The sequence below is a fragment of the Poeciliopsis prolifica genome, unplaced genomic scaffold, assembly GCF_027474105.1.
Source record: "Poeciliopsis prolifica strain line A6 unplaced genomic scaffold, Auburn_PproV2 SCAFFOLD025, whole genome shotgun sequence".
In the NCBI taxonomy this organism is placed as follows: domain Eukaryota; kingdom Metazoa; phylum Chordata; class Actinopteri; order Cyprinodontiformes; family Poeciliidae; genus Poeciliopsis; species Poeciliopsis prolifica.
Genome location: NW_026562400.1, coordinates 6385182 through 6446129, shown reverse-complemented (window position 1 = coordinate 6446129; position 60948 = coordinate 6385182). Strand labels below are relative to the sequence as shown.

Below are 60948 nucleotides of genomic sequence, written 5' to 3'. Positions count from 1 at the left end.
ACCTCCGTTTTTGAAGATCTAGGCCAAGCTTAAATACTTTCTATGGATAAAAATAGCTTTGTCTTGTAGCTCTTATGTAGAGCACAATTTGAACATTTCTGCAATTTTTACATTGTTGCTTTTGACCTCTTGGCTGCCTTTCTGAGCAGTTTATAGTACATCCTTTAATTCAAATTGGAGAAAGATCTGATCTCTTTTTAATAAAACTCTACCCCATAATTCCCCAAATATTGATAACTGTCTGATCTAAAATCCACCATGTAAACAAAAGACTTTAGATACTGTTCTCCTTACTGATCTCTTTGTATAACTAGGCCCTTTGAAAATTTAAATGGTGAATTTTGATCAGGTCATGCTATGAAAAAAGTTTTGTTAAAGAGTATTCACAGGTAAATGCAGCTTTTTGGATCTTTTTTTGGTCTTTCAGATAAAAATGCATTTTTCTTTTGAATTAGATCATACATGTCACATCAAATTTCTACAGCACTTCAGTGACTAATCCATTTTTTTTTCTTAAACACAGACAACTGCATCAGAGCATCTCTCAAAACCCAGCTGTTTTGGAGCTTTCCTGGTCTTTATTGGTCAGTATCTATAAACAATCAGTTAACGGAAGGAACAGTGAACTGGCGACATGGTAATGGGTTTGGCTTAGTAATGGTTTGGAGAGAATAATTTGGGTCCAAAGTCTCAAGATCTGTTGCTTACATCTTGGTGTCACCACAGCACCTTTACGTCCGTACCTCCAGGGGTCAAGGCTTTGTTGACAGAAAAAGCGATCAGCACACAATTAAGAAGGACTCATAGTGTTATGGTCTATTTATAGTGGGAAATTATATTTACTGAACAATTCCTCAGAAGGATGAGGTTGAGACTGCGGGACTGTGTTTTTGAAGACAAAGAAGCTTTGAGCAAACTGGTCATGGAATATTTTGCCAAAAACGGTCAAATCACTGAACCGTAAGAGTGTTTAAAAATTCTAACGGGTACAGACTAGTTTGAGATGCAAAATCTACAAATGCTAAGACTCTACTGTACCTGGAAATGTATTTGTTGAAGTCTAAGCAAAACCAAAAGATTAAATCAACGTGTTCTTGGAATTGAATCAAGAAACCAAGCAACCACAGTTACTGTGCCTATTTATGAGCAAGCAGCCTTGAAGAGAGGAAGAGCATAGGAGAGGTATATACGAGACAGTTAGGACACCACAAGATCTGAATAAAGCACAAACAAGATAAAAAAAATAAAAATAAATAAATATTAGGATGCAATTCAACATTATGAATATTTGCAAAGATATTAGTTTTTTCTATGTCATTTACCAGCTAACAAGTTAAATTATAGCCATGACCATACCCATAGGTCGTGGCCATACTAAAATAGAACTCAACCTGTTGAATGTGATGGGGAGCCAATCAGAAAGCGCGGTGATGTAAGAACTGAGGGAACATGGCAACTGAGAATCCAGTGGACATCAGAGGTGATATGTGGAAATGCTTATCACTATGTAAAGGTCATTATTATATATGTTTATTATATGTTGTTATGTTTATTCGTTTAAAAATGTTAACTACGAAAAAACATAACTCACCTCCAAATCATAGTGCAGCAAATAGAGTGGCTGCTCCCACCGTCATTTAACAAACACCATTTCTTTTTGTTTTGTCCTTTATCGCTTAAAATGAGTCCACAAATGATCACTACTGTTTCTAGATCGTCATCTGTGTTTGATTATTCTAAATTCACGTATGGTGAGTTGGGGGTTTTACTGAATTTTCTTCTGGAATCAAGATGCTCGTGGCTGGAATCGGTTTTGTGGCGTGTAGCTGGCACATGAACCAATTGAATCTGTTGGACTTTTATCGGTTCGTGTCATGTGTGGTCTCAGAGGTTTGGAAAATTCTTAAATCGTGCCGTGTGAACCAGACCTACAACTCACCAGCTTCACTCCTCTCATCTCGTCTCGACCTCTGACCTAACGCTCTCTGACTCAGGTCACTAACGTTGACACATCCCTTCAAAATAAGATACAGATGTGCCACAAAAATGAACATTTTACTTTCGTGAAAATTTTAACTCACAGTAACGACTGATGTCCATGACTTTCGGGTGCAAAACACATATTTCTCCGCTCAGTTCCTCAGACAAATGATCGGCTGGAATGGATAAAGGAGGGGCTTTTTTTCTTTTCTGTCGGCTGAACTGATTTTATGTCAGATACGAAACATTTTAAAAGGGAGCCCTGAGCTTGTTTCTCCCATCTGGGAGTGATGAGAGACAATAAAATCCGAAGTTTTGCTTCTGCACTGGGTGCTTGGTCTCTACAGTTTGAAGGCTTCATTGCCTCATTAATGAGCAGGTCAGCATATCATGCAGAGCAGCTCAGAATCACCCGGGATAAATCCATTCTCCTGTCTCTTCTCTGGGCCTTTCCCCTTTGCAAAGAAACTTTTCAAAGACATTTGATCTGTTTCTTACTCATTTTGCAGCTTGTGGGCTCAATGTTGGTGCGAAAGACGTAACTGAGAAAATCCGGTTGAAGGATTTTCAAAACAAAAGATCCTCCAGACTCAAATAATACTTAAAGCTGAAATATTTAATTATTTCTTGTGCGGCCCGGTACCTATTGGTCCACGGACCGGTACCAGGCCGTGGCGCAGGTGTTGGGGACCACTGGCTTAAATAATATGTGAATGTAACTAAATAAAAATAATGACAAAAGTTACTTTGTATTCCCGTGAAGGTATTAGGGCATGGAAAGATTGAAAGGAAACTTTTGAAATAAAATATTGATGCAGAACAAAAGCAGGAGAAGAAGCTTTAGCATGACGTGTTTATAACTCACTTTAATCTACAGCCCAGGCAACTATCTCTGCAATATTATCATCAGCTGACTCTATAATGATCACAGTCTGTTTGGCATCTCCTCTAAATGAGTCTTTGTCTTCACTCTCAAATCTTAATACTTCTCTTAAGCTCTAGAATAAATATTGAACATGAAATAAAAAACAAGCACATTCTGTTTTTTATTTATTTTTCCACAGGAAATTGCTGGTATCATCAACTGGATGTAAAACTCTCAAGGTAATTTTCTGTTATCCAAGAATGATGTTAAATTTTCTAGTAATACCTCTTTCCCTTTGGTATAAAAATGCTAAGACTTCCAGATTTAAATAACTTACACTTTGATATGTTTCTACCTGAATATGCTGCAGATCAGAAGGTTAGATCTGAAATGGGGGAAATGAAGGAAATAACTTGTTTAGATTCTCTGAATACCAACGCCTCATCACAAATAGGTATGTTCCTTTCAGTTAATTTAAAGTATTAAATAATAAATTTGTTCCATATTTATTCATAGCTCAAGCAAAAAAAAAAAAAAAAAAAAAAAAAAAAACAAAGGAAAGGGAAAAGCAAAAATTTATCAATCAAGAGACACAATGTTGCCACTAAAATGCATCAGAAACATTTCTCTGAGATTTATGTCCAGGTTAATATGACAGCCTTACACAGTTGAAAGAGGTTGCACATTCCTGATGTAAATCTTTCTCCTTCATGTTTTTCTTCCAGCCAATAAATTTTGTCACAATCTGCAAATCTACATGGTTCTGACAGACCTGGAGAAGAAAGCCATTGGCACCATTTGTTTCCTGGGTGGTCCGATAACACTGATGGAGAACGTCCTTGTCCTTGGAGTTATTGCCACAACGGCGATGCTGAGACAGAAGCCCTCTTATCTGTTTATTGGCAGCCTTGCCCTGGCAGATGTCTTCGCTAGCTGCTTCTTCACCACAAGTTTCCTGGACTTTCATCTCTTCTGCCGCTGTGATGGTCCAACTGTGTATCTCTTCAAGTTAGGAGGGGTTACTATGGCCTTTAGTTCCTCAGTTGGGAGCTTGCTGCTGACTGCACTGGACCGATATCTCTGCATCTACCAGGCATCCAGTTACAAGGTTCTACTAACCCGCCGAAGGGCACTGCTAAGTCTCCTGATTCTCTGGAGCATCACCATTTTCCTCTCCTCCTTGCCGCTCATGGGCTGGAGGTGCCCCACAGTGCTTAACCCTCCGTGCTCATGCTTGTTCCCCTTCATCAGCCGAGTCTACTTGGCCTGCTGGACTACTTTTATCCTTATACTTCTCACATTAATTTTGGTGGCCTACGCCCTGATCCTGTTGAAGGCCCACCGTCATGAATCTTCCATGACCGGCCTCCAGGGGGCAGCAGGTGCCGGTCAGGCCCGCATGAGAATGGATATTCGGCTGGCCCGTACTTTTGGTTTGATTCTCCTCATACTGGTGGGGAGCTGGCTCCCTGTACTTATCTTCATGCTGGTTGATGTCTCTATGGTCTTGACTCGTAACCAGCAGAGAGCTTTTGCCTTTTGCAGCACCCTTTGCCTACTGAACTCTGCAGTCAACCCACTGCTTTATGCCCTGCGGTGCAAAGAGCTAAGAATTGCTCTGCTGCAGTCTCTACAAAGGTCATGTGGTTTCTGGAAGTGTAAAACCTCAACAAATGACTTAAATCTCACAAGGCATTCTGCAGACGACAACTGTGCTACAGTGTCTGATAACACTTTGGCAGTGACGACCCCTCAACTCGACTCAGTCTGTGAAATAGTGAGCAATAAGTCGAATTAAATAATCACAGTGGAACACAGTGGAATAATAAATTAGCAGCTCAGATGAAGACTTGAAGGGTGCTGGTGAAGTACTGTAAAATCATCAACACAATGTAATGATTTAAATACTTCGATAGGAAATGAAATATACAAAATACAACTTAACATTTTTATTGTAGATTTTTTTTTTTCTTATTAAAGACATAATGACTGGCAGCGATATTTTATTATTCATTGTTTTATTTTCCTTGTAACAATGAACCTACATGCAATGCATAATTAATAAGGTAATAAGTAAACAGATTTAATCCGGGCTCTGAGACGAAAACCAATATAATATAATCAAAACAGAACACAAATGGAACTAAAAGCTCAAACACCTGTCTTCATAAAAATGCCAATATTTTTACTAATGCTTGCCAATATTGTTGGAACTGTATATGGGACACTGCAAATGTGTGAGAGAATGTAATCTGGTCAAATGAAACAACAAAAAAATGTACTTCATGCAAAACATGCATGAAAGAAAACTAAAATTTAGAAATGTAGTGAAACATGGTAGTTGCAGTATTATACTGTGGGTCATATTTTGTTCAGTAGGGATAGGAAAGCTGATTCGAGGCCAATGGACTGATTCAATACATAGACAGAACTAAGCACAAGAAAATCCTGGAAAAAATAGTGAGAACACTTGATAAAATCAGTTCAGCTAGAAAACAGAAGGGTTCAAAGGTTAAGGGATTTGTGGTGCTGATGAAAAAGCATTTTAAGATAGTGCTGTAATCAGCATAATAAATGTATTATTGATCAAGAATGACAATTTCAATTGAAGTTTCTCATTTCTGCCTTTCCTGAAAAAAGACTGTGAACATATTAAATTTTGTGTAACTTGTATATAAGCAAACTGTAATACCACTGTTGTTAAAATATTACATTAACCATGGACCTTTACTCTATTTCAGGAAAGATATAATAAGCATTTACTTTACTTATTTATTGTAGAATTTTCCGTACATGGTCCCATGGAACTAAAACGGCTCTGGTAGAAATGTAAATACTTCAATAAAACCAAAGAAAAAAATTTGTGTGTTAGTATGCGTTTAATCATTGGCTTGAGTAATTTACACTGAATACTGTTTCACCTCTTGATCTTCTGTATAGTGACCTTACAGTTGTGAGAAGTGGAGCCCATGCAAATTTCTAGGCTTTTTGTAGTTATGCTTTGAAAAAGTTACACATGTAAATATTTCTCAGTTTTTGTATTTTTAATGACAGTTACAAAAATTACAAATTGCATGGATCATTTGGGGGATTTTTGTGTTGATTTAGGAGTGTCTTTCATTGTTTCTACATTAGTTTTGCATTTTTTGGGCCTGATATGTCTTAGGTTTTGGAGATTTCATGTTTTATTTTAGATCTTTCAGATCCCGTTCATTCCATCTGTGAGATTTGTGTTGTTTGTTGTTTGTTTAAGTTGGAGTAGACCATGTAAGCTTATCAGCCTTGCAAAGCCCAATTTAGTAGACCAAATGCTTGTAACAAAGAATGCTTAACCTCTAAACAATCACAATTAAAAACGAATGTCCTCAAAAGGTCTAAACATATGTGGCATTACATAGAAAAAAGTGTTTCCTTGCATTTTGCATGAACCTGTCTGCAGATTTCTTAATGGTTTCAAATCAACTGCCTGATACAGAAGAATTACTGGCAAAAATGGGACCCATGAATGACCAATGAAAACCACTCAACATCTACAGAGCACCCAGCTAGTTTTGTAAATGTTTGTTGCCTAGAGAGAACATCCATATGTAGCCATCACTCACATTGACCTGCTTTCACTAATGTAGCATGACAAAACTATACTTATTTATGAAAGCCTACTTAATATTTATTTTGAAATTGGAATGTTGGAACCCCTTAAATTGTAACTCATTATAATGTTTACAGAGTGGTTAAAATGGTAATTCTTCTCTTTTGTTTAATGGTATGTATTTTGTCATAATTCTTGTAATAACTCAATATCAAGTAATTTTAAATCTAAGAACGACTCTTACAATACATTTACCGTTTCCTCATCCTTCATTCCAATTCCCACAAAACTCAGATATTCATACTATGGTATAATCCGTTATATTTGCCGACAACTCCCAATTTTGTACCTCCAATTGCTAATCAATACATAGATATTTGCTATATTATTTTTTTCCTTCTACTTCATCACCTCCACCAGACGTCTCATGAACCCTGGATGTAAGTTCAACTGGAAAGACTCACCAACACCGGGATATTCATGACCGGAAGTTGAAAAATTAAAAACTAATGAAGGGCACACAATGACTATTTTATCAAAGAGCATGCTTTTATATGACATTAAAACCATGTTTAAAAATTTATTATGAGTAATAATTATTAATAACATTAAATATAATGACAAAAATAACACCACGATCCCTCTTTTCGTACAGTGGTATGATCCGCCATTGTGACGGTTTAAAAATTCAGCAGGCAGTGTCGGCTGTTACTACTCAGAGCAGAAAATCCGTTGTTGTGGAGAGAAAGAAAGCCGAATCAGAAATTCGAGGAAACGTTCAAAAGCCAGCGTCAAACCCCATCTCGGCGGGTGTTGTTTTTCTATCTACTGCTACTCTCCCGGTTTGTTTTAACAAAAATGGCTTGCGGTGCGACGTTAAAGCGGTCGATGGAGTTTGAGGCCCTCCTCAGTCCCCAGTCTCCCAAGCGGAGAAGGTGCAACCCACTACCGGGGACTCCGAGCACTCCGTCTCCGCAAAGATGCAACCTCCGTACCCCGGTAGACAGTCCGGGCCACTCGATGTCTCCTCAGCCCATCGGAGGCGAACACAGGCTCACTCCAGGTACACATTTTTAAATAATTTGACGTATTTTGTGTGTTTCTGGGTGGGTGTCGTGGGGGGAGGGGGTTTGGGTGGAGTGGAAGAATCAGAATGGGGGTTGGAGGCTAAACGTTAGCTGGACTCGGCTAAAGTGATGAAGGGGAACGTAGTTGCCGAGTCAAGTTCGCATATGGTAGTATTGATGGTTAAATACACCAAATTAAGAACAAAAGTAAAACTGAGTTCATAGTTATTGGTAAGTGGCGTCTTGCCAGCTCCTAATACCCGGCTGTGTTAGCTAGTCCTGGCTAATGTTCAGGTAAATAATGGCTATTGCTGCGTTCAAAACCCTTCTCTTGTCATGTGAACGTTGTATGTACACGACTCATATCATGTTTGCGCTACTCTTGTCTGCGATGCCAGCCAATTGAATTAAATGTCAAACTTTCTTCACAATCTGACAGACTTTATTTAAAGGGGCCTGCCTATGCTTCAACACCCGAATATCTAATCTGTTGAGGCACGAAACGGGCAAATGGCATCACATGAGCAGCCATGTCAATACTGTAGGTACGTTAAAAAGTGCTCGTAGGCGTTTTTACTTATTTTTTAAAAAATATATATTTTCAGCAATTATCCATTTCAAAAAACTATCCGCCATGCATGAATCCTTTGTCTTCTTTACATATCCTGATAAATAAGTCGCTACCAGAAACTTTTAATGAACTGAAAGCAAAACGATGTACCCTTATCCACAACCAGCCCCTTAAAGAGGTGAAAAATATCAAGCTGTGTTGAACTTGCCTAAATGTTATTGAATAAGTTGTTGTTCATAAAAATCTAACATTTATTATATCATTTTAACTTACAAAAAATGTTGCAAGAAATTAAAAATGACTTAAATTGAATTCTGAATTGTAAAATCGTCTTAAACGTTTTACTCCAAGCCCCCAAATTATCGCAATACAAAAAAATTGTTTTGACATAAAAATCTCAACAAATGAACTTTGATAAATTATCTGTGCATTTTTGTTTTTTGTATTTTTGTATGGTTTGTTTTATCTGCTTAATACCAACAGTTTAAAAAAAGTACTTTTGGTAATCATGGTGCACAGTAAATAAAAAAATTATTGTCTCAGGGAAACATGTTTACTTACTGGGCATATGATAGTAAATAAATAAAAGAACTTTGAATCTTTCATTTAAAAAACAAATTCTTGAAGAAATAAGACATTTCAGTTGATTAACATGTAACTTTGAAGAGTTAAGTTAAGGTTTTAGGAAAGAATGATTATTTTCACAATCGAAAGCAATAATGGCGAAAGTTCTTCCTCCAAACAAAAGGGCTTTGTCTTGCATTCTTTTTAATATGAAAGATTATATTTATATTGGGAAGTTCAGACATTATTACTTGTTTTTATGGGAATCCGGGTCCCATCTAAATATTTACCTACTGAAGAAGATAAGAACATTCATTTTTGAGTCAAGTCTTTGTGAAATTTAAAAAGGTTTTAGGCTTTACTGTTTGTGGTATGTTATTGTGTTACTTCCCTATAATAAATGCTTGTCCCTATTGCTTATTTATCAGATCTGTTGATTGTTGGTATGCATACTTGGAAAAATATACATAGCAATCACTAGTCAACTAATTTGAACACAAATGGCACATTAGCAGATGGTAACATATCAATTTTAACATCTAATAATCTTATAGAGCACAAAAAAGATAAATGCATTATAGCACATCATTGCAGCTTGCTAATTAGGTGCTGCCTGACTAATGTTCCTTGGCTCCACTACCACAATTGTCTTGTATTTAAGTGGGGGTTACTATTATGGACCACAGCCGTTTTTCTTTCCACAGAGCTGGAATGCATTGTTCATTATTGCCTGTTTTCTCCCACTGGCAACTACATTATGTTAGTGTTGGATGAGTTCATGGTGCACGAGTGGACACCAGATAGTTAGCTGGAGATCTCCACTGTAATCCTGTGCATTTTTGGCAGCAGCCAGGCCTCACGCTTGTGCTTTTTGAATTCCAATATGATATTGCTGGGTGTCCTTGGAATTCATGTCTTGCAATTGAATAGCAATGAGATGCTTCTTTGTCTTGTGTAATTGAAAGTTGATGCTCTTTTCATGACATAAAATAAAGGGCAAGTTTCTGTTTGATATATTTCCACATTCTTCATATGACATTTGCTGGGTTCAATTTTGTTTTTTGAGGGCTCTGGAGCGGTTTGTCCTTTTGCAAATGTCGTCCCTATGGATAATCATCTTGTCACTGCAAACCTTAGACCATTAGTCATTATGCTTGTATAACTTTAATGTGTAAATAAATTATCATGTATATCCAACTCATTTCTGAACATTTTTACACTTCATTTGTATTTATTTAGGTTCAGATTATTTTTTTTTGACAAATCATTTTAATCATCAAACTAAAATGCCTTAAAACTTCTACATGCTCGTAGATTTTAAAATCTTAAGTTATGTTTTGTTCCTTTTACACCATGATTTCAATATTTCTTGTTGTCAGAATGGTTACCAAAGGTCCCACTTGAGTGTATGCATAGTCAGTACCAAGTGTCCTGATTATGAAGTCGTGACTTTATTAGAACCAGTTTTGCTTTGAGTGATGGTGAAGAAATCAGTTGGACTTTCCACAATTAGTCTTGTGATCTTTTATCTCTGCTTTGATTATGTTTTTGATATAACATTATATGCTGAAGACATTGATTCATCTGCAAGCCAAGTGAAATGTTCAGCACCTCTAAGCTGAAACCTGAAGAGAAAGGACCGTTTAGTTTATAGAAAGTTAAACACTTTGGTTTCAGATGATATAATCCAGGACACTTCTATGTATTCTGACACTTTTCATAATTCCTTCTGCCATTTGCTGCTCCAACGGTTTATACTTTTGTTTAAAAAAGTCTAGATCGCTTATACTTTTCATCCAATTTTGCACATATAGATCTCGATCACCTTGGAATCTGTTTCAAATTCAAATTATGTCACTGAACCACTAATTTGTGCTTCAGTTAAGTGCCTTGCAGCACCGGAATGCTGCAGTAAACCTGTCTTTCTGATGTGATTTGCTAAGTGAGAGTTTTGCATTTGGTAAAGTTGACAGTGAATGGATGAATACTGTAGTGTTGGTTTTAATCATTGGGGTTTTTTTCTCTATATATTCAGTGTCTCATTTGTTTATTTTGACTGTGTTTAATAAGTAATGGCTCAGTTTGTTTTTTAATACAGAGCTTTCATAAATGAAATTTGTATTGCCCAGTGTACATTCTAACAGAAGCTTGTATTTCATAAATTATTTCCTGTAATGTTTTTGTCCCCTTCTTATATAGACATTTTAATTATTTTCAATCAATCATTTTGAATGCCAATCTTTCTAAAATATTGCTGTTAAAAAAATGTATGTAGCAAATTCAACCTATAATCAGTTGCTCCACAATCCTCCAGGTTATTCTTCATACTTCATTTTCTTATTGGTCAGATCATCTGTAATATATAAACTTATTGGTTTTGTTTTAGCAAAACCAATAAGTTTATATTGGTTCACAGCTTTATTGTGATTGTTTTTAGCATCAAACAACTGGAGTTTACTGAACATGGTTTCCATATCTCAATATGTCAGGAATGCTGATTTTAAGACAGATATTCAGACATGGCAGGTGTATCTCTAAAGAAGGTTTCTGTGCACTTAAAACAGAGTCGTACTGAGAGATTTTAGTTGAAATCAAAGCTTGTAATTATAATAGTGTCTAATTTCAAGCTGTCTAGTTGCAGTTTGTAAGGTTGAGTGCAGTTAAAGCTTGTCATAAAATCCCATCAAGTTTGTTTTTTCATATAATAGGATGGTTGTGACTAAGTGTAAACACTTGCTAAAACAAAACCCTGCAGCAAGGTTTTTTTTTATGCTTTCATAGGAAATGCAAACCTTTTTGGGTGTTCTCTATTCGTACACATGACCTAATGATTTAGAAAACTGAGCACTTGTTACAGACAATATAAACAATTGTGTGGAGTGCAGTATTTGTTGGCTAATGTATTTCAAGTGTTTTCAACTTGCATTTTTAATGTTAATCTGATACTTAGCGTGTTGGACAGAGTCTCACAGCAGCAGATGTTCACACCGGGCACATATGACATTGCCCAAAATGCTAAAGGTCTTAGAATGATAGAAACACAGATGAGAAAGCAGAAACTAGGCATATATATTGCAGCTGACCTCATCATTACAATATTTATAAACTGTATCACCATTACTAAATCATGTGGAACTATTTGTAGCACACCACAGATGAAATATGTCTTTTGGTTGACATTGCCTTACTGATGCCTGATACGTCAACTGGACAATATAAGGCAAACAGCCATTGCTTTGTGGTTCTCAAATTGGTCGGGGTGTGTATTGACATCATGCAGCCATTGGTAATGCTGTGAGATCCATTTAAAAACTGATAATAATTTCTGACAAATCCAAGTTACAGGTTCCAGTGGAGAAAAACTTTGAGCTCCTTTTCAGCTTATGAGTAGGTTGCAGTGTTGACATGAAGACTCTCTCGCTCTCTCTCTGTCTCTCTCCACCCAAGATAAATGAGGCACGGTCCCCCAGATAGAAGTGCACCACGTACACAAAGTTCACTAAGGAAGATAAAGTTCCTTTCCTATATTTGGGTTATCGACTGAGTTTGAGGCCATGTTTTTGTTTTTTTTAAGTTGATTTTCCAGCTGTTCTGAGAGCAGAGACTGTCGCTGCATGTTTTTTTTTGTTTGTTTTTTTTTTACCTTCAGTGTCTAACTTGGAATAAGGTTAATGGCTTTTTTGTCACAGATGGATAATATGGCATTAATTAATTTTCTTTTCACTTTTTGAGTTTTTGTAGTCACTTTTTAAATAAAGTTGCACATTAGAGTTCTCAAATTGATATGATCCACTTCACAGCTTTGAAACAATTGTATGTAAATATTTCAAGGAAGACTAACGCTTTTACATTCCAACCCAACTAAAAAGGGAATTGTGATGCAGCTTAGCCTTCATGAAATGACTTTTTTTTTTTTTAAACTTAAAGAGAATGGAAAATGACAGTCACAAGATCATAGTGTTTTATGCCAGCTGTTTGTGTTGGTTACAGCTGTTCTATCTGTTGAGCTGTCGGTATTTAATCGAGAACACTGTTTCCTGTCAGTGAATGTTTTGTTTTTTGAGAGAATGCAGGAAGTGGTTACTGTTGTAGGTCGGCTGATTGAGCTTTCCTGTAATAGTTTTGTTTACACTGGAAGACCTCTAGCATTGTATAAACATGCTTTTTGTTGAGCTAAAAGAACTGGCACCAAAGACTAGGCTAATGATTTAATTCCTGGAAGCTTTCTGGCAGTCACTGGAGCTTCAGAGATGGGGTTTTTTCCCCTTTAATCAAAATTAGGCCCATTAAATCCCATTTCTCACTTCTCAGACAGTTTACGATGTTTCAAGTTGATGCTCAAAAAATGTTCTTTCCAAAGGAAACGTTTTCTTTGGTGTCAAAGTTCATATTTTTGGGGGGTTCATAGTTATTCATTTTTGTTTTGATCATTTTTTCACATTGTTTCTGTCGACTTTCTCCAGAGCAAATCTTCCAGAACCTTCGCCAGGAGTACAGCCGGATCCAGAGGCGACGGCAGCTGGAGGGGGTCTTCAACCAGACTGAGGCCTGCAGCTCCAGTGACTCTTCCAACCCCAGTACCTCCCTCACCGCTCCTAGCTCCCCACCTGGTAGGACACACACCCAATAACCTACTCAAAACACTTTTACATTACATGTTGCATAATACCTAAAGTGCAACGTATTTTAGTAGTGAAAGAATTGTATTAGTAAGAAAAGGGTGGAGGAGGAGAAGAGTATAGCTGTAACTATGTGGTGGTGAAGAACTTAATGTGAGTATTTAGTAGCATTGTTGCAAACGAGGTTGCAGCTCCTAATTGAAACATTTCATGGAACAACATGTGGGCAAAAGAATGCTTAATATGATAACTTGGTCAGTAGGAAAAGTGGATAATATAAGAGTGTACTAAATGAATGTGACAAATTACTTGCAGGCCTGTCTCAGATATGAAGAGGAATAAAATCTGCTTGTGAAATAAAGCAATGATTATATAGACACAGAGTTTTAAAAATGTTGTTGCTTATAACCAAGATCTTTATAAAAGGTGACAAGGTATTCATGTTGATTGGATGTTTTGCTCCTAAACAGCCTTTGGTACTTTAAATGGATTTTCTAAATTTTGAGGCATTTGTAAGCTTGACCTTAGAGATGGTGGTTATGTTGAGTTACAGGCCTCACAATGTTCAGAGAAAATGTACCACCAGTGATAAAATGTTGTAAATACTTTATTTTAGCAGTGTGGGAGGAAGAAATGTATTTTTGTTCCAAATTCCATGGAAATCAAACCGTTAAAAGCATAAAGGTCAATTATTGTGTGTGTGTGATGTAATGTAATCCTCTGGTGTCCAGTATTTCACCACGACAGAGCTGTTTTTACCCCAGCCTCATTCTGGCTCTGAGCTGACTGTGATTTACTCACATTTCACTCTACCTGGCTCACAGCAGACCTCAAAGACCATAAAGTGATAAATCAGAAGGCTAACACTGGCTCCAGTTTCAGAGTGACCGAGACGCTCGAGGTGCTGAGACAGTGCCAGCATCAGGGCTGCCTGTCTTGTGTTGAACAGGAAGAAAAGCTATAAATTATTATTATTATTTTTTTCATGACTATCTGTTGTTTTTCTCAGGTGCCTCAAGAAAGGACCAACCTTCGTTCACACTGAGGCAGGTCAGCTACCTGTGTGAGCGCCTGCTCAAAGACCACGAGGAGAAGATCAGGGAGGAGTACGAACAGATCCTTAACACAAAACTCGCAGGTGAAGATAAATGTCAACACTTTTTTGAAGTTACTTTAGTTTCATTCCAAAGTATGGAAGGAAATCTGAAAAGTGTGGTTTGCATTTGTTAGTAATCCATCTGTAATTTAATCTTCTAAATTCAGCATCTCCATGACAGTTCAGACCACACCTTAAGCTTTAAGCATCTCAGGAAGCACTGTTCAGTCAATCATCTGAAAATGGGAAAGATTTTTGGTCCAGCTGCAAACTTGCAGGACCAAGATAAGACATTTACAGCTCAGATGGGAGGATATACAGTAATATAGAGCCTGACCCACAATGAAATGGTTTCAATCTTTTTTTTTTTATGATGATGACTGATTGTCTAATGCAGATTTTTCACACTGTTTTCTAATTTCTTTTTGTGGAAAGTCAACACATACAATTATTTTGTTTTACTTGAGGTTGATATATAATATAAAATACTTTGAGATTTGTGGCAGTAAGGTGAGAAAATGCAAAAAAAAACTTTAGGTGATATGAATACTTTTACTAGGCACTGTTATTTCTTTCAGCTGTTGTGTTTAAAGCTCACTGATGTCCATGAAAGGACTTTATAAATGCTGTTATTTGTCTGGTATAATCTGAATAAATGGGTCACGCAAAATGGTGGAAAACAGCAGTTAGGTGTTTGAGTGTTTTTTTTTTTTTTTTTAAAGATATTGAGGGAAAGATTTAGACAAGCTACTGGTTACAAAATACTTGCAAATGAGCTTTACATCTCTTAAAACATCTTTCATCTCTAATTTCAGAACAATATGAATCTTTTGTGAAATTCACGCAAGACCAGATCATGCGAAGATATGGAGCCCGGCCCGCAAGTTGTAAGTATCAGTTTCTGTGTTGCGTGGTTCTTCCTGAAGCTGGTGAGCTCATGTGATCTTATTTTTATCTGTTTCAGATGTCTCCTGAGCTTACATCAATGTGATCCTGGCTTTCTCTCACATGATGGCTGCTCTTCTTCTGCCTCCTCCCTGTTGATTTTAAATTTTATTTCCCTAACCTTCCCCTCCCCTCTCCCTCTCCACGCTCAGTTTGGGTGCCATGGTTTATCCAGTTTTTAATCCAAAAATTAGTTTCTTACTTTAAAACTATTGCTGCTGGCCAAATAATTAGAACTCTGTATGAAGCCTGCTTTTTTATTTCTTTCCTTTTTCTTTCTCTGCTTTTTGCTTTTAACATCTTTTACCAGACTTCCTGGAAAAAAAAGCAGATGTTAATAAAAAAAAAAAAAAAATCTTTAGCTGGCGCTGTAGAAAAGCTTATTGGCTTGTGTGATTATGCTGTATAACCTCCCAGCAGCTATGTTTAATGGCTCCTGCTTCTCACCATGTTCCACTTTTATCCCCTGCTCTACCCACTTCACCTCCTCCCTCACAACTCTTCCTGAGAATGTGGATTTTTCTCCCTTTTAAAAAAAAAAAATAAAAGTTCTGTGATTAAAAACTTGGTGTACTGGATTGTTCATTTTGGTAAATTGTACAGTTTTTCTTTTTCAAGCTCTTGTACCATTACCTAATTTTCTTTGCTCTAAAATACTCAGTTGCAGATTAACGCAGTGCTAAAACAATAGTTTTATGAGCTAAGAGTTTGCATGCATATGGTTTGTTTCAGTAAAGAAGCAAAATAGACTAATAACATTGATAAGCCACAAGAATCCTATTTCAGCTATTTTACCAGAGATAAAATTCTTGGCTTGGTGAAAATGCCTTGAAATCATTACTGCCACTTTTAGAAATTAATTTTACGCGAGTCTGGCTCAACGACGACCATTAGATGGACTCTGAAATGCGAGTCTGATAGAAATCTCTCCAAACAAAATAGATCTTTATGAATTTGTGGATTTTTACAAGTCTTTTCCTCCCCCATTACTATAAATTACAGAGATGGAACACATTCTTTTAGTAAATATTCCCAAATGTGGTAATTGTTCGGATTTCATGCAGTAGTGACCACTGACTAAACCATCTGACCAAAGGCTTCCTGCAAATCAGCCAGGAAAGTAAACAAGTCTTTGGTGACTGATGCTGATGACATTCTAGTTTTGAAGAATACCAGAAAGTCTGTGTTCTGTTTTGTCAAAATAAACATTTTGCATTATTTTAGGTCTAATTATATTTACATTGGTTCTGTTGAAAATATTATTTAATGTAATGTTAGCCTTTAAAATCTAAGCTCCAACTTTACTTTTTCAAAGAGCTTACAAAATTAACTCTTCATGCTCCTCTGCTTGTTTATTATAAAAACAAACGGCACATATTATCCGACATGCTAACATGGACCCATAAATAATTTGGAAATTATCCCTTTCTTTTCTTTAGTAGAAACCTAACAAGTGAAGTATGCATTGGTATCCTGCCATTCTTAGTCAATATTCTGAACCATGTTTTGCTGCTGTGTTGTTGCTTCAGCTTTTCTAAGGTTGTTGCCCTACTGTAAAGTGAACTTCAATTTAATATATTCTTTCACAAATGTTTTGCCTTTAGTTCCATCCATCTTCTCATTAACTGTGATCAGTTTCCCACAGCAGGATGCTGCAAGGACTGTGGATTGGAGAGTGGCGTACTCCGGGTATCAGTTTTTCTCAGCACAAAATTTTGTTTGCTTGTCTAATGCTTTTTATGCAAAACCTAACAGTTTAGGTGGATGTCCATGCCTATTTTTGGTTATTTATTGCAGAGTGCCCAATAAAAATCATAATATTGTTTTATAACTTAGCTCTTTCTTGAGCTTTTTCACAGATTTTCTCGTCTTATAAATTCTTTGGTCTTGTGGTTTGTTTTTCTGACAAACCTCTGGGCTCTTCATGGAACAGCTGCATTAATAGTGGAATGAGATGAATTGGAGTAAACCTTTATATGCTATGATTGAAATCTCAATAAAATGCAGTGAAAATTGTAACTTGCAAGACACAAACCATGTTTGGCTTTTTTTTTATTTCTGCTTTTATTTGTTTATTAATGTATCATAAACACATTTTGGCCAAATATATATAGTGCCTTTAGAATATATATGAAAATGTAAATATTAAGAAATTAATATTGTAAAAGGCATTAAGATTTTAAAATAGAGGGCAAAATATCAGTAGAAGTTATTGGGTTTTAGAAGTTGTATGGCAAAGATAAATCATCAGATTAAACTTTGGCAAATCTCTTCAGCACAAAAATCATTAACCAAATGTTGAAAAGTCAAGTTCAACTACTCCTGGAAAAAAGGATCGAAGCTCTTATACTTGAGACATTTCCTGGAAATTTTACTGCCAAAACAAAATTTGCAAAAATGTACATTTTTAGCATTGTTAGAAAAAGGGTTAAAAACATTTAAACGTCCGTCATTTCTAATTATGAGTTTTACTGCCACCATGTGGTGCACTCGGGTAGTTGCTGCACTATTAACACATTTGTGGTTTTAATTCACTGTAATATAATTTCTTTATTGTTGTGCAAACAATTAAAACGTATGCCTTTCTTTTGGACGAGTGATCAATACCTGTACATGATGAAGATATATGTACGCTTTTGTTTTTTGGCGCCCTTCGTGGTCCGTGACGTCACTGACCACAGGTGTGGCAAGGGAGAGCAGGTAAACTGCTGCAGACTGCACGTTTGGAGTAGTACAGTCACTAGGTACTGTGTAAGCTGTGGACAAGTGTCAGAAAGGAACCAGGAACGACCGTCACTCGTGATTTGTTTGTTAGGAGGAAGGAAGCGTCTTGGAGGGAGAAAAGAAAGCAAAGGCTATAATTATCTCCGACCGATTTTTTTGCCTCTTCACTTGGGGCCAGTTCGAAAAAGAAAGCGGCTCCGTCGGTCGTCTGAAAACACTGTAGTCCCCGGCTTTGTTCTTGTCTCGAGCTCAACCTGTGAATTAATTTTACATTTGAATTGTCGTAGGAATTTTTTTTTACTGTTTTCTAATTGGAGCCAACAGACGCGTTCCTGCTGAAAGTTCAGGTGAGTTGGTCTCACCTTTTTTTTCCTACCAGGAAGAGCCTAAAACAAAAGGGAGTTCTGTATATTTCTTGTTGACGGCCGTACGACTTAGCGTCAATATTATCATCAAAAGAATAGGAGCAGCTTAACAAACAGGAAATGCCTCAACGTGGGGAAAGCTACTGGACGTACTGTAGGGAACAGAAGCAACGTGGGGAGCTTCAGTTTCACAGTAAATATCTTTTAGAAAGGTGCTAATCGTTTTAAATGGAGCTTTTTACATGATTTACACAAGTGCTTTAATTATTTACGCTGAACCTCCTTTTATTAAATATCTTTCTTGTAACAAAAAAGTTACAATTAATCTCTTAAAGCAGTAATACAATAGTTATTTCACCCTTGTTTACATTATGATTTTATAAAATAATTCCAGGTTTTCTGTCGTTAGAAGTTGAATTAACAATATATTTCACTTTAGACTTTTTTAAGATTAGTTCCCTTTTACTATAATTTCATCTATGCTTCGCTAAGCTTAAGCACAGAAATTTTCTTGTTCTTGAGTTTTTATTTGATCTATTATTTACTTTTACTTTGAAGGGCTGCTTTGAAGACTACTATCACTGTCTTGTTTGAAACAGTCTACTGTTTCCTGCATTCAAATATGATACAGTGTAGCATAATTCTCTAACTTTCCTCTTTTAAAGCTATTCAGTCACTTCTACAGTTGCCTTCCTCACACACTGATGATCCACCGGAGAAGAAGCCATGTCACAAAATGCAAAGAATTCTACTTAACACAATTAGCCTAGAAAGAATAGTATATGCAGTATTATCAGCAGATAATATATATTATAGATATTATCTTCTGGGCTGCACGCTTAAAGTCTGAGCAATAGCAACGGTGCAGGTTTGGTTCAAAATCCATGTCCGCACAGACCAAATCAGTCATACTAAATGTATTTTTATTTCTTATTCCTCTTTTAATAATATAAATTTAAGTAACATCATAATTATATAAAATGCACACTGGAAACCATCTTAGCTCTACCTCAAAAACTAAATTCCAATCCCTGGCTAGTTGATTGGTGGGGTAGGCAATAAATCAGGAATAGTATTAATAATTTCACAGAACTTTGATCCAGAGCTGCACAGAATTCTTTTGTTGCTCAACCTCTTACAACCAGCGACACAAAATGGCTGACTTCATCTAACTCACTCATTCTTTGGTAAGCTAGACACTCTGTTGAATAACTTGCAAACCAGCAGTTTCAGGTTTCACCATGTGCCTCATCACAGCTTAAAAATGAAAAAGCAAAGGAGTGGAGTGTGGAGAGAAAATGAGAACAATGGCTAGAGAAGAAATTGTGGATGAAACCAGAAACATCACGTCACAGTATCACAGTATTTCAGACATTTAAAGCAACAGAAACCTAATCAGTATTTGTTGATAGACTGATTGCGTTGGATACTTTTAAACCATTTTGCCAAGTCCTATGTTGAAATATTGATGGTATTTGTGTATAAGCCAACAGCAATGTGGCATCAACATGTAAAATAGCCTTTCATATATATAAATAATAATCAGAAATGTGTTATGACCTCGGCTATTAGAAATAATAAGACAGTTCTAAAATTATTAATTACTTGTTGTAAATAAATTCAAAATTTATTCAAAAAGTGAGAAATGATGCATCAACACATGAAAAGGAAATATTTAATTGAACTTATGTGCTTCCACCTCCTGTTTAAATGTCTTTTTTTCTTTTCCTTATGCATTTCAGAGCTTAGTAGTGCACGACTGTAGCAACAAAGATGAATGACATTGACTATGAGGAGGCAGAGCAGGAGGACAACAGTGAGCCGGAGATAGATCAAGGGAAAGAGACGGGATGCTTTAGGAAGTTCCAGAATTTGATCATCCCACCAGAGTTTCGGGACCGGTACATGCAACGTGCTAACTGCTGCCCACCTCCGATCTTCATCATTGGCATCAGTATTGCAGAGGTAAGCTGGGATAAAAATCCTCAAACTGGAAAGTTATCCAGCAGCTTTAAATATTAATATCTGTGCTGCTTCCTTCTAATGTCCAAACACATATTTATTTATTACAGTAGCATAATCTCACGCTAATACTAGAAAAGTCAGGCCTTTGCTATAAATATCATGTACAGAGGAGAGTAGGAGAGCTACAAATTGTATTAAAGTAAAATAAGTGTAACTTTCCTATATCTTTCCACAAGTGAAAGTAAAGAGTTGCCAGTCAAAAAATGACAGTTACTCAAGAACATGTAAATGATAATAATAGCTGATCTAATTTTTCAAAATTATGTTGTTGGAGAGACAAAATCTAAGGTTCTTAGCAGGTTATGGCATTTTAAAGAATCTTACAAAACTAAATAAAATTAAAATAAATTCAGAAAGGAGAAGCATAAATCAGTTTTTCACAACATGAAGCTTCTGAAATCAACACTTACAACAAGTAATCTGTATATACTAGAACAAAGTACTTTCAGTGACAAAATAGATTGTCTATTGTATTTTATTTGACCTCCAAATTGCACAGCAAATAAAAAATACTTAAATAAAAACTCTTGTTACAAACAATAAGTGTACTTTAACTTAAACTGTAGGTCTGTGTCTTTAATTTACTGAGGTAACTATAGATAGAGTAACCCAAATTTAAACACAATTATAAATAAAAGTATGGTATAAAATATTGTCTAAAAATATGAAGAGCTCACTCATTTTTATCTTAAGTTTTGTTCACCATTTAACATGTTGATAATTGCTGGATTTGGAATATGCTGGAGTGATAGTCTGTCAGTGTGCACCTTTTTGTAAACAATTCCAAGATGTCTGTGAGAACACACTGTTAGAAATTTTAGGAGTAATCTTGAAAGGCCCCACATTTTAGTTAAACAATCCTTACCATCTGAGTCTGTTTCCTTCTTGCTGTCATGTCTTCACAGCTGTTTTGCATTCAATTTTGCTCCTGATATATTTATTTTGTAATGTTTTAAAAATGTTATTGAGGGTCCACTGCTTGTGTCTCCCATAGTTGGCAGTGTTTATCTACTATGCCGTGTGGAAGCCTCATAAGCAGTGGGTGACCCTGGATGAAAGCATCTGGAAAAGTCCTCTCACCTACGATCCTTCCAAAAGACAGGAAGCATGGCGGTTCTTTTCCTACATGTTCGTCCACGCTGGGTGAGGATATTCAGAAATTTTAAATACATCAAAGATGAAGTGACAGCTTCAGTCAATGGTGAGGAAGTGCAAAACCACCCTCAGTTATCTCTTTAGATATCATTTCAATTTAACGTGCTGGAAAACATCTGTGCAACGGTTGCATTTGCATTGTAAAAGAGCAAAATTAGCAAAAAAGAAAATGTATATACATATATTTTTATGTACATTTATATAATCATAAACTACCAACTACCAAGTAGAAAATTTCATATCCTGTGAGTACAAGATGCACAGGAAAACCAAGCATATTTACCAAGGAGGAAAATGCATTAGCTAAGAACAGGAGTTACATAGTTCAAAGGAGGGTAAAAAAATATTAGAAAGAATGCTGTCTTTCAGAATAGCTGTTTTGCTTTGCACTAGGACTTGATAAAAAACTTGTGTTTCATATCATTTGAAACACAAGTTTGGGATGCAGTCACCTTTTTATAGCTGCATGTTGGTTCAGTGTTTTTTAACCTGCAGCTTTTTTTCAGTGTGGGGCACATCTTCTGCAACTTGGTGATGCAGCTCTTGCTTGGTATCCCACTGGAAATGGTCCACAAAGGGCATGAAGTAGGATTGGTTTACCTGGCTGGTGTCCTTGCAGGTGAGCGTCATCTTTCTCTAATTTATTTTGAGCTTCTCTTCTTCTGAAACAGACAGTTGAGATTGAGACACCTACTAGAAATAAAACTATTTTGTGCTGTTTAAAAATGCTTGAAGCCTGTTTTCAAGTTTGAATTAGAGCTGTACTTCCTGTCGACGATTTATCTGTGCGCTTCCCCCCAGGGTCTTTGGCCAGCTCCATTTTTGATCCTCTCACTGTTTTGGTTGGAGCTTCTGGGGGCGTTTATGCCCTGTATGGAGGTTATTTCATAAATGCAGTGGTGGTAAGTTGAGAAACACCCTGACAGGAGGATCTGTTCACATTCTTCCATGTGGAAATTGCTTAAGGCAGGGTAATTACATTTTCATCTTCTTTCAGTTTAGGGAGATATTTCTGAATACCAGTGAAACGTGGTTTTTATCAACCACTCACTCTTGGGACTGAATGCCGTATTTTTGTGATGAAATGTGAAAAAGTAAAAGTAATTTAAATACTTTTGTGACACAGGGTACATTGTGCAGCGCACATTTAGTTTATTGGTTGATAAACAAATGAACTTTTAGAGGAAATACCTTCGTCTAATTCCCTTTCTTCCTTTTCACAGAATTTCAAACAAATGAAACTTATTTTTGGAGTGACTCGAATCCTCGTCATTGTTTTCATTGGTAGGTTCCTCTCTGTTTTTTGTCAGTGTTCTTTTTAAATGTTTGAAAGTGCACAATCATTTGTAGCAATGATTTAACACTGTTCTGTGTTCAGTTGTTGCAGATTTCAGCTATGCCTTATACAGAAGATTTGCCAATTTAGAGGGAGGTGTACAGGTAGGAAGTCTACAGTGCAATAAAAAGCAAACCAGATATTTCTGAATTTCCGCAGAAACAAACTGAAGTTTCAAAAGTTATTCGACTGCTGTACTCACCCACACTGAGTATTTTCATGATGAGCTGTCATTCACGCAGATGTATGCTTTCAGATATGCAGGCATTAATGCAATGTTGATTCTTAGCTTCCTGGTTACACAAATGATGTTTACTGAAAACTCGACTCCTTACCTTTTTACCCATTTAGTTTATTGGCTGTTTGTTAAACTAGTCCTGTGAGTTTTACTCAACATTTAGTGGAGTCAGATAACAGCAGCTAATATCCTTTAGGTCTGAACTGAAACCTGATTTTATCATATTTTCTTCAGGTGTCATTTGTGGCTCATTTGGGAGGAATTGTTGCTGGGCTGACTATCGGATACGTCTTCTTCATTAATTTCAATATGAAGCTGTTTAAAAACCCACTTTTCTGGATTTGCTTATTGGGATATGCCATCTTCCTTATCTTTGCTGTGTTCTTCAACATCTTCATCTCTCCTGCATCATAGAACTGGAGAGGATTTCACCCACAGTTTTGATCAGGAGGCTTGTTTTGACTTGTCTTGATATTGATACAGTTTTTCTAGTTTTAAATCTTGTATGTTGACTTGGTTTATAATAGGGCCATTTAGTGGTGTCTCATAGAACTGCAAAGACTATAGACAAAAAAGTGGTGTTTTGAATATTTAATCAAATCATATTTGATTTTTTTCAGATAATATTTTAAACTTTCTTAATTTCCATTTACTGATTTGATGGCAACCATTGTTTGTTTTGTTTACAGCAATATCTCTCATCCAGTATTAACAAAACTCCTCTAAATGTAAATTACTCTTCACAAAAATCACATTTTCAAACCTTATTAGCAACACTAAAGTACTACACCGTTTTATCATTAGGTCTCATTTTATGCCTCATTTATTGTGCTCTATCCTGTTAAAGGAACAATGAAGTAAGATGTAAAACAGATGGTGGACACACCTGTTATTGCAACTTATCGGTCACTACGTCTTAAAATTGTTACCTTAGGTGAACTTTTAAACATATTTAAAAGTTAACTGTAATTTCTGTTCTGTTTTTTTCTATCTTCTATAAGAGTGATAACTAAATACTAGCTTTAAAAATAGGGCATTTTTGTAGGTTTGGAAATGTAGAAACATTATATTTTAGAATATATACTTCTAATCTAAGACCCCATGGAGACTTTCTAACTGAAGTCCAAATATGACATTTTGTTTGCTTTTGAATTTTCATATCAGGGTGTTCAAATAAAGTTAGCTTAATACAGTGTGTTTTGCAAAGCTTGACCTGGCTTCCTTCTGAAATAAAGGAAGCGTTTTAAAGTTTTTTTTACTAAATATTTTTGTCTGATAGATTATCATCAATGTGTCAAGATACTTGTATTTTCATGTTGCAGTCATTTTTATCAACTATCTGTGTAGTATAACATATGTAGTTCTTTGTCATTTTTGTTTCTACTGTGAAAATGTCTTTCTAGTGGTCCAGTAGTTTCTCATCTTGTGTTAGACCCTCATTTAAAACCTCTTTAGTTTTAAAGGGTACATCAAAGAGACAGTTGTCCCTTCATTATAAACTTTGCAGGTGGCACATGTCTGGTGAAGGGGGAGATCATCCTCTTTTCCCATAAACTGATCATAAGCATTCAAAATCGGGCATGGATTATCCCCGTCTAAGCCACCACTACCAAAATTAGTAAAATCTCCATCTTTCTCATAACTGCATTGTTGTATACTTTGTCTGGCCATCACTAAGTCTAACAAATCAAGAACCACACTCAAAATGAATCTTAAAAAGGAAGAAGTGTGAAATTGGAAGAAAATGGTATGTATTTAAATAAGCATTCCTTGGTCAGATGTATTGTCCCACCGGTCACTATTGTGACAGTCAACATGTTTACACATCCTACTCACATACCAAACCAATTTTTGTAAATGCAAAGGTGTATATCATGACTAGACACTTTCAAGATGATGTGCACCAAAAATCTTTGTTGTATGTCTATTTAAATATACATTGCTAGCCTCTTCTTTGGGATGTTTGTGGAAGTCTTCTCACCAAGGTACAACCAAGATATAAACAGCTCTGGTCATGTGGTAATTTATTTTAAACATGTGATACTGCATCAGTATTATCTGAACACTAAACTTTCAATATTTGCTGAATATTAACTGAAAATTTAACCAATAATCTTTTTGGAGCCCTTGAAAGTGAAATTAATTTCTTGGTCACTATTGTGTCCGGTGGGTTTAAATGGTCATGACCTATATGCATCAGTGAGCTGTGAGGTTTTCTGGATTGAGTGCGTTTACAGCTGTCCTTTCACACCCATGCTGTTTTTGCATCTTTCTAGAAATGCTGGAGCATATAAGGGCTTGTTCTCAAATTTCTAAAAGACAACAAGAATTTTTAAAACCTCGTATTTTTTTAATGGCTCAAGAAATTAAGCTTTTATTTTTCTTAAATTACCAGTAAAAGTAGCAAATAAGCCTTTAAAAATAATCACTTATCTAGAGAAACTTCAATTTGGGATTAAAGTTCAAATCAGATTTTCAATGATATAATACATTGAGATGGAGCTGTATCTTTATCAAGAAGTCTGCAGTATTTGTTTGATTTTATGGTAAATGTCAGTTATTTTTTCAATGAAAACTTCAATGTCAGTTTTTGTATAACCTCTTTGTGCAAACTTGTGGAAATCTGAATTACAGGCTCAGGCCTGTGCAGTGAGGGTTTAAAAAATTTGACTTCTGAGCAAATTGGCAAGCAAACAGAACATAGCTGTCCACAATAGCAACAACCTTTGTTTCTGGAAACAAGACATACTTGCTCTGGACAAGGTGGTCTTGTCCAGAGCAAGACATACTTGGACCCTGACCATTTTCACTTCTTTAGTTTAATGTATTGTTGTTTCTGAATGCATTTTGTATGATCAATAATAAAAGATCAGGGTTAAAATATTGTTGGAGTATTCTAGAGAAATGCAAATAATTGAATAATAATAATTGAAGGTTTGTTTTTTTCCCCCATGCCAGTTTCAGACCACTGGCTGCCTAAATCCAAATAATCAAACAATGTTACTTCCATACATACACAATGTGGTTGCATTTTGAAGAGCAAAATAAATTGCATTCAAGGTTCCACACTTTGAACTTATTTTACTAAGTAAAGACTGAACACTCAGGAAAAATATATACAAACATATACAGAATAAGTTAGAATATAAGAAAAGAATAAAGTTGAAATTTACAGATAAACATCACAGGCAAATAAAACATTTGGCTTTCACCTTTTACAGTGTCATCCTATCTTTAAATTCAAACTGACAGCAGCATAAAACAAATAATACCTTTATCAAAACAAAGACGGGTTTGTTGATGAAATCTAGTTAGCAGTGCCTCCATCTTCTGAAGCAGGTTCATACTGCTGCAGCTAGGAAGACATACAGAAAACACTGGTATTAGCTTTTATTTTATTGGAACAATTAATGTTTTTTCGTAATGAGAACCATAAGAATAAAGGAAAACATCCCATTGAAAAACAAAATACTGATAGAAACTAGCAAATGCCATTTGCACATAAAAATGATGGATTAACTATATTCATTTGAGTAAAATGTAAGAAAGCAGTGCTATCTTGTGGATTGTGCTGGTAAATTTCCATAACTATTCAGACCAATTATATAGAATTACATCAGAAAAAAGAGAACCAAACATACCCTTGCTTTGAGATCTTTGTTTTCCTCCTCCAGACATGCACATCTCTGCCTCAGGTCATTCACTTCCTGCTGCAGAGCCTCTGTGTCTGATGAAGTCAGGGCAACAGCACCAAGATGCTCCTTCACATATCTGGAAGGAGTTAGTAAAAGAATCTACGGCCAGTGAGTTCTCAACAAAAATTTGAAATCATTACTGGCCGCACCAAAAAAAGAAAACATGGTGGTGAAATCAGACGTGTACAAAGAAGGATACTCCAGAGGATTGGCAGGCTTCTCTTGTTGCTCATACAGAGACACAAAAACTAAAAAGGAGCAGAAAACGGTTACAATATACATCTTTGTTTCTTGGATGACATGTTTACCTCACTTCCAAAATACTTCTTCATTTAGGAAAGGAAAATGGCCAATATAAGCAGCCAGCTATACCTGTGTTATTCTATTAAGAGCAAGGCAAATATGTATCATCATTCTAAGCAATAGGTACTTGAAAACTAATAGTAAATTCAGGACGTTTTACTAAATGCTACGAAATTTGAACTTTGTAATTAATTTTACATACTTTAAAATCGGTAGAATATTTTTTTTCTTATTTAATTTGAAGCTACATCACGTTAGAAATTGTATTCTTATATATATATTTATTTATTGTGAAACTGGATTTTTTACTTATACAGTGAGAATTTCCATCACCTCGTAGCCAAATTCTTGCCACAGTCTCGTTATTTAAACTGAATTGTCAAGTCTTGGGGACGAGACATCTGCTACTCTGGTTTGAACGCGTCTCTACTCAAACCCACCTGAGTCCAATAATTTAATTAGATCTCAGCATAACCGACTGAGAGCCGTGCTCCATTGCGCAGAGAATTGGAACCTCATCTTCTCTTTGCAAACAGGAAAAGTTCTCAAAATAAATAAATAAAGTGTACTAAAACTAAGCTGTCGCTGTCAAATCTAAACAGTAAACATAACCAAGGGTCCTACATAAATTACAAAACAAGAGCGCAGCGATAGAGAGCGTCAGCATAGCCCATCTTGACTTGCAACTCCATAGTAAAAACCCAGAAGTTACAGTGCAGATAAAAAAATAAGCGACCCACCACTGGTGAGACTGTCAACAACTCCAGTTTTTTCCAAATATCTTCTGAAATGTTCTCTCTTAGAGTCAGAGGCCTGTGGGAAGAGAACATCGTGATTTAAAAGACATTATTTTACTTTGAAGCTTCATGGCGTGCTAACAGCGCAGCTAGCGCGCAGGATTTCTAACAATTATTCTTTACCTGGAGAAATATAAAGCGACATTAAAAACACTTACTCTATAATGCGCCATGATGATATCGGCTGTAAAGCTGACTGAATGCAAAGCTTATATATTTGGTTTATCGCTCGGCACCGTAGCGAATCACAAATAGGTAAAGTACCACCGGGTCGGTAAAGTTAACTTTCGTTTTCAGGGATCCTAACATACAGCTGCACTGAACCCAGTGCTGCCTTCATGTATCTCATGTAAAACGCAGTAAGATCCTCATTTGTATGAGGAAAACCTTCATTAATTAAACTAAATAAATAAGATAAATCTAAACGGATTATTTTACGACTAGGGTAAAATGTTATAGAAAGACAGAACAATGATATCTTTAACAAAATTACAACAAAATAAAAACATTACATTTCTAAAACACACAAATTGAGCTTCAATCACAGCACAAGCAAGTCATTATAGATTAAACTAAAAAAGAAAATAGATAAAGAAAAATAAACTAAATAAACCCCACTGATCAATTTAAGAAGCAAATACAATATATGAATAAGATCATTTTTTCTTTGCTTGTTTCTTTCGTTCTTTTTCTCATTTATTTCATTCGTTCTTTTTCTCTTTTCTTTCTTTCTTTCTTTCTTTCTTTCTTTCTTTCTTTCTTTCTTTCTTTCTTTCTTTCTTTCTTTCTTTCTTTCTTTCTTTCTGTTTTTGTTAATTATTTATTCACGGAATCGCTATGTATATGATATTTCCTACATTTTCGTTAGACTTTGAAAGTGTTGAATTACTAATGCGTGTGTCTGTCCCCATCTGCTGGTAGTTTGACAAATATCTATCGGTTTCTGTAGTAGTATTTTATAACGTTCAATAAATATTTATTCTGTCAAAATAACAAATAGAAACCACAAAACAGTTTAATTACGTTTGGTCAGCGGGATTTGGTTTAAATTGTTAAATACTGCAAAAGCAACTATTTTGTTTCCTGAATAGACGGTTTAGTTCACAAAACAAGTCTGAGTACGAGTCAGGTGACAGCGAAAGACATCAAAACACTGACAGGATCGCCAGCCAATCATCGTTTGAGGTGTAATCTAAGCAACGAATCAGAATTAAAAGGCGGGACGATCAGCATTTTTTTTTTCAGCTAAGAGGAAATCCTAAGGAAATGTGTGGGATCATCATGCTCTGTGTTTTCAAGAGGCTAATACAATATTGACGACCTGTTTTCATAACAATACAGGTTTATAGAGTCTGGTGACAAACACAGCTGTGTTTAGATATATTTAGAGTCGGTGCAAACAGCGGAAGCGACCGTTGTTAGGTCAAAATGTCGATTCAGTACGAGGTAGAACAGCTGGCTGACAGCTACGGGGTTTCGGACTCGTTCCCCAAAGATTTCGGTTATGGTGAAGAGGAGCCCGATATCGAGGACAGCTCGTCTCCGTCAGACAGCAAGCCGAGGATCCTGCTCATGGGTTTGAGGCGAAGCGGCAAGTCATCCATACAGAAGGTAGGGAGAGATATCCTGTTTTTAAAGTGTTAGCATTGCGAGGCTAGGGGCCGCTTTCATTGGCTTCACTCAGTTAAAATAGCTAGCAACTTAGTTTAGCATGTCGCTAATGATAATTGTGATCAGTGAATCAATGTGTGCAACTACAGCGATTGTTATAATAAGCTGATAACCAGAAAGCTGCGGCTGATAATTATTAACCAGGTGGACAGAGACAGTCGATGAGATGAGGACAAGTAGCATGTCACATGCCAAAGACTCAGTAGCAAACTGGCCACACCTTTACCTTTTGTCTTAAATCAATACAGACGAGATTATCGCACCCTTTATTATTATTATTATTATTATTATTTCAATTTTTTCTCTAATAACCACAAACTTTAGTGTATTTCATCTGAGTTTTGTGTATTAAAGCAACACAAAATGCAAATCCTAAATCCTAAAATGTGACTTGCATACGTATTCAGTCCCTCTACTCTGACAACACTAAATAAAACGCATTGTGACCAATTATAATCAGTAGCTCACCCAATTAGTAAATTAGGTGAGCAGCTCCAAGGCAACTTTACCTATTTTGAGTTGCCTTTGAAGCGTTATTGATTAAGAATTCGACAATAACACTTCACTTAAAGTAATGTTTTGATTGTTGATTCTATGTTGCATGACTTTGTTTTGTGTTTTTATGCCGCAAAGTACTTTGAAATGCCTTGTTGCTGGAATGCACTACCAGATAAAATTTGATTGATCTGGTTAAATTACAGCTGGAAATCTTTCTGGGCACGTCTCTACCAGTTTGAGATGATAAATGTTGCCCATTCGTCTTTGCAAACTAGCTAGAGCTGATTCATCAACTTTGACCACTTTCCCCAGCTCTGTTGAAGAATATCCCCCCAAACAGCATAATGCTGTCTCCACCATGTTTGAAAGAGGGAATGTTGTTTTTATGGTGATGCTTTCCACTTTATATGTGAGCAAAAATATATATATATTTTGGTCACACCTTAGCAGAGCACCTTCTTTGGTGTTTGCACTCGTCCCTTTGACTTTTGGCAAACTGTACCTCTTAAAGTTGTCTCACTGTCACATAAAACCCTGTTGAAATAAATAAAAGTTTGCAGTTGTGATGTAAAGAAAGAGCAAAAGCTCAAGCGAGGAAAACCCCCCCCAAATGGTAGCACCCCTCCTAGTTCTTCTTAAATATGTTTCTTGTATATGTTTGTGTATGAACTAGATTAAATTCTTCTTGACTGAGTTTTTTGAGATTTCAACCTCTTCCATTCAGCGTTCAAACTTGCTTTTCTCCATTCTGTGTGATATAGTACGATTATTTAATTCCACGCAATCGCATATTAGAAAGAAAAAAAAAACAATACAGTTTTGTTTACAGTTGAAGGTGTTGAACACCTTTTTTCTGGTTGGCAGAAAACAAAAAACAGCTCTGAAACTGGATTGTGTTACAATGTGATTTCTAAAATCTTACTTTAGCTTGATGCTGTGGTTGAATAATTGATAGGAAGCTGCTGTTCCATCTGTGATATTTCATTATTTATGTTAAAATTCAACGTGATTTGAGAGTGCAAAGAAATGAAAGTAAAGAGTTGCATTTTTCACTTCTAATCCACACAGCTACCAGTAGGAGATTATTGTTCCTCTGCAGGCCTTCAGAGAGCATGTGATTTGGCTTTTTGCTTGCTTGCTAGTTGGCCTTTGGTCTTTGAATCAAAATGGCAGCTGTGGAGCAACACTATGTCTTCATCAAGAAATTGCTGTCTTTTTTATTTTCCCTTTGCTTTAAAGGCTTCGTTTGGTCAAAGCTTTGATTAATACCTAACCAAACAGTTGACAGCTGTGAACCATGTAACTAAAAAATGCTGAGTGCAGTGGCGTCTTGCGTCAGATGAGTATGAGCAAGTCTGCAGTTTTCTGGCCTTTTTTTTCTTTTGTTTGACATGTGACACTCAAATGATAGCTTTGTGCCTGAATCAAGTCAAACTGCCAACAGTATTAGTAGTTTTGCTTGGAAAAACAAATTAATGCTTAAAATTGGAAGTTTCACAGAAAAATTTGTCAGTGTTCTTGTACCATATCAGAATGCTGTTATTCAGTCTTTAAAAGTAATGCATAACTTTTTATGTGAAGTTGTCAAATCGATCTTGAAAGTGTCATATGTGAACTAGTAGACATAAATATGTTCTGTGAATATTTTCAGGTATTATACCTGTGGTTCTCAACTATTTGAGGAATGAAAAAAACTTTTATTTTAATTAATGGAGAGAATAAATCTAAACATGGATTTGAAATCTTTTATATTTTTTTAAACATTTTTATTCTGTGTCTTTGTTTTTTGTTGAATAAGAAGTAAGCTAATTTTTTTAGTTGGTAAAGTCTGAAGGTTTTCCTTTTCTAAAACTGAGAACCAATGAATTAGCAACTGCAGTTTGATTAAATTATGAAATAAAAAAAGTGGAACCAAAGTCATAAAAATTTACTTTGTATTAAAAAACATAAATCAAATTTTGCACACCAAAAAAATCAACTTTGGAAAACTGTTTTATGCTCACTGCAAAAGTAGAATAATATCAGACTTGTATCACATTTTTGAACCATCAGCGGCAGAGTTCAGCAATAAGAAAAGAAAGAGAGACTGCATTACATTTGAATATATAATATACTGCATGCATATCAGAATATAAATCTAATCAATTTACTTTACAACAATTTTAAAAGTTGAGGAAGAATTTAAATAATTGGTGAAAATAATAGTTTTCTTTACAGCAATAATTATTGTAAAGTAACAAGTAAGCTTGTTACGTGTTACAAATAAAGTAACAAGCTTCTGTACTTGTCAGTTTTTAGAGGAATATTGAGTACATGAATAAGTTAACAGATGAGATTAAAGCTAACCAAACTTGATGATTCAGCATTTTTCAGCCTAGCTGTGGAGTGAGCACAATATTGACATTTTGATTACAACCTCATGCTCTTCTAATTATTGCAGCTAGTGCTGAGTCGATGCTGGAGATCTATTGAAGTTTGAATTTCCCTGTTTTCACTGTAATTTCTGTTTTTGTCCTTGTTACAAATTTGCTTTTTAAAAGTCCCAAATTACCAAACTGAAAACTGATGTTTTAGCTCAGTGTAATTAATCAAACTGTCAACAGTAATTTTCACAGATGTTTCGGACTCTGTGTTTTACAAAAGCTGTTTGCATTTATTCTGCTAAATTACAAACACGACTGTCATTTCAGGTGGTGTTCCACAAAATGTCCCCCAACGAGACATTGTTTTTGGAGAGCACCAACAAGATCTACAAGGATGACATCTCTAGCAGCTCCTTTGTTAACTTCCAGATCTGGGACTTCCCTGGCCAGGTGGACTTTCTCGACCCCACCTTTGACTATGAGATGATCTTCAGAGGAACCGGAGCACTGATATTTGTCATCGATGCTCAGGTGAGGAACAAACAGGATGCTGAATTTCATTTTTTTTTTTTCATTTTGGGTTTTGCTTTGAGCAGCTATTTCATTCAGTAAAAGCAACAAAGAAAATCTGAGTCATTGTCATCATTTTTTTTTTCTACTTAATGAAAAGTAAAAAAATACTAAGTCATTCTTGCAGTTGATGTTTACGAGAAGCTTATTACCACCAACAAATGGACTCTTAGAGCGTGCAGTCCACATGACTCAAAATGCTTTCAACTACTCGTCTCTACTCCAGTAAAAGCAGAAGCTGATCGGATTTCAGGGTTTGTTTGTGGTCGGGGTGCATCCAAATCAATCTGTTTCAGCTGCTTTTACCGGAGCAGATCAATTTTTCTCTTGATGTTTAGGAAAGAGTGCAGAAGTATATTTCTTCATAACTCGTGTTTTACAACATGGTGAAACATGCTTATTAGGATGAAAGCTACCTTTATGACAAAAGCTGCAACACACAGCTCCATACAGTATGGCATCCTGCATATTACAGTTATATTGTAATATTGTATCTTTAATTAAAATTTGTTTTGACTTTTATGTTGCTTTTTTTTAATGTTTTCTTCGTGCTATGCTGCGGCTGACTTACTGTTTGTGCAAACTTATTATTAAATCCTCCACTGCAGGATGATTACATGGAGGCTCTGGGACGGCTCCATCTCACTGTGTCACGGGCCTACAGGGTCAACCCAGAGATCAACTTTGAGGTGTTTATCCACAAAGTGGATGGCCTTTCAGATGATCACAAGATTGAAACGCAGAGAGACATCCATCAGAGAGCCAACGATGATCTGGCAGATGCAAGTTTAGAGAAGCTACATCTTAGGTAAATCTGATTTAATATTTGTTACCCGAGCAAAGTGGCTGCATGACATTAGTAAAAGATTAAACTAAAATAATAAATTAGAATGTATCAGAACGATTCAGTCGAGTGCAGTTAACCCTCTCTTTTCACACTTTCATATAACTATTGCTCCATCGCAAGAAGGGCATTGAGAGTCTTTTCTTCATTGAGCAGTGCTGTAAAAAAGGATTTAAATGTCAGACAGAAATAACTAAATACAAGATGCAGTATTTAAATGGTGACCTCATTAAAAGACAAATTGCCGAATCCTATGATTCATTTGTCATCGTGATTTTGTCTCTTAGTTACTTCCCGCTCTTGCCTGCTCCTGTTCACCCTCTTAAATGATTAATGATAAAGTTAATCATTTACTCCCATCCTTCGAGTGCTGGGGGAACCCCCGGGGAGTCCTGGTAAAGTACTGGGAGAGTCCTGGGGAAATCCCGCCACCAACAAGAGCCCTTAAAAAATGTCACTACTGTGGATTACTATCCTACAGAATCATTCAACTATGTTTGACCTTTAAGTGACGCACTATGGTCAGAGATTCTCCTTCAAAATCTCATGGAGAGCAGAATTCATGGATCCGCAACTCATTTATGTCTTGGATCATCAAAGCCGCCCACCCCATTATACTGACACTGTTTCACTTGACTGTCAGTATAAAGTTCCCTTTTTAAAATGAAGTACTAGTTTTAAGCCAGCTGTAGGATGCATACATTCCAAAATGTAATTTTTTTTCTCTCATCAATTCCCAGAATATTTTCTCAAAATCTATGGCAATCATCTGGATGTTTTTGGGGGCTTTTTTTTTTGTTTGTTTGTCTGGGAAACAAACATGGAGACATTTATTGTTTTGAAGAGCATAAATGTTGGATGGCAAATGATGGTTTAGACAGCATTTATTCCCCTTAATATAACTAAATTATCCTTTAACATATAAAAATATATAAAAAAAAAACATTCAAGATAAAAAAAAAAAATCAAAGGGATAAATAATTTAAAAAGCATAGCATGTAGCATGAATTGACTGGACCCCTGATTGACATTGAAGTTTTTTTTTTGTATTTTTTGTAAAAACACCCAAATTATGCTGATCATGATTGATTTGTAAAATGAGTAAAATGTCTAAGGTGGTGAATGCTTTTTGTAGACACTGTAGTTTATAAAAGTTTTGATACTTGTAGTAATTTCTCTCTGTGTGAGCTCGACCGACGTCAGACAGGCGTGACTTGCTTCTTCATTTTCTCAGCTTAAAGTTTTAACTATTGTGTTCATCGTGGTTTGTGGCAACCACAATCACATGTTGCGATAAACACAATGACTTATTTTGAGTCAAAGCTAGCTTCTTTTTTAGCAGGTCTTAAGTACGATGTGTAGTGTGTAGGACAGTGGATTCTTATGTCATTTAGTACTTTATTTAACAATTCAACACAGTGATTTTTTTTTTTCACTTTGCAAATCTATAAACACCAGTTGACTTTTCACTATACAGCCAGATAACACATATAGACTAAAATAATAAGCAAAATGCTATGAAAAGGAACATTGTGCTTCCTGAAGAGAGGCACGAGTGGCAACAAATGCAAGATAAACAGCAGTGGACCCAGTACGAACCTCTGAGAGACCCCAATGTAGAGGGGGCCCATAGTAGAGAAATGACTCTAAAATGAACAGAAAAAACTCCAATGTAAACCAGGACAATGTTATATTTTTTAATACCAACGCACGTAACAAAGGCTGCCGATTAAAAGTAGAGAAACATTTCCTGATTCAACTGTCAAATCAATATCATTTTAAAACTTGTAGGTCTGTATGAAACCTGATTGAAGTGCAGTGTAAAGGTGATAAGCCACTGTTCTTGTGAAATTCCTCTTTGCTCTTCTAATGAAGTGACACTGACTCATGCGTGAGATACTGTTGCACTTCCACAGCAGGCTCATAGTTTACATGTACAAACTGAACGGGTGTCTGATGTGGTGCTCTATTTTTAAGGGATGTATTTGACATGCATTAGAAGCTCAAAATAAATTATTAATGACATCATTATATTAGTCTATTTAAAATAAACTGAATATTTGTTGTGATTTTTATTTTATTTTATTTTTTTCCTTTTTAGGATGATCAGTGGAAATAAAAGAGAAATATATATTTTTTTACATTTAAAAAATTTACCCAATTAAATTTTTTTATATTATTATTTCTATCTTATTGTTTGGCCTCTAAATAAAACAAGGTTCAGATATCGCTAAAAAAAGAATGACTATTTAGTTTTATTTTTTTCATCTGGCTGTGCCTGGTGGTCAGCTCTGCTGCTGCTTTTCAGATCATTTTGGAGCCCTGGTGACACAGGCAGCAGTGTGTTTTATGTTGGGTAAGATTGTTTTATTTCTTTTAGTCGGCCTGATCCGTTCTGGATATATGATGGAGCAAGAAGGTTGTTTCTCAACTGCTCTGGTCGGTAAAATTACACTTCTTTGCAGTGGCTACAGGAAACTCTCTTTGCCTCAAACCACCACTTCCTAAAAGAAATAAAGCTTTTATTTTATAGTTCTGTCACTGAAACCCTATCATTTTGCAGACTTTTGCAGCAGTCAAAACTGTAACAGTTTATTGTACTATCTGTCTCCCTTCAGCTGGAAGTCCTGTCATTTATGCGTTTTCTCATGTGATCTTGTAATTTTTTTTCTAACTGGTTATGTAATCATTTTAAAGGATGTGTCTCAAGACTAATGGCTTATTGGTTTCCCTTATGCCCATTTCATCCAGCTTCTACTTGACAAGTATTTATGACCACTCCATCTTCGAGGCCTTCAGTAAAGTGGTTCAGAAGCTCATCCCCCAGCTGCCCACCCTGGAGAACCTCTTAAATATTTTCATTTCTGTAAGTAGAATTTGGCCAACTCTCTCCTGTGTTCCTGATTGTGATTTAAGTGTGACATTCTTCTTAATGCAGATCACAGCTGATCCTGAGAATATGACCGTGCAAAACCTCTGAGGTTTTTTAGAACATGTTCATCGATATTTTGTCCTGAAATGATGAGCTGCAAACACAACTAAACTTTAAGTTATTGGTTTGTTTTAGCTAGATGTAAGTTAAAACGGAGTACATTTTTTACATCCTAAAGGCTTGCTGGTCATCTTGCCTCTTGGTCTGCTTATAAGTTTGCAGTTTTAGTCTTTCCAATGTTTTAGGAAGATTTTTTTTGTTCAATTTCCTTCTTTAAAATATTTTATTACAGATAATGTTGTGAATGGGGGGGAAAAAAAAAATCCTCTTACACCAAGACTTTGTATAGTAACTATACTCTAATTATGTCCTGCATCAGATGAAAACCTTCTGTTAGAAAACGTGATTGAGAATTTTTATAAGTGTTTATATCCATTATCATTATACTAATTTCATTAATACAATGATAAGCCATAGCTATGTACATAAATCGCTTAGAAGAAATTGACTTGGGGTAGAACTAAAGAGTGTGACACAGTCACTGATTTGGAAGAAAAACAACCCCTGAAAATCAATTGATTCCTGTTACTGAGTCATTCCTATTGACAGTTGATTGACCTCAGCTAAAGATATGAGATAATAAAACACCAAAGAACTTGTCCATGAAGCAGCATTTGAGCTCTCTTTATGCGACTGCTGGATTTGATGAACTTTAGCTTTCTCTGTTTTTTGGTAGTTCAGTAAATGTTTTGTAAATGTGTAAAGGTATTTTTGATAAACTCTGTTGTGAAAATATTTCCTCGCTTATCTGTTTTGAAAACCATTGGACTAGTAGAAGAATTAACTCATTTTTTATTACAGTGGTCTGATTATAAATGTCCACAGGATGACATTTCTTTTGTTTTACATATACCTGCTTCATATTTTGTCATCTTTCATTCTTTGTTCCCGCCAGAATTCAGGGATTGAAAAGGCCTTTCTGTTCGACGTGGTCAGTAAGATCTACATCGCCACAGACAGCTCGCCTGTAGATATGCAGTCCTACGAACTGTGCTGTGATATGATCGATGTGGTTATTGATGTCTCTTGTATATACGGGTATGTTGAACACCTCAAGATGTATGGGGGGCTTCATGAATGTTTTGTTTTATAATAACTTAGTAATGGATAAAATTGACCTCTTAAATTCCTCAGCTCTTAAACTTAAACTGCTGTCTTTATGTTGCACTAGTCTGAGGGAGGACGGCAGCGGCAGCGCCTATGACAAGGAGTCCATGGCGATCATCAAGCTCAACAACACAACTGTGCTGTACCTTAAAGAAGTCACCAAGTTCCTCGCTTTGGTCTGCATCCTGAGAGAGGAGAGCTTCGAGCGTAAAGGTAAACCTGCACCAACACAGATGTATGTTAGAACCAAAACATTTTCACACGTTAACAAGAGGTGTACAGTGATTCTGGTCAATAAATGTTTTAAAATTTAGCTACAGCATGAGAGACATGTATGAAAAATCTCTTTCTGCTTTGATGACATTTGGTAAGTAATTCACGCTCTGCCTGACAAATTTATGATAAAGAAGAAAAATTTTAAGTCCAAGCCTAAAATGAAAAAAAAACTTGAACGCATCCTTTGATATCCTTGATACTTTCTGCACTCTATGAATTTTTCAAGTTCTTGCCAAAGCAATGCTCTGTTGTAAAGGTGTTTTTATCTTGAGGTGGAAACTCAAAAACATTCCTTCTGGTTGTGAGCGGTGTAGACTTCAACTAAAAGTTGTGACTTGTGAGACTATTCTGCAAATGACAAGATTCTCATAGTGTTTTAAATAGTAGGGGATTTCTTATTGTATAAGAACCATGTTTCATCATCAGTGTGATGAAGACTCAACTCAAAGTCATATTTTTATTACTGCCAATAAAAGTATTATTTTATTGGGAATTTAAGTGTCATGCATTATAAAAATAGTTATTCATCCATCCATCCACAGAAGCATGCATTTGTCATTTTCTGTTTTGCCTCTCCATCTATTCATCAATTTCTCTTTGTACCCCTCAAGCTTTCAGTGGATCTATCAGTCTGTATGTTTATCCATCTGTTTGTCCATCTGTCCATGTACTGATCCTTTCATCTCTGTTCTTCATCCTTCTTGCAGTCTTTGGATTTTCCTGGTCCCATATTTAAAGCTGACAAAAAACTAAACTCCACTGTAGTTTTTTTTTTTTTTTTTGTATTTATGCATCATCCATACTTAAAACTGAGATCCTGCCTGGGTGATCTCAGTTGTGTTTTTGTTGGTTTTTTTTTGTCATTTTATTTAGAAAGTTCTCAGACCATGCACATATACTGAATACTTCTTTTTATTATATCCTCAGGATTAATAGACTACAACTTCCATTGTTTCCGGAAGGCCATCCACGAAGTATTTGAGGTTGGAGTTTCTGCTCAGCGTCCTTTAGGCTCGCAGGCGGTTGGCTCCCCCTGCAACAAGGCGGTGGCATTGAATGGCACGCCGCACAACACCTTGTAAACACTGCTGCTTCAATAACAAAGAAAAGATAAAAACATGAAAAATGGAGGGAGGAAGAAGGAAAGATGGGGAGTCTGTGGAGGAGAGACTACGATTCTGGCGCTCCAGTTATATCCCCCATCTCCCAGCACCTAAAGCAATGATGGATGCCTTGAGGAAGGAAGCAACAGTGATATACGGATGGAGGCATCTGCTTTAGGTGAATGTAAAGCCCTGTGTTGGCTGTGTCGAAGTGGAGAAACCGCACCTGGACTGGAACAGGTTCAGCATTTTTCCTTCTGATTTTCTAAAACAGTCTTTGGCTGCAACACTGAGCTGCTGGTTGTTTTTACGCGGACGATTCGAGGAGGAAGGAAAATAACACTGTCTGACCTCTGCTGGACAAATTGTGACGTCCTCATCCTGTGTAGTGATGAATTTCTGTGCTGGGAAAAAATAATAATAAAAAATGACCGTGGATGTGAACTGCTTGTCCTAACCCACACACGCACGTTCAGAGTTGGCCTTAGGTAGACGGAGCTTGACAGCAGCGCAAGCTTCTTCCTACCTCACTACCTAACCTAATGCTGCCCAAAACTCACTTTTTGGATTCACTTGTGAAGGGAAACAGGTGTTGTGAACAGACTCAAAAGGGATTGTGCTGTCCATCTATCAATGTTGTGAGAGAGTGGATATCTGTGTATGAGTGTTTGGATTTCAGTTAAAGGTTTTGATTTAATCCCCTTCTGGGCTTGTTGCATTAAAGGATCTTTCACTCAAAGTTTACATCCTTCATTTCGATAACAGCTCAGCATAATTATACGCTTCTCAATCAGTTAAAATCAGTTCTTTTTTTGTTTTGGTGTTTTGTTTTTGTTTTTTTCTTTTTTTGATGTAATGCTCTGCTGAAAAATGTTTGGCTTTTTTTTTTTTGAAGCACTGCCAAAAAATGTGAGAAATAACAAATTCTTTAAAAATACACCACAATTGCAACAGAAAAGGATTTTTATATTCCAAAATAAACTGGTTAACACTTGCATGTGTCTCAAACTGTAATTTCGAATACATGCCCAGATATATATTTTTTTCACTCATTTTTTGTGTTTTAATTCTAATCACAAGGGTTCACAAGAACAAGATCCCATTCCAAGCATGTGTTCATTAGTGTGTTATCTTGTATCGTTCTCAGCCGTAACACTGCTCATTGTAATCAAAAGTTAAAATAAAAATGAATTGAAAAAATAAAAAGATGCATACATATCTAGAGGAAGTTGATTAATATCATGCCCATGCTTTTATTTTTTTTAATAATTTATATGTCTGCCTATATCTCCATGGTTCAATTATTACATTTAAAAAAAAAAAAAATATTTTGGCTTAAGAGACACCGGCTAAAATAACCATTATTCCAGTATTTGATACAGATTACTTTAAAAGATTTGGAACCAACAGCTGCCTCCTTATTACAGTTAATGAGGGGGTGGTTACTTTTCCCACATTGTGCCTTGTTGGTTTGGATAGTATTTCCCTGTCAGAAATGAAATAATCCATTAAATATGGACTTTTGTGGTCATTTTGGTTATCTAAAATATGTGAAGCAGAAAAAAGTGGACAGGAGAGTTCATAGCAATATTTAAAATACAAATTTTGTAAGACAAATGCGCCTCATCTCAGAGCTTTATGCAGTTAAGTGTATTTATTTTTTTTTGTCATTGTGGAATAATCAAAAAAGAAGTTACACAAGTTTGAGTTTATTGTGGATTTTCTCTCATCTACAGTTGGACAGAAATATACTCAAGCTTGAATATATACTTAGTCCTGTGCTAATATTTGATAAATGGTCCTTAGCATGTTGCTGAGAAACCATTGTGTTTCTTTAGCCTCTCTCTTTGGCAGATTTGGTACAGTTTGATTAAATTTGTGTGATTTAATGTTTTTTAGGTAGGACCTGTCAGAAGGTAATGCTTCAGACAGGCACAAGATGGCGATGCAGGACCGCTGAATACCTCCTCAGTTTTTTTTTATTTTTTTTGTTTGCCCTATGGGATCCAGTTTAAGCATCAGTTGCTGGACCTCTGCAATTACTTATGCAACTCAGACAAAAGTTATTGGACAATCCCAGTAACTTAGGAAGTATCTAAAGTAGCAGTCTGTTATGAATATTCACTATGACAATTATTTTAAAAAATGCTAAATTTACCTTATTCTGCTTTATAATTTCCTCAATAATAAAATTACTTAATTATTTAAATTTCAACAAAAACAATTTTCCACAAAACAGAACGGCTGATTATCAGTTTCCTTCAGCTGACTGTTCTTCTGATGAGGTATCACAATAAATGAGGAGGAGTAAGGGGGGAAACAACTCCCCTCCCTGGTGTAGTGCATCTAAAAACAACTCGGTGAATAGCTTCGCCATGCAAGTTATTCACCAGTTAAGTTAAATAAGCCTCACAGCTACTGTCACGACCCATTATGTGGGATGTAGGCGAGACAGCTAAACACCACTTCCACACAATTTAGATGCAATAAAACACTGACAGCTTTTTTATCCACTTCATTAAGCCAGTAATTTCTTATAAAAATCTCCTGCATTAATCCTGTCGATGGTTTCCCTGCGGTTCCTTAAGCTCTCCTCCAACCTTAGCCGCCTTGCTTTGATGCTTACTCAAATAGGCGCTAATTTGAGATAAATTATGCATCTGCATGTAGCCCGACCATGCCAGGGAATATAAAATGTGACACTCTGAAAGATGGTGAATTAAAGCAAAGTGTGGTATCTCGACAGGCTAATGGCAGATAGGTTAGGGCTGTCAGCCTGATGGTTTGTTGATCTGCGAGTCACTTCATATTCAGCTAAAGGGATGGGGTCGTGTTTATGATGATTTGAAGGTCAATTAGCTGTTTTTTTTTTTTTTTTTTTTCAAAAATCTGGGTTGAATGCAAGACCAATACCGCACCTTAATCAAGTACTTCAAAAATGTAAACTGGGAATACTTACCAACTGTATTTTTATTCTTTCTGTAATATTAGGGAAAAATACTGTGAAATAATTTGGATTTACTTTGTGAAATTTATACACCGGTGTAACTTTTCACTCTGCATCTATGGCATTTGTAGGGGTCTCAAATGTGTTAAAAATTATTTTGCAGATAAATTATTTTTGCTGTAGTAAAAAATTTAAAGTTTATTCTAAACAACTATGTTGGAGATACATGTATAACAGAAGATAGTTAATTCTGTAAAATAGAAAACTTAAGAACATCTTTGAATTAAAGTGATATATTGAATAAGTGTACAAATCAAACTCTGCTAAAGATTAAGTAATACAGAAACATGACTATTATTATTATTATTATTATTATTATTATTATTATTATTATTATTATTATTATTTTAAAATAAAATATTACTTTCAAGAACAAAATTGTTGCTATGTTTTGGTAACTTCAATTGTAAAAATAACATAAAATGTCTGATAATGCACGAGCGGAAAACTTAGTTGCAAGATTTACTTTATGTTCTGCTATTTAAAGTCACTGAGTGATAGGAAATATATATATTTTTTTAATTGGCACAATTAAAGATATTTAGATATGAACGGTTTCATTGTAGCTCTGTTTAGAGTTCTGCTTCAAGTTTTTTGCAACATTGAACAGATTTTCTTTCAGGCTTTCACTACATTTAGTTCTATCCATCCTCCAATCAACTCTGACCAGCTTCACTCTCCCTGCATCCCACAACTTGATGCTGCCGCCACCAAGTTCGCTGTGTGCTCTAGGTAGTTTGTTGCAAACTATAGAGTGGGAGTTTGCAACTCCAGTTCTGCAACTCCACTACACCTGAATCAAATGAACAATTAATGACCAAACCTTTGTAAAACTTGCAGACAGGAGTTGGATTTGAACCATTTCTTGTAGCAACAGTTGTCAGAAACCGTTTCCAGACGACAGATAGAAAAATACTCCGAGATTTTCAAAGCTTGGAACATTGCTCATCATATCACATGTATGCATATTTGGTCTTGTTGATCTGTCCCAATGATACATTATTGGGATAGGTCATAGAATATATCGAAGTTATCTGTATGTATTTTCATTCATTAATCTGGATGTTTGTATGTAAATATGTCGTTATGAGAGTTGTATGTGAGACATGAAATCAGGGAGTGAGTTTTGGTATCCGGATGTAATATTTAAAATCTGTTAAGGAAGGATAAAATACAAATCACCATTAAAATGTCAACTAGTCCATAAGAGGTTTTATATATGTATATATATAAAACATGTAATATTTCAACTTTGGTGTTGTCCTTTTGATTTCACATGTTTAAACAAGACTTTCATTCATTCATTTATTCATCCACTTGGTTATTGAACATCTAAAAAAAAACATTTTTTTAGCCATTACAGTAAAAATATCCCTTTTTAAATATATCTGAACCACTTATTAAGAAGATGCCATCAAGATAAATTCCAGATATGAAAAATCTATAATCTCTGGTGACACCTTGACCTCCCAGTATCTGTAGATGGGGCTGTTGTCTGCAGTTCTAACTGCTATCTCTCTTGCTTCTGCCAGTCTTTCTGCTTCACAGTGCAGGTGACAGGAAGATAAACATCCACATCCAGGACTTTTCACACACAGAGACCTGGAGAAGAAGAAGAACGTGAGAGAAGTTCAAGAAGTAAAAAAAAAAAAAAAAAAAAAAGAGAGCTACATGATGTACAACTGTAATTTGCTGCTATAACAGCAGCTGAAATTGCTTTGCTTTATCAAAGGCAGAGCTGCTTTGTCCCCCCTTCGTCCCTAATAAGGGAGCTCAGCCAATATAATGAAATAAAGCAAGCAGAACAGACTTTTTTCCCTGTGATGTCATGCCCACTTCCTTCGGACGGCCCGCTCTGCGTCTTAGATCATTACAGCGGGGATATTGCCATTATGTTCTTAATAAAACTCAGTCAGCGGTGCACTATCTTCCATCTTTACATTTTATTAGCCGTGCTTATGAGAGATGAGGGGGAAAATGATGAGACTAAGTGAGACATCCCAGGGAGGTGACAGATGTAACACGGGCTACATTTGTTATATTCTGAGCCGGTGTGGCTCCGGTGAGTGCAGATTATGCAGCAAATACGAGGTGAGTTGGAGCTGAGATTAATGGTGCTGAGGTGTTTCGCTGTCTGTACAACAGACAGCATGTCTCTGACAAGTTTGGCACATTTTGATGGTAGTGCTGCTGTCATAATGAAAGTACTTGCCTCTTGCAGAAGTGTCTCAAAAATATTGCTCGTGGCACAAAACGATAGAGATTCGAAAACATACCAAAATCAGAAAAAACAAATTTACCAGGTGAGTTTAAAGCACAGTATCCATCTGTACTTTTTTTATTTTAGTCCCGAAAAAGGCTTTTAATCAGACTGAACACCTTTTTGTTTTCCACTTCAACTTTCATTAGATATCATGTAGAGCTGATTAAATAAGCTGATTAAAAAAGCAATCAGTGGAAGAATAAGGAACTAATATGATTGAATATCGTTTTTAGAGGCAGAATTGTTGCTTCAATTCTAGGTTTGGCTTTTTTTTGTATTTTTTTGGACAGCAGTGACATTTGCTGTCAAATAATCAAATGCACTTAAATACATTAGAATATAATTTTAGAGCTAATTAGGTACGGTAATTAAATAAAAAAAATTAATATAAAGATTTATTTCACTCAGAGTTTCATGTTTAAATTTTTTTTATTTGGTCATTATGGAAATTATTGCTTACAGCTTTTAAATTAATAAATAAGTTGCCTGGATTAACTAATTGCCTGGATTAACTAATAAGTTGCCTGGAAACTTGGGCAACTTATTTGCCAGATTTTTATTTGTATTGTTTTCCAATGCAAATAAAACAATCTTTAATGCAGAAATATCCATTTAATGGAAGTTTCTCCAATTTCCAGTTAAGCACCTTCACTCAATACCTTCACTCAAAGCCACATGTCTTTAATAGTTGCCTTCACTTCAGTTACATTGTTGTGTCTGATGATTTCCATCTTCATCTTGACAATAGTCCACATGGCTCCTCAGGCCAGTCAAGCAAACTGAAACTATGGCAAATAAACCAAGTGCTGATATTTTTGGCAGTATGAACAAGGAACGAGTCATGCTTGAAAATGAAATCAGGATCTCCATAAAGCTTGTCAGCAGAGGGAAGTATGCAGAGCTATAAAATTTACAGTACATGTAGATGTGTGTTCTGACGTTGAAATGGATGAAACACAGTGAACCAACAGCAATAGACAACAATGGACCTCAGACATGTTGGTTTCTTTGCCTCATCACTCTTCCTTCAGACTCTAGGAAATTGATTTCCAGCTGAAATGCAAAACTTAGTTTCATCTGAAAGGACTATCACTTGGGATCACATAGCAAACCCTGTTTACTAGTTATGGAAGAAGTAATGCAAAGAACTCTTGGAGCCCATATCCTGGATATGTTTATGTGTGGTGGCTCTGGAAGAGCACAATCCATCCACCATCTATACCTTGTGAATCCTCCAGACTCATTAAGAGGATTTACTTTGCAATCCTCTCAAGGTGATGGCTGTGAGGATTTGCTTGTTCACCCATTACTGCCACCAGGGCTACCCCAAGGTTCAGTGAAGCCTTGAGCAGAATTTTGATTTTGGGCTCCTTTTCCCGTAACAAACACCTCCCAAATGTGTTTCACTACAGATTTGCTAGAATCTGGAATGGAGTAGAGAGGAGAGTTGGGGAATTTGTTTAAATTAATCATCTTAAAAGAAATCATAGATTGGTTTTCATTTGCTGGGATGCATTTGTGAGCAAAGCACAAAGAAACCCCCCCCCATAGATTTAACACAACAATTAAACAAGATTCATAATTTACAAAATGAAATATTCAAATTCTTACAAATCACAATTTTAAGCAACTTAAAATATTTGAATCAAAGCATCTTGAAATAATCGCATTAAATTCAACAGCATTTTCATTCTCAAATCTTTGCTCTGTGTTAAAATTCAACAATTCAATGGTTTGAAGTGACTAAGCATAGGCTTAGTTTGTTTTACCTTGGGCTGGCCCTAACGTCCACACTTTTTTCCTCCACTTAGCTTTCTATTGAAATTATTGCCTGCAGAGGTTTATGTACAGCCAGTTTCATTTAAATTGAACTTTTGGAGCTTACTTTCTCACTGGAAGTGTTGGTCATTGTCTCCTGGACAACTGTCAAATTGTGCTTTTCCCTCACGATTATGTAGGCAATGACACAACATTTAAGTATTAAAGTATTTTATTCATGTCTGACTGTTATATTCAAATTTGGTGGTTTTATTTGCTATGAACTACAATCATTTATGTGTGGTAATAATATATATATATAAAAAAAAATAAGTTTCACTTTTCAATCTTTTCTTTTAGGCAACAGAAAACCAAATGGAGGTTTATTATCAGACAGAAATCTGCCTTTCTTACTGCTCTCTTGTTTACTGAACTATTTTGTGAAACACTGATCTGCAGCAACAAGAGGAGTTGCATGACTAGGCGAGAAGAAAAAAAAAAAGAGACAATGACAGTGGGAGTTAGAGGAAGGGACAGGCGTCTCCTGTATTTTCTGGTCAGGCAGCAGAGCGTGGAGCAGAGAGGCCAGCGGGCCAGCAGCCAGCTAATGGGGACCAGCAGCGAGCAGGGGCCGGGGACAGCTCTGACAAAAGGAGCAGCGACAGATGCCATTATCTCAGCTTCATGCAGATACAATGGGGCTGGACAACTCGAGCTCTGATCCCGGTGTGCATGGGTGTGTGTGTGTGTGTGTGAATGTGCGGGTACACTGTGAGGTTAATGGATCAGGGTAGAGGAGAAGTGGATTATCGTGGAGACTGCGGTTTCTCTGTAACACTCTGAGCTCTGCTGCACCTCTTTCATGCATGCACGTGGGCATGTGTGTATGCGTGTATGCATACTTACAACGCCTGTATCTGAGTATAGCCAACATGACCTCATCTTGTTACAGCAAGACAGCCGGATCAGTCACCCATCACTTGCTCAGAATTCAGGGGCATCGCATTTGGTTCCAAATTTCACTTGGACTCAAATTATGCAGCATTCACTTGAACCAAGGATGTTCTGGTCATTTGGACAACCAAAAATGTGTCATGGTGGGGTTTTCTGAGCGAGGACTGGGAATGATGGGGGTGGAGGGTGGATGGATATGGCAAGGCTTGCCTGGCAGAAGTGAGAAAAAAGAGGCTGTTAAGCAGCAGTTTTTGGGAGGGATAAAAAATATGAGCTTTAGCCAGTGTAGTGCGGTGACATGGGACAGCGTTATTGACTGTGGCGGCGCGTGCTGACAGTGGATTGTCAGGCCCTGCAGTCATTTGCCAAACTGAGCGAATGCAAGAATCAGAGTTCCTGGAGCTTGGAAAGCAAGAGAAAAGATGAAGAAAGCGAGTAAGAGAAGGATAGCATTAAAAACAGACAAGGAGAGCTGACTGGCAGTCATGTAAATGCTCCAATGCAGCACACACAGAAACACACGCGCACACACACCCACATAGAGTCGTAGACTTCCCGCTGAGCGTCTGACACTGATGCTGCCAGGCTAATCAGGGTACACACTCCCTCTCACACTTGCTCATTAGTGCCAGAGGAGAAAGTAGACAGTTGTGACGTTGCAGTGACGATTTGAGCTTTGAGGTTTTATCTTGAACTCCTCATTTTATAATTAATTATTTTTTTTGTGAAACAGGTTGCTAACCTGCTTGAAATAGGTCCATACACTGCTTGAACATAGAGCATTGTTTTTTTCTGTTTTATGCCTATGCAGCAACCCCCATAATTATTGACCCTTCTAAGACCAAAAGTCTACCAAAGACTTTAAATAGGCAGCATCTATGGAGGTGTGTTAACCCAAAGACGCCTCTCTGTGCAGCAGTTCAGTAAAAATAAAGTGTAGAGATTTTTCTTAACCAGTTCACTTAAAATACTTGCTTTGTTAATTTGTGTGAGAAGCTGAACATAAACACAACTGCCTCACTGGATGGACATGTTCTCTTGTGTTTTTCCATTTTATAGAATGGCAGAGAAACTGATCTCAGTTTCTCCTTCTGTTTTCATTAGCAACTGATTGCTAGTTAAACATAGGAATGTGGCTCCTCTCTGCCCTCAGCTAAAGAAATATATTCAAATTTAAAGTTGGATTCTACAAACATCTCAAATGTGAAATTTTTCTAATGCAATAAGCATTAATTTATTTAAAAGCTTTCTGATAGTGATGCCAGACATTGTAGAGTAATTAGTCAAAGTTTGATTTAATAAGCCAGCACTACAAATCTCAGTAAGGAAATCTAGACTTGGATGAATCATTGTCAGAAAAAAATTATAGTATTCAGGAAAAAGCAATAAACCAATAAATAAAATTTATTTTATTTTTTATTTTATTTGTATTTTGCAACACATTATTGTACTTTTAAAGCTGTGCAGACAAGTATAAATTTACCTAAAAACGCATAAGCAGAATACATATAAATCATAGTTTAAGGTATCCATTGCATAAAATTTCAGATTTTTCTTAGGAAAAATATTTGAAACATTTTTGGTGTTTTTTTTAAATTATTTTTATTTTATTTATTTTTTAGTTTTTCTAACATGTTATAAAGATAAAATGCACTTTATATTTTAGAAGAAGGTAAAAAAAAATTCCTTTTGCTCAGATGTAACCCAAAACAATAAGATATGATGAAGGTTACTTTTGCATTTGAAAAACAAGTTGTGTCTTAAAGTAAAATAAATGTAAAAATATATATATGACTTCTTGTGCAGCTTACTTGGCTAAAAATTCAACGTATATCAGGAAATATATCCATTGAAAATTTTTACAGTAGGACTGCACGATATTAGAAAAATGTGTGTTTGTTGAATATTGTGATGATTATTTCTGATGACATAACTCTACATGTTATCAGATGCATGTCGTAATTTCAATGTTTTCAGCACTCTTTGCAAATTGTATCAAAAAATATAAAGTCTACAGAAGCTTTCTTAATGAATCCACAATCCTGTTGTCTTTGGTCTGGATTTTATTTGAAGTGTTTTCTGACTGAATCTGCCATTTTGAAAGTTTTGTGTGTGTGTGTGTGTGTGTGGGTGTGTGTGTTTGTGTGGTGTGTGTGTGTGTGTGTGTGTGTGTGTGTGTGTGTGTGTGTGTGTGTGTGTGTGTGTGTGTGTGTGTGTGTGTGTGTGTGTGTGTGTGTGTGTGTGTGTGTGTGTGTATTTGCTATACTTTTCAGATGATGTGTAGCTGTTTTGGTGGACAGCAACAACTATGAATCCCAGCCATAAAAGTTGTCATACCATTATGAGCATCCAGGAATTTGTGTAGATGGGAGATGATCAAGTAGCCTGGAACATACAAATGCCAACCGTCATGTGTAGAAGTGTCAGAAAGAGAGAGACAGACAGGTCAGAGATTATGTTTGTTTTTGGATATAACAGTATGCACACACAGCCTTGCTTGGGTGCTTACTTGTTCTCCTAAAAAACTTTGCCAACTTGGATGTACTTTTCGACTTTTCCCACCTTCCTCCTTCCTTTTCCCTTATTCTTTCCCCCTCACCTCTCAATCTGGGAGTCATGCTAATGACCCCGCTGTCTGCCCTGAAAGTTTTTTGTGACAAAACTTATCAGCGCCGGACAGGAGTATGGGTATTTTTTAAGCCCTCCTGCTCTCTCACACACAAGCCTCCCTGCCTACCATCTCAGTTACTATTCAGTAGACTTGCCGAGAACCAGTGCTAAGGTCCAGATTGAAAATGTGATGTGTGCTAATGCATTCAGAGCAGAGGTGAGGCTCGTCCTTTCCTTTTTCTCTGGAAAGAGCAGCCAATACGGTGAGATAGAAAGCACAGCATGTTACAGTGGCTGAGTAATGAGAACCGAGAAGCTGCTGGAAGAAGTTACTCCCCAACACACACACCCACACACACACACAGATACGCATGCATGAACACGCACACACAGATATACATAGAGGCTTTTCTTTGCGAGTGTGTAGCAGCAAAATACTCCAGCTTACTATGACCAGCACTGCTTTAATCCTAATGATGAAGTGAAGACTTTTTCAAAGTTACTGATGTCCAGTATACAAATGGACCTAAATGACACACACAGTGACTCCCAGATCTTGCTATACTCAGCATCTTACAGTGGCAGTTTCTGCCTTTACCTGCCTGCCACATCTGAACTCCACACCAGCAGGACCAAGAATGACTTTGCCTACAACACAAAGACATGCTTTCATTAAACCAACATGTTTCTCTCAAAAGTCTTGAGAGAAACTCCAGATTTTGAGCCATAAAAACTCATTCAAATTTTATGAGTTATTAAATTACGGGTTTTCATTGGCTTCCAGTCAAAGTAATCAACAATAAACAGAAATCTGCCAGTTACTTAAAAAAATGACTCTTGTCTCCTGTTTATAAGACCTTTCAGTCAGGTAGATTACTGAACCAGAATAAAATCTACAATTCAAGGTTGATAATCTATTCGTAAGATAACGTTCTGGGACAGGAATCATTTTTATCAACACAGAAACACATGTTGAAGTTGTCAGTTGTGTATTTTATGAAGACTTGTACACAAGTTAATATTTCTTGAATGTGCTATCACTTCACATTATCACATGCACCCTGTGTACCACATCAACCATAAACAATAAGTCAGCTACATTTCCACAATGCTTGCAGGGCAGAAAAGAAATGCAGTTTGGTTAAAGGTCAGACAGACTATGTTTATTGTATAGAGGCCATATAATATGTATGTGAGATAATTTTAAAGCCCTTTTCCAGGGTACAAAAGGTGAGCAATGGACATCCCTCCTTGGCCTTTTCAAGTAATACTCTCAGTTATGTACAAAAGCCGTGCTAAATTCACTTCATATAAACTTCCATCAACAGTCAAGTGGTATAAATCAGTTTGAATCATATATCACTAGGGTGTTGATGTCTATCAAACATTTTTACTGCACTGCATTATACCAGTAGAGCTCTGAAACTTAAAATATCTAAAAAACAGTTTACATTTTTTCACTCATTTCAGAAAGGGAAACTCATACATCATATAGATTTATTACACATAAAATGAAACATTTTATATAATTGTTCCTTGTAATTTTGAATGATTATGACTTACAGATAATAAAACCTCCCAATTTTTCCAGTGTCTCAGAAAACACGAATAAGAGCAATAAAAAAATTATATTTCAAACAATTCTAATTGCAAAAGCAAATCACTTTTCATTTTCAGGAGCAAATCACAAAAAAATGCACTTAAATCACCTGTCATTGTGTTGTGGCATGATCTAGGATGCAGTGCACTTTTTTCTTTTCCAAGGAAATTGTTAAAGGACATGACATCATATAATGTCAAAATACAAAGCATTTTTTAAGATAATAATCACAGTAAGTATGGTAGGGTATGTGGAAAGTAAAGGGGAAAAAAATCTGTTAATTACTTGGTGATTCAACAGATTCCTAATTCTAAATGGGGCAAAAATAACATGGACTTAAATCCCACTGAAAACAAAACAAACACTGAAGAGAAGAGTGAATATGTGAGAAGCCTCTCCTATAAGGAATAATTCAAATTCAAAAATCCATTATTGATATATTGAGCAATAATAACAGTATTATTACATTTGATTTATAATGCCCTTTATATCTTGAGATCTTTCAGGGCTAAACAGAGTTGTCTCTCTCTGTAAGCGTCAACATTGGAAAATGTTATGGGAGACTAAATCTGATTTAATGCTAACTCTGATTTAGAAAAAACAAACAAATCAAAACTATTTCTTTAACAGTAAATAACTAATGGTGACTTTTTTTTTTACTATAATTTTAAGAGTAAGATTTTGTCATGGCTGTAACAGGGATTCTTTCAAAAATTTTGAGTAAATACACTTTATTTGATTTATGGATGCTGATGAGAGTGGAGGTCGCTCAAATTCCACTGTACAATAAGTGACCCTGTATTCTGTATTCAGCAGCTGTGATCTTTTTTTTCTTATGCCATGCTCTTATGCTACGCTCATGCTCTACTGTTTTTTTTTTGTTTGTTTCTTACACTCAAATTGTTTAAGCAATTTCACTTAAACTCGTAGATGAACACAGCACAGGACTGTGCCTGCAGCTTCTGCGTGAGGGCTGGATACACATCAACGCTTTCTCTGACTGCACCATTGTTATTTAAATGTAGGAGAGCGATCAGCAGAGAGCATTAATGGCATCCTCAGCACTGCAGATTCAGCGTCACACACACACACTCACCCACTCACGTGTAAAAGCAAGCACGCAGACATGCATGCGTGCACATGTAAGATACACACTTTCAAGTCTTGAGGATGCACCTCGAGGGCGATATGAATAACAAATACCTCTCCAATCTGAAAGAGTATTTCCAACCATTTCAGTACATTAGTCAGCAGTCCTTTGCACTACTTTGTGCATTAACAACACTGTTCACTGCAGTGTTACACTGCATATAAGTTTGTTTTCTAAGATCAAACTTTACATTGTCACTGATTTGACCTTGTCCTCCTTAACTTTGATGCAGTGGGAGAAGTTAAAGTCATTTACTGGGGCGATGTTTTGTCCTGTCAAGGCCAATCTGAGCCTTGCTGGAATACCTGTAGTGATGGTATCGTTTTAAACTGGTGAAAACCTCCCCCATCTCCCTGACACTGCCAGAACAAATGAGATTAGACAGGCACCCCTGGCCATTAACACTTGATCCTTACCTGAGTTCTTTCTCCAGATGAACCCTTGGCTGAAACGGTTGGAGATGTTTTGCTCACATTTCTATTAAATTGGAGGGTAAAGACGTTAGCATATTAATAACTAGTCTAGTAAAGCTACATAATATCAGAAAGTTTCTCAGAAATAATAAAACTTACCCCATGTTAAACCTTTGTCTTGTGATTATATCATTTAGTGGAAAAAAAACCAACCGCCATCTCAGATTTAATCACACAATGGCTGATTGTTAGGGGTGAATATAATAATATTTTACATTATATTCAACATACAAAAACTGAACATAGATAGTAAATGATCATTTAAAATATATATTTTTTGCTCTATTTTTTTAAACAAAGAAAAAACTATGTACCTACGACAGCCTAAAAAATTGGAAATTAATACCATATAATTATGTAATCTGAATCCACAGTGTATGCTTACTATAGACAACATTTTAATCAGGAATACTACAGGAATAAGTAGGAACAGGTAAAGAAGAAGTTCTCCTTAAACACAAACACAGTTTGCTTGAAGCATTTGTGATCCAGGTTAAAAACGGTATTATTCCAATTTCCAAGGTTACTTGAACACACCATCAGCCACGTGCTAACGAAGAAGTTATGATATGATGTTTACAAGCTGCTGTGACGTTTTAGTAATCAGGGTTCCAAGTGGGAGAATTTGCTGGAGTATCTGTGTTGGTCTATCTCAGACAATATTTTATAATAAATGCGCTTTGAACTGAAGCGTTTTTGGACTCTGGCGTCGTGGAATTGGTGAGTCTGTTTGTTTATTCTGCTAGCATGTTGCTGGTAGCTAATGGTAATGAGCTGTATTTCAGTAAAATGCTCTGCTACCCTGATGCTATTAGCATTAGTTTAGTTTTTTCTCCTATTGTGTCTTCATTAACTCGCTCTGTTGTTTTTTGTCGTCTGGTTTGCTGTCGAGGCCGCTTCAGTAGCTTTCTATTGATTCCAGATGCAAACTTAGCATGTATAATATTCTATTCAGTTAATGTAAAATGTATTGAATGTTTGTAAATTATTTGAAATGCATGCATATTCACTCATATACCTTCAACTAAATTTGTCTGACTTTATTCAAATATAGACATGTATGTAAATATTTTGGATGCGTTATCTCTGGATAACTGAATATATAATGCTGTCTTTTCAGAACACAGGTTTGAGGTAAAGATTTTGCTATCAGTAGTTTTGTTTTGGTTATGTATTGATGTTCTACTTTTGGCATCATCACTAGCATAACATCACTCTTTGGCAACTTTTGGTTAGGTTCTTAGCTGGATGGACTTTTACTTTAACATTTTTCTTTTTCTTTTAATTTGATCTTGGGGAAATAATACAACTAGTATGAACTGCAAGCCTGAACTCAAGTAAAAAGAAGTTAAGAAAATTATGATCTAAGCCATTTAAATTGCTAAACTGCAATTTTTTAATCTGCCCACTGCAGAGGAATTATAAAGTCAGTTTTCAAACACAGAAGACAGCATAACTCGAGGGGATTTTACAACATATTTATATATTCCATGGATTGTTCCACTCATTTCTGTGTAATTAAGCAAACACTGTTAATTTGCTGCTTAGATTAAGTTAATTACATTTCACAAACAATTTGTAAATTATGGACCGGTAGCGAGTTTTTGTTCAAATTATACAGAATCTATCAAAGCACTTGTGTTTGTGCAGGAAAGCATCACTTCTAAGGTTTAAAGGTTTGTGTGTTGCATAAGTGTTTATCAGGATGCGTTTAAATGAAAGCCGTTTTTTTAGGCACAAATATGCAGTTTGTTGGCTTGAGAGTGTGCAGGATTGCATTTGTGTGGGTTGGTGTGTGTAAATGTGTGTGTGTGTTGCAGTGTTGTCAGATGTGATCCTATTATCATTACTCACTGGCTCAAAGAAGGAGGTGAGGCCCTGGCTTGCAGCAGTGATAAATGCATTACTCCAATAAACCCTGTCTCCGCTGAGGTGCTGAATGCTGACATTCCCGTAAAGAAACACACACACTCACCCACACACACACACACACACACACGCGCACTCTCAGAGGAAAAGAGAGATGAGGTGATGACAGAGAGAGAGGGATGAGTTTAAAGACAACCTGATGGAGAGAGAGTGACTGGCATAAAGAGATGAGAAACAGAAGAACACAAAGAATGAAAAACAAATGATGGGAGTGAAGAGGAAAAGAAAAGTCAGATTCATAGGAAAAAAATGAAAATGCAAACTAGAGTTGAGAGCATATAATGAACATTAAATATTAGGAGGAAGTGATGTGTACATGGAGACAAAAGGCTTGTGGGAGAAGTCGTCTGGGGGTGTTGCAGGGCTCTGAGGGGACAGAAAAGTGGGAGAGTTAATGAATAGATTAATAGAAAGGTATAGATGGAGTGGTGGGAGGAAAGCAAAGGATCAGCAATCCTGGCCTTTTTCTTATAACCTCATAACCGCATATATCTTGATATGATTGTAAATAATTTCTCTTAAGTTGTTTTAAACCCCATTTATTGCTGATTTTGGTTCTGGTAACTATTCAGGGTTGCTGACACTTACAAAATATAACAGTTATTATTCCTAATCAAACCAAAGCAACTCTGAAAGACCTTCTGTTTGTAAATATTATTTATTTTCATAACAGCACCATAACCTTTAAAGAAGGATTATTAATAAATACTTGGTTTCCAGAGCGAGAAAAAATAAAACATTTTTCACTAAAATGTTTAAAAAACCTGTTTAAATATCACTTAAGATATTATTCAAAACCTAACAGAAGTGGTTAAGATTTTTTTTTAGCAGAACAGAAAACATGGGGGCAATAGTTTTGGACTGAATGGACAATTTTAACAACTAGCCAAACAAAAGTTTTTGTAACTTGGAAGGAAATCTAATGGTCTGATAGTTGGTTAGTTACACAGTCAAGCTTATGGATTTTTATTATGAGCAGATTAGCTTTACTCATATCAAGTAAAGGGTAGGTATACAAAAGAACAAACTCTTGCTACTTTTCTTTATTTCAAAAACTCAACATGTTCTCCTGTTAATTCATGAGCACATGAGAAGTGTAAACTAAGAGTCTTCCTCCAAGGAGCAGGAAGCATCCTGCTCCTTCTTCACATGTTTAAGATTCCCAAATCAATAACTCATAACAAAAACTTTGTTAAAATACAAATAAATCTGGTTTAAGAGTATTGAGTTAGAAAAGTTGAAGCTTCGTTTTCAATGCGATCTATTCCCTGTCCTGAACAAATAACACAGGTCTCTCATGACAATTGCATCTGGTAGATGCAAAGGAAGAAGGGAACTCTCCAAAGTCTTTACAAAAAAGGGTTATCTCAAATGTTTCTAATATTAGATGAAGACGGAAGTTCTGAAATTCATTTTAGTTGGATTTTATTTGTGTGCTAACTGGAAGAGTTTTGTTGAAATTCCTATCGAAAAGTATGAAATAATGTACATTAGCTTGTAGTCTTTTGATGATAAAAGCATAACGAAAATCAAATTTTCTTAAAATGTTGTATCTGCGACTTTGGTATATGGACTTAAAGTAAAAGTATTTATATTCTTTAGAAATAGCTATTTTAAAAATAAAATCAGAGTTACTGTGTGAACTTTTTGATGTCCTGTATATTTTTGCTTGTGCTAATCTTCACGCCCTGGTCACTTTATCATGTCTCCCTTTCTAGTATTGGGTTGAACTCTTCTACTAGCAACCAATAAGGAGAAGTTGTAAAAAAACAAAGAGCTGAAGCCCTCAACTGTTGTCATGAATCCATTGGGTAACATGTAAGTGTTTTCAGAATGAAAGTTTTGTAATTTTAAAATTTTTCTTCAGAAATTAATTATTTGTGTTGTAGATTCAACAAAGTGTCTCCTTCTTATCTCATTCTGATCCTTGCATTGAACTTCCTGTCTGGATGCAAAATTGCTTCCATGTTATTGGTTGATTTGCTATTTGTATGAACAACCAGTTAAATATATGTATTGAGTGTACACACCATGCCTTGTTTGTAAACTTAGTTTGCACTTTAGTGGGTGTAAGTGTTGAATCAAAATCAAAGAGGGAATATGTTTTTTTAAAAGTTTTCCTGTTCGGTAAACCATGATGCATTAAGTGCATGTGTTTATTTGTGCTTGTGACTGATTATGCTTGCTGGTAATGCATCTAAACATCACACTGAAATTTGTGTTTTTACTCCTGGTGAATGTATGATGGTGAACTGGTTAATTCCTCCTGGCCAAGGACGTCTGATAATTAAATACGGGAATTGGATCAAAACTGGCCCTGTAACATTCTGCGTTGCCTTTACATGGGGTCAGGCCTACCTCATTAAGCCAATTCACAGAAATGTTACAGGTGAAATTACCTGCGATCAAAAATGCCTAAGTTCACCGAATCAAATCAGAACCCCAGCAAAAGCTGAAAAGAGAAACGGTTACGCAGAGGAGCAGCTGAAACTAGTGTAATGTAGAGAGGAGGGTCAGATGGAGAAAAATGATAGTAAGCGAGGTGGAGGGCAGAATACAATTAAAAGGGAGCAGAGAGTCAAGGGGAGTGACCTGGTGATGGGAGAGGAGAAGAGGGTAGAGGGCAGTTCTGAGTGCATGTGTACCACATAATGAAAGGTTGAACTTTTTGTGGTCAGGGTGGCATACCAAATCAGCTCACCATGGGACTGTTGAGAGAGGGAGAGACAAACTGCAACAAGAGAGAGCAAGAAGAGGGAGGAACGGCGACATTGCTTGACCTGAATGAAAGAGGTAAAGGCGAAGGAGCAACATAGACTTTAACGAGGGACCTGGGAGGCACTGGAGAGGGATGGAGCTTGGGAGGGACAGACCGGCTCGGTGAATGAGTGAAATGAGGAGTAAGGAGAAGGAAAGGAGGGAGGGCTGGAGAGTGTGAGAGGACCTCACTTTGTGGCTGCCACAGGGGCCTGAGTGACAGAAATTAATAATTAGTGACAATGATTGACAGCGCTCCCTCCATCTGCGGCTCTCCGCCGCCTCGCAACGCCTGCCTCCGCCAGCGACCGCGGGCACAATGAGCTCCAGAGGGATTGTGGGAGACGCACTTGATTGACAACTGCCTCCTGGAGAGACAAGGGGGAGGTGGAGCGGTGGGGTGGGGCAGAGGATAGAAAGCAAAGAGTGAAAAAGGAGGGGTGTTATGGTAGGATAGAGGTGAGAGGTGGGTGACGGGGGCCAAAGAGGGACAAAACAAGAGAGGGGGGTTGGGAGTTTAGGGAGATGGTCAGAGATTGAGCAAAGGAATTGCTGCTATCAGCTTCTCTATGTCTTGTCTTCCATTACCATCCCCACTTTCCCCATCACACATTTAGTCTGCTCATCTTGCCAGTTCCACCTCCACCGGCACCATGCATTGCTCCACGCTAACAGCACATAGCACCATTATGCAAAAGTGACAAATTTACCAGAGAAGGAAGGAAAGGGAAAAATAAAGAGGAGAAAATGAGAAAAGGGGGCTGAGGCCCTGGGTTTATGCCGTGCAGGGGAATTGCCTGTAAATACTCATCAGCAGGGAATTTGTCACTCTCTCCGGCCCTGTCCCGTGTCTATTTTCCTCTTCATCCTTCTTTTGTAGACTGTCCCTCCCGCTAACCGTCCCTGCAGCCTTTCTCTTCACTGTCACAAGTGAAACAGTCCAGGGTATTAGACTTCCTAAGCTCCTTACCTGTCTCTTCATGTGAAACTGTATCTGCAGTGGAGAACCCTTCTATGACATGTCTTTTACTCATTTTCCCTTGTATTTTTCTTTCATTTATTCTCTTCTGACCTTTTCTTTATCCACTTCCCTCTGGTGCGCCCCTCTCTTCATCCTTTTCCCTTCCATGCCAACCCTGCTTTAGCCTGCTCTGACATGGTCGGAGCTAATGTGCTCCAGTGCGGCTTAATCACTGCACACGTCTCCAAGGCTTACTGCTGCACACTGTAACAAAGTACACTATTTACCTCAGGGCCACACAGAGAACAGGCTTGCTCAGAACACAGCTAAACCCAGTGGGAATCAGTTTCACATCACAACACATTATTGATTTTTATTTTTTTTTTTGCCCTCCTTCTTCCAAAATAGACACGTTTTTCATTGTTGGTGAACCCGACTTCCCATCTCACCGTCCCTTACAGAGGTGGGTAAAGGTTTTAGGATTAAGGTCATGCCCTGAAGGTAAACTCTATAATGGCTCTCATTTTTATACCGAATCTATCCATTTTGCTGGCTAATGGCAGCACCTGCTGCTCCTTGTGGTCACCAAGATTTCAATTTACTTTGCATAACTGATCAGCAGAAGAGATTAAGAAATTAAATGAATAAAGCTTCAGATTAAATAAAGCATGTTTGTTTACTGTTTTTAATTGTATTTAATTTTTGTTTGTGATTTTTAGTGATAGTTAGGTGGTGAAGCTGTTGAGTAAAAGTAATTGTTTCAAATTAGAACGGTCAACATGTTTAAATGTAATTAGTTTTAACAATAGTATTTATTACATGTTGTATAATTGGTTCATGATGAAATTAGCCAAATTTAGAAATCAAATCAGGCAGAGGAAATCTGTCTATCCTTTTACTTTGGTATTCTCGGGCGATGACACTGTTGTCTTGCAGTAGAAATGTTATGAATATAAATCCTGGCTGAAACCTTTTTTAGTGAAATTTGGATGTGTTGATGTTCTCCAGATACTTCCTCCCATCTAAAACACTGTGCATTGCTTTCTCTAATCTGCTCTACTATGGTTTGTTTTAAATTAAAACTATAGTTTAATTTTAATTTTATACTTTCTAACTGAAAACAAACATTGATACCTTGCTAATTTACTTTTAGAATATGTTGACAGAAAGTGCATGTCCTTGAAGGGCCCACATGGTTTTCTTTTTCTGTGTCCAGCTTTGATTTGTAACTTTGCTGCACCTCTTTGCTCTTCTCGCACACACACACACACACACACACACACACACACACACACACACACACACCCCCACACACACACACACACACACACACACACACACACACACACACACACACACACACACACACACACACACACGACAGACGGTGCTGAACACGTGGAGTTGACAGCTGGTAACTGCAGGGCCCAGCAGGTGCAGTGTGTGCTTATGTGTGTGTTGGCCCCAGAGGGCCCCTGAGTCATGGCCAGAGAGGTTGACAAAGGTGTGTGTGTGTGTGTATAGGTAGCTGTAATGGGGTCCTGCCTGGCTGACTGGCCTGGAGCTGACTTCACTTCAGCTCCAGTGATTGATTTCAATGGGCATGGACATGGGGTGATGTATTGCCTGTGGTCACTTCCTTTGACTAACTTCATTACATCAATATCTCTCCTCTGTCCTGCTTTATTTTTGTTATTTATGTAGTATTTTGGCCTTTTTGTGAACTTTAAAGAGTTCACTTTATTATCATAATATTGAAACCTTAGCAATTATGTACTTTATGTACTTATGTACTTTAAAAATAGTACATAAAGTGTGAATCATCCTTTGATCTTTGACCTATCTTTGCAAAAGATTCTTTGCTCTTTTGATGATTTTGACTGACTAGCTAAATTTTATTTTTTGGACAAAATGAACCATTGGTTCAGACAAAATAAAAACACTTTATCTCATTGGTTGTTTGATGACATATAACTGTGTTTTTACCTGGAAATGATGTCTTTCATTACTGTTCTCACATGGATCTGTATCACATTTATTTTCTGAGAATGAAGTCTGTGAACAAAACTTTCCATCATGCAAGAAACTAGAGCGATGCGAGTCACCAGGCCCAGGCTGATATAAATGT

At 36.5% G+C, this 60948-nt stretch overlaps 5 protein-coding genes across 7 annotated transcripts; 4 read left to right on the top strand and 1 right to left on the bottom strand.

Moving 5' to 3' along the window:
• The first annotated feature begins 521 nt into the window (after nt 1-521).
• cnr2 (cannabinoid receptor 2) lies at nt 522-6180 on the top strand. 3 transcript variants are annotated; one of them, XM_055046989.1, is made up of 4 exons: nt 522-584; nt 3045-3084; nt 3216-3299; nt 3571-6180. In XM_055046989.1, the coding sequence occupies exons 3-4, from the start codon at nt 3236-3238 to the stop codon at nt 4641-4643; spliced, it is 1137 nt and encodes a 378-aa protein (XP_054902964.1). In that variant the 5' UTR covers nt 522-584; nt 3045-3084; nt 3216-3235; the 3' UTR covers nt 4644-6180. The 3 variants fall into 3 exon arrangements, with proteins under 3 accessions (XP_054902964.1, XP_054902963.1, XP_054902962.1); XM_055046988.1 differs by lacking the exon at nt 522-584 and having other exon boundaries at nt 1535-3084; XM_055046987.1 differs by lacking the exons at nt 522-584; nt 3045-3084 and having other exon boundaries at nt 3149-3299.
• Nucleotides 6181-7114: 934 nt separating this feature from the next.
• akirin1 (akirin 1) lies at nt 7115-15863 on the top strand. Its single transcript, XM_055047372.1, has 5 exons — nt 7115-7497; nt 13100-13246; nt 14265-14393; nt 15167-15238; nt 15316-15863. Exons 1-5 carry the CDS (start codon nt 7293-7295, stop codon nt 15324-15326), a joined length of 564 nt encoding a protein of 187 aa, XP_054903347.1. The 5' UTR covers nt 7115-7292; the 3' UTR covers nt 15327-15863.
• A 2122-nt stretch (nt 15864-17985) lies between these two features.
• rhbdl2 (rhomboid, veinlet-like 2 (Drosophila)) lies at nt 17986-26024 on the top strand. Its single transcript, XM_055047306.1, has 8 exons — nt 17986-18367; nt 20128-20350; nt 21405-21553; nt 22072-22184; nt 22367-22467; nt 22789-22849; nt 22944-23005; nt 23374-26024. The coding sequence occupies exons 2-8, from the start codon at nt 20159-20161 to the stop codon at nt 23551-23553; spliced, it is 858 nt and encodes a 285-aa protein (XP_054903281.1). The 5' UTR covers nt 17986-18367; nt 20128-20158; the 3' UTR covers nt 23554-26024.
• Nucleotides 26025-26200: 176 nt separating this feature from the next.
• On the bottom strand, nt 26201-28245 carry LOC129370985 (c-Myc-binding protein-like). The gene is made up of 5 exons (XM_055047307.1): nt 28093-28245; nt 27878-27950; nt 27034-27082; nt 26781-26910; nt 26201-26494 (listed from the first exon to the last, which is right to left on the bottom strand). The coding sequence occupies exons 1-5, from the start codon at nt 28105-28107 to the stop codon at nt 26447-26449; spliced, it is 315 nt and encodes a 104-aa protein (XP_054903282.1). The 5' UTR covers nt 28108-28245; the 3' UTR covers nt 26201-26446.
• Nucleotides 28246-29190: 945 nt separating this feature from the next.
• On the top strand, nt 29191-39892 carry rragca (Ras-related GTP binding Ca). Its single transcript, XM_055046992.1, has 7 exons — nt 29191-29545; nt 32794-32997; nt 33645-33844; nt 36632-36746; nt 37768-37910; nt 38044-38192; nt 39183-39892. The coding sequence occupies exons 1-7, from the start codon at nt 29363-29365 to the stop codon at nt 39335-39337; spliced, it is 1149 nt and encodes a 382-aa protein (XP_054902967.1). The 5' UTR covers nt 29191-29362; the 3' UTR covers nt 39338-39892.
• The last annotated feature ends 21056 nt before the right edge of the window (nt 39893-60948 follow it).

Coding starts and splice junctions, on each gene's coding strand:
- cnr2 (XM_055046987.1), top strand. CDS start 3,152: ATGCTAAGACTTCCAGATTTAAATAACTTACACTTTGATATGTTTCTA. Junction 3,300..3,570: donor CAACGCCTCATCACAAATAG/GTATGTTCCTTT, acceptor TTTTTCTTCCAG/CCAATAAATTTTGTCACAAT.
- akirin1 (XM_055047372.1), top strand. CDS start 7,293: ATGGCTTGCGGTGCGACGTTAAAGCGGTCGATGGAGTTTGAGGCCCTC. Junction 7,498..13,099: donor CGAACACAGGCTCACTCCAG/GTACACATTTTT, acceptor GACTTTCTCCAG/AGCAAATCTTCCAGAACCTT. Junction 13,247..14,264: donor CGCTCCTAGCTCCCCACCTG/GTAGGACACACA, acceptor TGTTTTTCTCAG/GTGCCTCAAGAAAGGACCAA.
- rhbdl2 (XM_055047306.1), top strand. CDS start 20,159: ATGAATGACATTGACTATGAGGAGGCAGAGCAGGAGGACAACAGTGAG. Junction 22,185..22,366: donor CCTGGCTGGTGTCCTTGCAG/GTGAGCGTCATC, acceptor GCTTCCCCCCAG/GGTCTTTGGCCAGCTCCATT. Junction 23,006..23,373: donor ATTTAGAGGGAGGTGTACAG/GTAGGAAGTCTA, acceptor TATTTTCTTCAG/GTGTCATTTGTGGCTCATTT.
- LOC129370985 (XM_055047307.1), bottom strand. Junction 27,083..27,877: donor TGTTGACAGTCTCACCAGTG/GTGGGTCGCTTA, acceptor GCTCCTTTTTAG/TTTTTGTGTCTCTGTATGAG. Junction 26,911..27,033: donor AAGCCTGCCAATCCTCTGGA/GTATCCTTCTTT, acceptor AACTCCTTCCAG/ATATGTGAAGGAGCATCTTG.
- rragca (XM_055046992.1), top strand. CDS start 29,363: ATGTCGATTCAGTACGAGGTAGAACAGCTGGCTGACAGCTACGGGGTT. Junction 37,911..38,043: donor GATGTCTCTTGTATATACGG/GTATGTTGAACA, acceptor ATGTTGCACTAG/TCTGAGGGAGGACGGCAGCG. Junction 38,193..39,182: donor GGAGAGCTTCGAGCGTAAAG/GTAAACCTGCAC, acceptor TTATATCCTCAG/GATTAATAGACTACAACTTC.